We start from the raw sequence: 72,089 nt of genomic DNA, 5'->3' as shown, positions 1-72,089 counted from the left end.
CAGTCAGTGGCCACCATCCGGGAAAGCTGAAGAATACACCACCACTCTCCAACAGCTTGTAACATCAAAACAGCCAGCAGCAGGACCCCGGAGATCCAGGCCAACTGATTCGCGCGGCCTGCCCCGCAGCTACAGAAGGCGTGGCGCCTCAGAGAAGCCATTAATTAGCAAGCAGGGAGGTTAGGGACTGCCATTAGGTGGAATCCCGCCAGCCAAGCCCACCGCCCACGCCCGGAAGAGGCCCAGCGATCTGCCAGCATTGTAGTCACGACACCCCAATTGGAATAGGGACAGAGCAGAGCCGCCTTCCACTCCCGGAACAGGCCCAGAGAGCCGCCAGCGTGATAGACACGTCACCCCAATTGGAGTAGGGGCACAGCCGCCGCCCGCACCTGCAAGGGAGACTTTTCAAGTATACAAGAGCAACATAAATAAATAGGGGGTAAATTTCAAAACACAACAGTTGCACCAAGCAGAAAGAAACGCGGGCAGTATGAAAAGACAAGGAAAGAAAGGACCACAAGCAATGCAGGTCAACTCAACTTTAGAAGAGGTAATAGCTGCAACAGATGGAATATCAGATAAAGAGTTCAGGATATATATGCTTCAGATGATCTGGAGTCTCAAGGAAGACATGAGACAGCAAAATCAGACAATGAAAGATCACATTGACAAACAAATCCAGGAAGTCAAAGATCAATTTCACAGGGAGATAGAGGTAATAAAAACCAAACAAATTGAAATTCTAGAAATGCAGGAAACAATAAACCAACTTAAAAACTCAATTGAGAATACTACCAGCAGAGTAGATCACTTAGAAGAGAGAACATCAGACAATGAAGACAAAGTATTTCAACTGGAAAAGAACATAGACAGCTCAGCAAGTCTGCTAAGAAACCATGAGCAGAACATCCAAGAATTATGGGACAATATCAAAAGACCAAATTTAAGAGTCATTGGGATACAGGAAGGCACAGAGCTCCATTCCAAAGGAATAAACAGTCTATTCAGTGAAATAATACGAGAAAACTTCCCAGAATTGAAGATTGAGACAGAATCCCAAATCCTAGAAGCCTACAGGACGCCGAATGTGCAAAATCATAAGAGATCCACACCTAGACACATTATAATGAAGATGTCCAACATACAGAATAAGGAGAGAATTTTAAAAGCTGCAAGAGAAAGAAAGCAGATTACATTTAGGGGTAAACCAATCAGGATAACAGCTGATCTCTCAACACAGACTCTGAAAGCTAGAAGATCCTGGAATAACATATTTCAAACACTGAAAGACAATGGGCTCCAACCAAGAATCGTGTATCCGGCGAAATTAAGCTTCAGGTTAGAAGATGAAATTAAAACCTTCCACAATAAACAAAAGTTAAAAGAATTCGCAGCTAGAAAACCATCTCTTCAAAAAATCCTTGGCAAAACATTACAGGAAGAGGAAATGGAAAACAACATTGAAAACCAACAATGGGAGGTAGGACAGTAAAGGGGGGAAAGTAGTCATAGAGGATAACAAATCAGGTTTAGTAACATCAATAAACAAATATGGATAGAAGAACAAACCATATCTCAATAATAACCCTAAATGTTAATGGCTTAAACTCACCAATTAAGAGACACAGGCTAGTAGAATGGATCAAAAAACAAGACCCAACAATATGCTGTCTACAGGAGACGCATTTGATAGGAAAAGATATACATAGACTGAAGGTGAAAGGTTGGGAAAAATCATATCACTCATATGGACCGCGGAAACAAGCAGGAGTGTCCATACTCATATCTAATAAAATAGATTTCAAGCCAAAGCTAATCAAAAGGGATATAGAAGGACACTTCATACTGCTCAAGGGAACCATACACCAACAAGACATAACAATCATAAATATATATGCCCCAAACAATGGTGCAGCTGTATTCATCAAGCAAACTCTTCTCAAGTTCAAGAGTCTAATAGACCAACATACAATAATCATGGGAGACTTCAACACACCTCTCTCACCACTGGACAGATCTTCCAAACAAAAGTTAAATAAGGAAACTATAGAACTCAATAACACAATTAACAACCTAGACTTAATTGACATATATAGACTATACCACCCAACATTAAGTAGCTACACTTTTTTCTCAGCAGCACATGGAACCTTCTCAAAAATAGACCATATACTATGTCACAGGGCAACTCTTAGACAATACAAAGGGGTAGAGATAATACCATGCATCTTATCTGATCATAATGGAATGAAACTGAAAATCAATGATAAAAGAAGAAAGGAAAAAGCAAGCATCACCTGGAGAATGAACAATAGGTTGCTGAGTGATCAATGGGTTTTAGAAGACATCAAGGAGGAAATTAAAAAATTCCTAGAGTTAAATGAAAACACAGACACAACATATCGGAATCTATGGGACACATTGAAAGCAGTTCTAAGAGGAAAATTCATTGCTTGGAGTTCATTCCTCAAAAAAAGAAAAAACCAACAAATAAATGATCTCATACTTCATCTCAAAATCCTAGAAAAAGAAGAGCAAAACAACAGCAAAAGAAGTAGAAGGCAAGAAATAATTAAAATCAGAGCTGAAATTAATGAAATTGAAACAAAAGAAACAATTGAAAAAATTGACAAAACTAAAAGCTGGTTCTTTGAAAAAATAAATAAAATTGACAGACCCTTAGCCATGCTAACGAAGAGAAGAAGAGAGAGAACCCAAATTACTAGCATACGGGATGAAAAAGGCAATATCACAACAGACACTTCAGAAATACAGAAGATAATCAGAAATTACTTTGAATCCTTATACTCCAATAAAATAGAAGATAGTGAAGGCATAGATAAATTCCTTGAGTCCTATGATCTGCCCAGATTGAGCCAGGAGGATATAGACAACCTAAACAGACCAATAACAATAGAGGAAATAGAAGAAACCATCAAAAGACTACCAACTAAGAAAAGCCCAGGACCGGATGGGTATACAGCAGAGTTTTACAAAACCTTTAAAGAGGAACTAACACCAATACTTTTCAAGCTATTTCAGGAAATAGAAAAAGAGGGAGAACTTCCAAATTCATTCTACGACGCCAACATCACCCTGATTCCGAAACCAGACAAAGACACATCAAAGAAGGAAAACTACAGACCAATATCTCTAATGAACCTTGACGCAAAAATCCTCAATAAAATTCTGGCGAATCGGATTCAAATACATATCAAAAAAATTATACATCATGATCAAGTAGGATTCATCCCTGGGATGCAAGGCTGGTTTAATATACGGAAATCAATAAATGTTATTCACCACATCAATAGACTTAAAAATAAGAACCATATGATCATCTCAATAGATGCAGAAAAAGCATTCGACAAAGTACAGCATCCCTTTATGTTCAAAACGCTAGAAAAATTAGGGATAACAGGATCATACCTCAACATTGTAAAAGCAATCTATGATAAGCCACAGGCCAGCATCATTCTGAATGGAGAAAAATTGAAGGCATTCCCTCTAAGATCTGGTACAAGACAGGGATGCCCTCTCTCACCACTTCTGTTCAACATAGTCCTCGAAACACTGGCCAGAGCAATTAGACAGTCAAAAGAAATTAAAGGCATAAAAATAGGAAAAGAAGAACTTAAATTATCACTATTTGCAGATGATATGATTCTATACCTAGCAGACCCAAAAGGGTCTACAAAGAAGCTATTAGAGCTAATAAATGAATTCAGCAAAGTGGCAGGATATAAGATCAACACGCATAAATCAAAGGCGTTCCTGTATATGAGCGACAAATCCTCTGAAACGGAAATGAGGACAACTACTCCATTCACAATATCCCCCCAAAAAATAAAATACTTGGGAATCAACCTAACTAAAGAGGTGAAAGATTTATACAATGAAAATTACAGAACCCTAAAGAAAGACATAGAAGAAGACCTTAGAAGATGGAAAAACATACCCTGCTCATGGATAGGCAGAACTAACATCATCAAAATGGTGATATTACCAAAAGTTCTCTATAAGTTCAATGCAATGCCAATCAAAATCCCAACAGCATATCTTGTAGAAATAGATAAAAGAATCATGAAATTCATATGGAATAATAAAAGACCCAGAATAGCAAAAACAATACTAAGCAGGAAGTGTGAATCAGGCGGTATAGCGATACCAGACTTCAAGCTATACTACAGAGCAATAGTAACAAAAACAGCATGGTACTGGTACCAAAACAGGCGGGTGGACCAATGGTACAGAATAGAGGACACAGTAACCAATCCACAAAACTACAACTATCTTATTTTTGATAAAGGGGCTAAAAGCATGCAATGGAGGAAGGATAGCATCTTCAACAAATGGTGCTGGGAAAACTGGAAATCCATTTGCACCAAAATGAATCTGAATCCCTATCTCTCGCCGTGCACAAAAGTTAACTCAAAATGGATCAAGGAGCTTGATATTAAATCAGAGACACGGCATCTGATAGAAGAAAAAGTTGGTTATGATCTACACGCTGTGGGATCGGGCTCCAAATTCCTCAATAGGACACCCATAGCGCTAGAGTTAACAAATAGAATCAACAAATGGGACTTACTCAAACTAAAAAGTTTTTTCTCAGCAAAAGAAACAATAAGAGAGATAAATAGGGAGCCTACATCCTGGGAACAAATCTTTACTCCACACACTTCAGATAGAGCCCTAATAACCAGAATATACAAAGAACTCAAAAAATTAGACAATAAGATAACAAATAACCCAATCAATAAATGGGCCAAGGACCTGAACAGACACTTCTCAGAGGAGGACATACAATCAATCAACAAGTACATGAAAAAATGCTCACCATCGCTAGCAGTCAGAGAAATGCAAATCAAAACTACCCTAAGATACCATCTCACTCCAGTAAGACTGGCAGCCATTAGGAAGTCAAACAACAATAAGTGCTGGAGAGGATGCGGGGAAAAGGGCACTCTTGTTCATTGCTGGTGGGACTGCAAATTGGTGCAGCCAATTTGGAAAGCAGTATGGAGATTTCTCGGAAAGCTGGGAATGGAACCACCATTTGACCCAGCTATTCCCCTTCTCGGTCTATTCCCTAAAGCCCTAACAAGAGCATGCTACAGGGACACTGCTACATCGATGTTCATAGCAGCTCAATTCACGATAGCAAGACTGTGGAACCAGCCTAGATGCCCTTCAATAGATGAATGGATAAAAAAAATGTGGCATTTATACACTATGGAGTATTACTCTGCATTAAAAAATGACAAAATTATAGAATTTGGAGGGAAATGGATGGCATTAGAGCAGATTATGCTAAGTGAAGCTAGTCAATCTTTAAAAAACAAATACCAAATGACTCCTTTGATATAAGGGGTGTAAACAAGGACAGGGTAGGGACGAAGAGCTTGAGAAGAATATTTACAGTAAACAGGGATGAGAGGTGGGAGGGAAAGGGAGTGAGAAGGGAAATTGCATGGAAATGGAAGGCGATCCTCAGGGTTATACAAAATGTCATATAAGAGGTAAGGAGGGGTAAGTCAAGAGAATACAAATGGAAGACATGATTTACAGTAGAAGGGGTAGAGAGAGAAAAGGGGAGGGGAGGGGAGGGGAGGGGAGGGGGGATAGTAGACAATAGGACAGACAGTAGAATACATCAGACACTAGAAAGGCAATATGTCAATCAATGGAAGGGTAACTGATGTGATACAGCAATTTGTATACGGGGTAAAAGCGGGAGTTCATAATCCACTTGAATCAAACCGTGTAATATGATGTATTAAGAACTATGTAATGTTATGAACGACCAATAAAAAAAAAAATAAAAAAAAATAAAAAAAAAAATAGAACTCAATTAGCTTATTAGAATCATCTAGCATATAGTGGGGCCAGGATACAAACCCCATGTGCCCACACCAGAATCCATTTTCTGACCACAGCCTCACCATGGACAATGCACTATGTCTTCAGTGGTGTATGCTTGCCCTTCTGGTAAGACACAAAGATGGAAAGAGTCTACTTCTATAAATCTATGCTCATAATGTCTAGATGAGACACACAAGTGATTTCAGCCAACAAATCCAGCTTTGCACACAGGTAGCACACCTGACCTCCTGGATGAGGGCTGAGACCAGAAGTCAAGGATCTCTGGTTCCATTAAACCACAGCTTTTATATAGAATGAATATTCATTAAATGCATGATTTAATTTTGTCTTTGTTTATCTGTTTTCCAGTATTAAATATAATATTGCCTAGCACCTAGTAAGTGCCCCAACATACATGATGAATGAGTCAATGAATATAGCGGCCAGTGAAAGAAGAAATGAGTTTACAAAGAAATAGGCATCTGGGCTGGGGATGTGGCTCAAGTAGTAGCGCGCTCGCCTGGCATGCGTGCGCCCGGGGTTCGATCCTCAGCACCACATACAAACAAAGATGTTGTGTCTGCCGAAAACTAAAAAATAAATATTAAAAAATTCCTTCTCTCTAAAAATATTTTTAAAAAATATGAAATAGGCATCCCCCTATAGGAAATCACTGCACACAGAGCAGCACACTAATCCTAACACCGTCAACCTTTGTTACCCTATGTGAGTACCCAGACTCTCCTACAAGTAAAGGGAATATGGCATTGTCATAGTTACTTGTATAACAGAATGTGCCAAGAGCAGTAATAAAGAGGGCTCAGGCCATGAGTATTCCCAAGATGACGACTCACACACCACTAGAGGTTTTTGTCCATGGCCGTTATTTTTTAGCACCTCCTTGCCCTTTCACTAAAAAAATCAATCTGGATTTTTCGTCATTTGCTCTTTGACCTGAAGCCTATGGATTTCCAGCATACTTTTCAGGGCTCTGAGATCTTTGTCTTGAGTTTTCTAGAGTTTAAAGATCAATTTTAACTAATTAGAGCTAATTGGAGATCAACCAACTCTTCCAATATCTACCCAGAACCTATGCAAGTGTTAAAACACCTACATGCTTTTGCAACTGAGTCAAAGTTTATTTCGTGGGAAAATATAAGAAGAAGCCACGTTGAAGAAATAGAATCTTTTACTCATGCAGCTTCCTGTTGACAAATGCTTTAATGAATGTAAGCACAAAAGAAGCTAGACCACCTAGTGAACATGTTTTCAAACAAGTTCACTATTGGATTTGCAGCCTTCAATGAGTCACTAAGCCACACTAAATCTCAGTTTGCACAACTGAGAAGAAAAGTCTTAACCTCTCTGCTAGATCTATAAACACAAACAATTTTTTTTTCTTATAGTCCATCTTATTGTATGAGTGTGTCTAGTTAATAGACAAAGGTGATGAATTATTTGAATAGACTTTCTTCTCTGGTCTCTTCCATTGCTTCCAGGATACTGTTGAACACAAAAAGCTGATCAGCAGTCAACTGAATTGAAGTTAACCAAAGTACCCCATGTTTCCCTCCTAAGAATGTGAAAAACCTTCCAAGATTTATGCAAAAAGACCCCTTTAAGTATCAGAACAATATGCTGCATTTACATGAGGTTTTTTCATTTACTGCTTTATTTCTTAGACATTTGTGATTCTTTAAATAATATGTGTATGTATGTATTTGAAATTAATGGTTAAAAATTCTAATGGTTTTATATACAATTTCTCCAAGTGAAATTTTCATTGAAAATAGAAAATATTCAATTTCTGTTTGCACTAAGTGGTTTAAAATGCATGACAATTAACAAATGAGTCACATACATCACCTTCCTGTAACTAATGCACTGGAAGCTAAATTCATCAATTACAGCAAAGATACAATGTCTACTTTACCAAACATCCAGGTTTCTTAGTTACCCTATGTGAGTACCCAGACTCTCCTTTTTTTGTTTGTTTGTTTCTTTGTCATTCTGTGTCCTATTCATAAATTGTCTACAGCAAATTATAGCAAAGGTGTCTCCCTTCTCTATTGCCACTTTGCGATCTATACTTAACTGCAGGGTACAGCAAACAGAAGCCATAACTAACTGAGCCAACTCCAGCCTTCTAAATCTGCAACTACAGCTTGGGAAGAATCTTGTATTAGGGTGTTACATGCTAGATTTAATGTGAATGTTGTAGTCTGAAGTGAAAATTATTTGTACAGCTGGAATATAACATTTGCATAAGTTACAATTAAAAGGGAAAATATAATTACAAATTTTCAACTTAATTTGAATGGTTTTTAAAATGCTCATTTGGCATAGGCAACAGCTTGCAGGCAAACAGAACACACTCTCTCGGAGTTGCATCTCTTTGTCTGGGTAGCAGTAGTGAGCTCATTTTTAAGGGCTTGCTTTAACCCCTGAATTCCAACAGCAACCAGCATTGAGAACTTAAAGTGCAAGGCAATGTTTGTTTTCAAAATAGGATTACAACATACACAGTGATTTATAAATATTTGCATCTTTTAATTGTTTCTAAAAATGAAGTGGCAAGTGGCAACACACGGGAATGTTATTTCTCCCATGGAGTGAACGAGCAGTGGAATTTTAACTAGTTTCATTCCCTTTCAGCTCTCAGATCTGAGATCTTCGGTCACATCTCCAGTACAATGTTTTCCTCATATCACAGTCTCTTTAATGGCTCAGTTTCTGGTTCCCCCCCACACCCCCCTCCCACCCCCACCCCACCCCCCGCTTAATTACATGTCTTTTTCTTATAGTTTCTTCATGCTGAAGGCATGTCATTCTTCCCAGAGACAGTCTCAGCTAGGTGTCCCTGGGCCAGGTCCATTCGGTCGTTCATTTTCAAAACTTCTTTTCTATGAAGCAAAGAAATCCTTTTATTATCCTCAAACATGAAAGTCAAAATTTTCATAAAACACTCTGTACAGCATGTTTACTTGAAACCCTGCTTCCCCAAAGCCATGATAACTGTGACTATTGTGGAACATGCATTGTGTGCATCGATGAGTTCAGAAAAAAGAGAGGAAAAGAGAAAATGTTTCCATTCAGTCTTTCACAGAAAAAAAAAAAACATTAAAATTACTATTTTGAATTACACAATTAACTATGCCTTTCTGTTTTCTTAATCCTTCTTTGCAGAGCTATCTCCAAATAATGAGATACCAGAAGATACTCTTAGAGAAAAGAAATGAATTATAAAAACTGATCCTTTGTTCTATTTACTCTGGAATCTGAAAAGGAAATTCTATGGCAAACAGAAATCCATAAAGTAATAATATAATCTTATTTATCTTTTTCCTGAGAAACCACAAAGGTGCTCAGTTGATTGAGAGTATTATTATGTAATGTGATCTTTTTTATCACAGAAGCCTTGTTTATTTAAGAAATAATAAATATAGGGAAATGAGAGGATCACCATGCCTTCAGGAAATGCTATCTAGAATGATTATTTGCTGAAACTAATGTGAAAACTACCTTTATAATGCCTCATAGATTGTCATCTTTTGGACAACAGACTTAGGATAACAAATAATAATTCATTGCACAAAACCAGATATAAATGTAATGTAGGTAGATAGATAATATGTCAATAATATATAAATATAAAATACATATATGATAAATACATATACATGTAATTTATATTGGAAAAAAATCTACTTTTTAGTAAACTTTATCCTACGGCCTATATAAGTTCCTTTCAACCTCCCAGGCTACTTCTTTCCCATTTTTTCCTCTTGGATATATACTGAATAATAGTCATGCAACCCTAAGTTTGTATTCAAAGTCATAAACCAGAAGAGGACCATGTTTTAAAATTAGTTTCCCAAACAGTGGAACATTTACCACTGGTGAGATAATTTTAGTTGCCACATTCCCCAATATTTTAATTATTATCTGTTTATTTTTTAAAAATATAGCACACTTGTGCTTTTATGGCTTAGGATGAGGCTTTCACATTTTAAGTTGATTTAATGAAAAATATTGGGAAAAGCACCACAGATGGTATGCAAGGATTATGAAAGAGGTGTGTGAATGTCTAAAGCTTTGAAAACAATGTCCTAAATAGTCATTTCTCTATCAGGGCCAAGTTCATAAGGGAAAAAGTTCTTCTCAAAAACTGTTGAAAAAAAATAATTAAAACCCAAGATAGAGTCAAATATTTTTAATTTTTAATTTTTCTCCTTGATTCATAGAAAACATTTCTTGAAAAGAGTAAAAGCACCACAGCACAGGAATATTCCTTGAATGCAGAGATGGATTTAGAGTGGGTACTCTCTGGAAGATGAGGACTTTTCTAAACAAACCTCCCATGGCCCGGGGTTAAAGGAGAGCCTCAGCCACATTATAGAGATGCGGGTTGTTCTAGTGGCTCAGCAGGTGGTGTCAGGGTATGAATGAAGGGATGCTGACCATCCAGTGAGGGTCCTCACAAATGAGAGAGACTGCAAGTAGAAACAAATGAGGGTGCATGAATTGGCAAACTGTCCCTCACCTTTCTTTCTTTCCTCTTCCACCCATCTTTGATCAACTGAGCTGAACATAATTACACAGAAGTCTGCTTTCTGATATTTCTTTATTGCATAATGTTTCTTATTTTCTCTTATGAGTTTTAAATGTGTGGGTGACTTCAAATATTTATATTCCTGATTCTCCATAAAGGTTAGAATTAGGCTAAAAGTGGTTGTGAGTCAGCTATTGTTTACTTGCAGTCCTGGGATAGACAGCTCTCGGTACCATTTAAAATCGAGCAATAATGAATGCTAATGCAAAAGGATCCTTTTTCCCTCTTGAGGAAAGAGTAATACATTCCAAGAATGATGTGGGGAGTTGAAGAAATGGAAAGAGATAAAGAAGCCCCTCAAACAGGATGCCTTTGAGAGCCACTGTATTTTGATGTTTTTTTATACTATCCTGAGGTCAGGACATTTCCAGTGGTAATTAGGGGAAGTCTAGAGCAATTCACTATTTAGGCAAAATTGACCACTCTTTAAAAGTTTCTTTGTATCTTTGTTCTTATAAGCTATGACTTTTAAAGCTTATGTCAGAATTAATGAATGGCATGGAGCAGGAAATTTAATATCAAATTCCCTAAAGCTGTGCAGGGGTGGGGTAAGAGCATGGTAGGGTTAGGAAAAGGGACATCAGGTAAAAAGCTCTTCAGGATTCACAACCCCTGTTGACCACAAAAATTCCATTTTTATCTGTTTTATATATAGCAATCATTGAAGACTTTGAGAAAAAGGATCCTGTTTTAAAACTTAGAAAATCATAGGGAAAAAAAAAAAAACATGTACCCAGATTGACCCTGGGAAAACAGGGAACAAGTTATAAAAGTGGTGAATGTTTCTTTATGCATTTCTTCATAATTCCTCAAAAGGCTCATTAAATTACATGCCACTCTTCTTTGGGGAGTAGGGCACCACCATTCTGCCTTGGGAATTGTTCCCAATCTCACACTCCCTGGGCAGACCGGGGAAGCAGGTGGAATGACCAGACACACTGAAACAGATTGACGAGATTAGCTCTCCCTCCAGAGTTATATATAAACTTTCCAAAGAACTAAGACCTCTGTTCTGACAAGCATCAGATAAGTCTAAAATCAGACAGAGCTGGTAACATTCCAAAGTAGTTCGGGTAAAAGAGACTCATTAATTTGAAACCAGCATTTAATTCCCAAAGGAAAGACATACTTCAGTTGGAGCATTGTGATGTCACAAGAACTTCATTAGTCTTCAAGTTAGAAGGGAGTCATGAGAGTAAGTCAAGTGAAATGTAAATAGCAGCCTAATTAAGTTTACGTGAAAACTGGAGAGTCGTTAGCGATGACCATGCTTGGCAGGTGACTTCCTAGACTAAGGATTGGTTTCATTTCTCACAGCTGGGAGGTGGCTGGTAGATTTATTATAGGATCCCAAAAGTCTAGTTAACCCGGAGAGTCACTCAAGACAATCAGGTATGACATCATCTGCCTGGGTAGGATCCTCTAGAGCAGAAGTTCTAGAACTTCTTGGGGCTGCTTCATTAGACCAATTTGAAGGAATCACCTCCATTTCTGCCAAAGCAGGGGTGGGAGCAGGGAAACTTTATCATGAGTGAAGAAAAGGGAACTGATTCTGGAAGAGGCATTGTAAATAACTAATTCACATTAGAACCATGAAGGTGGCATCTTGTTCTGATTAATATTCCAAGAGGTTAGTCCACAGAGTATGCACTGGCAAAGCAGACATCAAGTATGCTTTGAACCAAAGATTGAAAACTTTCATTTTAAAAAAGGAATATTAGAGCATTCTTCTATGTCTAGCTCTAATGTGCTAAAGCTGTTGCTAGTTTCCCCACCTCTCCAGCCCTCTCTTTGCCACAAAATCAAGTTCAAACTCTTTGCCACATATTAAGGCTCTTCAAGATCCTGCCCATCCTCCTTTCTCAGCCTTAGCTCTCACATGCCTTGGTCAGTTGCCTGTCTTGTATGACATGCAGTTTATAGTGGACTCTTGGTCTGTTTGTGTCCTTTTCCAAAGTACTCAACTTGCAAAACCATGTTCATCTTGCAAAATGCAATCCAAATTTCACTTCCTTCCTGAGTTTCATTGTGTTATACAGTTCAAGCATCTATCTGAGTACCTTCCTCTGGGAAGGGTATGGAGAGAACTGTCCTAACTAAAACCTAAGGTCACACATAATCACATACATCTAGCAAACCAGTGGTTATGAATCAATGAAGCACTGCACATGGGGTACTGAGGGAGGTAACTGTGTAATGAGAGCCAGGAGAGACATCAGGAGTATAGTGGGGCATCAATCCCTTGCATCTACCTCCAGCTTTGCCCATGGACACATGCCAAGGTTTTTATAGACTTGTATGAACCACACAACCAGTAGCTTGAATTGCAGTCAAGTCTGTCACTTACTGTTGGCCTTAAGTGAATCAGTTAACCTCTCTGGCCCCACTGGAGATGAAGATACTGATATTCTTGCCTCATGGGTCTGTTGTGAGAAGTTAATATACATAAAGCTCTCCCAGTGGTGCCAGACACACAATAAATACTATTTAAGTTCAGCTGTCGTATTTAGGAAGAGAGATGATGGCAAGTGAAGATTGATTGATGAAAACTCAACCATGTAGGGACACACACAGTACTAAGTCAGAACCACTATATTGAGAAAAAACTCAGGAGAATGTTTTCTTCCCCACTCCACATTGACTGGAGGCAGCTTGGTTCTTTGAAGTGGCGACATCAGGAGAGACTAAAGACAATGACAATCCCAGCAGAAAGTTTGGGTGCTTGACAATGGTGTTTGGAGTGACTCTTAGCAGCGGCTCAGTAGTGCCCAGCAGAAGCAATGGCCATGCCAAACGGTCTATGCGGTTCCCAGAAGTGGTGTTACAAGATGTCTAAGGTGTCCAGTGAGTGCAGAGCCTAGATTAGAAATGACAGAGGATCCTAAAGGAAGTGTTCACCCAGTAGACTTGGTAGCAGTGTCAGCAATGGCAGTGACAGATAGTATAAGAGGGACAATACACAGTGACCAGCATGGGGTAAGATACCAGCCTTACTCACATGCCCATGGGAAAAAAAAACCTGAGTCAACAAGAAGTACACCACGGTGGGACTTTGTGAGTCCAATGTGGTAATGCCCTCAAAGAAATGCTGGTATGACCTCACTTTTACAGAAGGGGATTTGAGAAATCTCTAAAAGCACAAGCTATGGTTTCAGACAGGGCTTGTACTCTATTTAGATGCAACTGTATACTGAGCATCTGCTCTGTGCATAGTGTCTGCTCTGGTTGGTAGAAATAGTACAGTGAGCAAGATGAAAGAGTGCTCCTCAAACAGAGCTTGCCTTACTGTAGGGGACACAGAGAGTAAGCAAGTTAGCTTTTTCCCTTAGAGCTATGAAAACAATAAAACAGGAGATGATGCATAGAGATGGAGTAGAATGGGACCACTTAAATATGGCATCCAAACCAACGTTGGGGGCCTCAAAGGAACAAAAGCAAGGATAGTAAGTCTAAAAACAAGGAGTGCAAACCTGCAGAACAAATCCACCTGCGGCCTATTTATGTAAAGGAGGTTTTATTGGGACACAACCTCTTGCATTTTTTAATTCAATACCTGTGGCTGCTTTTCTGCTCTATAAGCAGAGTTCAATAGTTGCAATAATGACTGTATGGCTTGCCAAGCCAAAAATATTTACAGTCTTTCCCTTTACAAAAAAAAAGGTGTGTTGATCCCTGGTCTAAAGCATAGTGAAGTAGCTTAGATGAGAGCAACAAGCACTGAAGTTTAAGGGCTACTGGAGACAACAACTCTGCTACTGGAGATGGCAACTCTGCAGGGCCTTTTAAGCTGTATATTCTATATATTCTAGAATATAATAAGCACTGTATTCTAAGTGTAATGAGAAGCCACTGGAAGGGTTCTGAGCAGGAAAGACACATGATCTATGTTTTTACAAGGCCACTCTAGGAACTTTGAAGAGACAAACTATGGGGACAAAGTAGAGCTGAGAAGACAATTAGGCAGCTGTTGCTGAGCCCAGTAGGAGATGAAGGTGCTGAGAATGAAGAAAGTTGCAGCATGGATGGGATAAGTAGTCAAGATGTATTATTTTAGGTGTAGCAAGCATGAGACTATCAATCCCCTATGTAATATTAGACAAGTTACTTGAGCTCTTCAAGACTGAGTTTCTTGTCAGTAAAGCCTCATAGCATTGTTGTGTGGATTAAATTGCAAAAGGTATATGAGGTACCCGTCAAAACAAGTGTTCTGGGGCTAGGGATACAGCTCAGTTGGTAGATTGCTGGCCTCACATGCACAAGGCCCTGGGTTCAATCCCCAGCACCATGAGAAAAAAAAAAAAAAGAAAGAAAAGGGTTTCATAAATGTTGGCTATGATTACTGTTATTTTTGTTGTTGACTGTTGAGGCCTATGGAAAACCGGGTGATAGGATACAATCACTATATGAGCAAGAGATATGCTTCCATACCTGATTGTAACTTCCCTGGACACGGAGAAACTCTCTTATCCATCTTTATATCCTCAAAACTGTGCCTGGCACATGGTGGATATTTAATAAATGTTTATTGATTATTATTTTTAAGAAATGAGGAGTATTTTTTTATTCTGCCAGTCTTAATCAGAAGTGTTTTGTTTTTAGGATTAATATAGATTACATTTTTATGACACAGAACAGTTCTGAAGACACAGAGGTAGTTTTCTCTAAGAACCAGTACCCAGTATCCTGTCCATGCAAAGGAAAACACAGATGCTGCTTCCCAGGAAACATCTACCCCAATAAAATATGTCAATGACAGCAATAACATGTTGAATCTGGACTACCAAGTCACCATGCATGAAAAATTCTGTTACATCAAATGTGTCTGCATTTCAAAAATCTCTGCCACACAAAGTGGACCCAACAAGAGTCAGAACTGTTGTTCCACTGCCAAGCTGCTTCTACACTCTTACTTTAAACCGCGGGATGTTCTGATCCCTTGTCCCCACCATGTTGAGTGGCTCCTATGGTATTTTCCATTACCTTCTTCCTTTTATTAATTCATTTTACTACCTATGCAAATAACAGAAGTTCATTAAAATTGACACATCAGAATTATTTGTCAACTTATTGTTTGGTATACCAGTTGCCAAGAAAGACTGGAAATCTGTCTACTCTCTTTAAGGAGTTAAATTTTTTGACATCATAAGACATTTGAATACCATGTAAACAATGATCAAATGAAATTAAATATGGCATACACATTTTCAAGGGTGAAATGGCATATATTGAATATATCCATACTTTCTAAATGATATTGCTATTTTTAAAAAAAAAAAGTGTTAAAATACCAAAATGGTCATACAATGCAAAATTGTAAAATTCTCAAATAGCCAACAAATGAATATTATCAGGTACATTTACCTGTTGTATTCACAATAATTAGATGTGTCCTTACCATATCCATGTTGCCAAATCTAAAATATTAGCTACAATTCCTTAAAAATTAACCAAATAAGGCTAAATGAAAAAACATCTTGGCAGAGGTCATCAGATCATAGCAGTACTATGCAAACTTATCAATTTCACTTAAAAACTCTGAAAGTCTGAGGAAATGGGAATAAGAAAAAATATTTAAAATAACACGACACTGAAGAAGAAAATCCTTTATGATACTAAAGAAAAGATAGAAATCCTTGAAACATCAGGGAGCAGCCACAAGGAGGGAGGGTTTTTTTTTCTGTTTTGTTTTGGTTTTTTCTTCTTCTTCTTCTTCCTCTTCTTCTTTTTTTAACACGAAGCCTGGCATCTCACAAATAACGTATGTTCCATATTATGTGGCAGTTGCTATGGTAACAACCTTTATTTTCTGAAACAGTACACAGATGTGTACAACATACTAACTTGCTGGTTATAAATTACAGCTTTTCCCATAGTTCAATAACTTAAGAATTCTACGTTTTTGAAATCTCAGAAGTTCTGTTGTTATTAAATTTCTTTTATGAGATAATCTTCCTTGTACTTTCAAAATGAGCGTGTTCCCAAGCAGGCCAAGAGAAAGGAGCAATGAGAAGATGGGGTATCTCAGAGAGTAGCAATTGGGTACTGGTCCTACAAAGAATCTGCAGGTGACCCACAGAAATGAGGAGAAAATTAATGAATTGGGCATCATGTACAATAGCCATGAGAAATAAGACACCAACAAAATGATGCCCCAAATAAAGTTATGAATTCCATATTCCAAGGTGCCATATTTGTAGTTTTAAAACAAATGAAATTTTTTTCCTTAGAAATGTTACAGCATTAAGATAATTTTATAAGTCTCAGTGGTATGAAAGAGAGAATTAGCCCGGTGATTTGATTTCAAAAGAAATTTTTGAATCTTGAAAATACCTGAGTCTGGGAGGGAAAAAAATATATTCTCATATTTAGTAAGGGACTAGCATCTCTTTCTCAGGTCACAAAACAAAAAAGACAGATTTTAACTGAATAGGATATTTATCTTTTTCTATTCTAAACTTAATCAACAAATATTTACCCAGTGGCTTCCACATTCAGGGAGCTACCTGTTCATGCCTAAATGCAGTTCAATAGATGTTTTCTTTCTATTCTGAAAATTTACATTATGTTTCCTTGTGTTGGATCTGAATATTTCCTTTAAATAGATAATTCGTATATTCAATTTTTAAAACATCAAAAAGACTCATTTCTGCAGCATTTGTCAGGTTAAAGTTTATAACCTAGGAAACATATTTGAAAAATAAGGTTATATAGTTAGCATTTACAGTTTAAAAAACATCTTTCTAAGGCAAGAAAATATTTCTAATTATAAGGAAAGTGTAAGTGTCCTTATATAAAAGTAACAAAGCACCCTGATTTTTAAAGTCCAGAAATTATCCTGCTAATGGATTTTCCTAACAAACATAAAACACTTGGAAATGCCATCTCAAGTCACAATACAGTTACATTCAAATTCAAAATTGTCTTACAGCAGCTCTGACTGAATGAGAAACAATTGAGTATTGTGCAGATAAGAACAAATCATTTTGAAAAGCTTGTACCCATTAAGTGGTTGTTAAAATTTTTGCTAATGCTTTCCATATATACTCCATTCTGTACCTTTCTAAGATATATTAAAAACAGGACCACGACTGATCCATTCAAATCCTTACGTTATCAGAGAGAGAGTTAACTTATCACCTAATGGGGACTTGGAGGCTAGAACTCGGAACCTGGTAGAAAAAAAAGAGTACTTCACCACTAGATGCATTTTAAAAGTATTACTTAAATTACATTTAAGTCATAAGATAATTATGAACTTTCTTCTCTTTTATATTTATATGGCATATTTATTGAATTGCACAGTATGCTTTTACAATAAAGTGCTTTTTACGTTGCCGCCTTTGTTCATCCAAAATAAAACTGACAGTTATCCTTTTATAAGCTATTCCGAGAACATTTTCTCTTCTTTGAAGCTGATTGATGCACTACTTTAAATGTTCCTGCAAATATCTTTTCAATTCAAGTTTTTGCATAATGTAATAAGAAGATAAAAGAATTCTATACTTCAACAAGAGACATTACAAAGCAAGTAGAGACATTATCAAGGGCATTAACATGCTCCTAATAGCAATAAAACCTTTTAACTGTCTGATGTAGAACATGCTCCCACCAAACCACCACATATTATGGTAATTGGCTCCAATTTCTGAATCTTACATTGTAAAGTTACAAAGAGTTAGGTAGAACTGAAAAACAAATGTAGAATACTCATCTTGTTACCGTTCCCATTATAAAATGTTTGCTTTCTACCTCTAACGAGGACGGGTCTGATCTGTTGCGCTGTTCATTACTGTGCTATCATATTTTTGCATCCTGTCTCATTTTTATTTCTACTGACTGATATAAATACATTTTTTCCCAAATAACCCTTTTCTAACTCCAAAACATCAGAGCAACACAAATAGCATTCCCCTCAGAATCTCAGTGTAACAAATGGGTTGTCTGTGCACGCCTGTGTCTCACCGCCTTCGCTTTCTGTGTTCTCTCATCAGGGGAAGATACAATGGGGGAAATATTCCATGAGGATGCTTTGATTTTTCTTCACAACGCACTACTAAATTGCACGAGTGGCCTTTCTATCCTGGCCGAGAGGAAATATAATTTTAAACTAAAGTTGAGCCCAGATTCTGTTAAATTAAATAGCAAAGAAAAAAAAATAGTTCTTGGCTTTATTCCTTGTGCATAGGACGCAGGGCGGCGCGGAATTGACACAAGCCGGTCCTCGGTGATTAACCTGCAGTTTATGTTGTGTTTCTAGGTGACGCGCCCATCAAGCAGGAGGCTTCTCCCAGGCTGGTGAGAGCAACTTGCCGGCTTTGAGAAGTGCAGATCTATCAGGATCCAGAATCTGGCTCTGAGGAAGCTGTCATTTCATGTCTCTAAAACAGCCTCTGATTTAATGTACAAGATGTCAAGAAGTAAAGGACAATAAAATAAAAACCAAAAAAGGAGAACTATTTCAATTAAGAAGCATTTTTATACCAACCCCTGGAAATCACATAAAATAAAAGCTGTCAGAAACAATCTATGTTTAAAAGGTTGATTTTTGTGGTGCTTACATACAACAGGCAGGACAGGGGGAAATACAAATGACTAACACAGAGCAGCTGAACTTTAAAAATTCGTTTGTCACTAGATAGATATTTGGTTATTAAATTTTCCTAATGGATCTAGGAAAAATATTTGAATGACAGATGTTGGGGGTTGGAGAAAGAAGAAAGAAATCCTCATACAGAAAAGAAAATGACACATGTAATCTCCAGACCTGTGTGAAGGAGATTCCTATATCTACAAAATACAATCTTTAAGTGCTAATAATTAAGAGCCTAAGATTCTACCATTTCTTTCCATGATGTTCCAGTGATGTTTTAATGTCTCTTTCAGAGAAAGATAAATATTTCAAGGACTGCCCTATCACCCCAGTAATCAAATATCTTAAAGGTGAATGCAGAAAAAAAAAAATCTTTATGAAATTTGAGGCAACCTTTTAGCTGAGAGTATAATAACATTAAACAAAGACATAAGCATTGCCAAATATAAAAGTAAATAAATTTAAAAAACTAAACCAAATGTGACTTATTATTGTGGAAAACATCATTGTCATTCAGGTTCTTGTTCCCTGCTCAGACTTATTTATTTTTTTTAATAGTCAGGTAATATCATATGTATATATGTAATGTATATATATGTAATGTTTTGTAATGTCCAAAACAACATTTATACACACACACACACACACACACACACACACACACACACAACTGTGAGATGGCTATATCTAGATAATTAACACATGTCCATTTGTTTTTAAAATCTGCTATTTAAGAAATGTACATTATAACTCCAACTTACTACTACCCTTACAATTTTTATTATGTTATGCTTTTTATTCCATATTTTCTATTAAAAGAAATATTGACAGAGAGGGTGAGTTCACTTGCTGTCTCCCCCAGTTGATTTGGTGGTCTATTTATAGCATCTTTATAAAAATAAAACTAAAAACTCAAGTTTTTCTGAAGAGGAATACTTAAATAAAAAAAAAAATTCACTCCTCCCAAATCAAGAACTTTTCTTACAGTAAGTCTTCCACACAAGCAATAAGACAAACAGCCTAAAAACTGCCTTCAAGAAGAAAAATAAGAAAATCAGCTCACCCATGATTTCCTTAATATACTTAAAAGAGATAAAATCCCATTGATGCCTCTAAAAATAAAAATGAGGAAAGGGCAACTTTATTGATTCCTTGTAAACCAACGAACGTGTAGCTTATTGATAACACTAAACACCACCTAAGCCTTTAGTGATTTTCAACCAAAAGTCTGCCTCTGCATGAAGGTTTAAATCATCGTATTAATATATTAGAGGGAAAATTACCATGGGAGACACTTGGAAATTAATTAAACACCCTGCACTCAGTTTGTTTGCGAGAGAAGATAAATATCACACGTGGGAAAAGATGCCTGACAACCGCCATAGTTTTCAGATCCAAAATTAGACCCTGACAGCTATGTCTTTGTATGACTCTCCTTGGGGTATGATAAGTAGAGATATAGAATATGAAGATTTCTGATAGAAGTATTTATTACTGACACTTCCGAAACATTCCATGTGTGGCATCAGCAAAGCATGCTTCACCTCAGACAGAAATGTCAGGTTTTCATCCAAGATTTTTTTTTCCATTCCTCTTCCCCCATTCCAATTCCTCCCTCCCCATCCACCACTCCCCCACCTTCTCCTCCAAAATATGATCTTTTTTAGAAGTTCAACAGCAGCCCCTGGTGGAACTCAGCAGTTGTTTCAGCCTGAGCACAGTAGTTCAAGTAACTCCATCCATCCTGTCAAAAACCAGAAAAAGTATGTTCAATGTGCATATATATGACCACAACAGTGCACTGTTTCTGCAGCTCAGGGGCCAGAACAAGACCCCAAATGTACAAATGCAGTGATTTGTGATAGTAATTTCAGCCAATTTCAGTAGCTAGAGTTTTGAAAAAATATATATGAAACAAACATCTGTCTCAAATATGATATTCATTTTATGCACGAAGACCAATAATTAACTGCTCATGAATAATGCTAACCACAGAATGCGTCAACAGAAAGAGGCACTACGCATATGAGCAGGCGATCACCATTTTGTTTAGCTCATGTTGTGATAGATTCAGCTTTGTCACTTAGCAAAATGAGCTATACAAAGTGACAAAGAAGGGATTTCTCAAGGTCAGAGGTCAGAAAGCACCACAGCATGGCACTGTCTGGCCGTATTAGAATGGCAAGCTAGGCTTACTTAAAAGCACCAAAAGCTCTTCAAAGAAACCATGACCATTCCTTCTCCTGTTTTGTTGACAGCCACATATTACGCTTTGGGGGCAAAGAAGAAATATGTGGCTCTTTGTTTGCATTAGTCTGTGAAAGTTTGTATACTTCACTAAGGTACCTGGCAGAGGGGCTCAAATTCAACTTCACCCCCTTGGATGTTGTCTGCCCAGAAAACAGTCAACTTTTTCTTTTCACGAGGGCACAGTCTTCTTGCCAAGCTCTGTAGTCCTGGGGCAGGATCACCCAGATGGGTTGCCTTCCCCCATACACAAAGTACCATGAAGGCTACAGGTATTCCTGGCACCAGGCAAGAAGAAGGGGAATGACACCAAGAAGATTGCTTTAATGACTGAGAGTTTCAAGTGTGCCCAGCATTGGGGGCACAGCCCTTGTTAGGACAAAAGAACAACTGGGATTTACTCAAAAGACCCCCAGGTTTACTTCAGTGCATTTATGCAATGTCCCTCACTTGTGTATTTTGACTTTTCTTAAATGATGCAGTTTGTTAAGAGGAAAAGAAAATCATATTTTTAAAACGTAAATACTTTTATAATAAATACTAGAATAGAATAAATACTATTTTATGTGCAAAAGTGATTTTTAAATTCTGAAAGTGTTCTACTTCACTTTTCACTTGCCCTCAAGGCTACTTTGATCTCTTGACTGATCTCATGTGAAACTGAATCAATGATGTGTTAAGACAGAGAATCCCGTGATGAGCCACTTACTGAGAGCCAGTGGGTACCTAGCACTAGGGAGTAAGAGGAATGAAAGAAAGAAAATTTGGTATCCAATGAGTTACAATTTAGTGTAGGTGATAGATGCAAAGGATAATTTCAATATAACGTGGTAACAATGTGCAATCCTAAGAGAGACAGCCCTTGGCTCAGCCTGGGGTCATCAAAGAATTTCTATAAGGATGATTCTTGTACTGAGTCTTAAAAATTAAAAAATAGCTACAGTAAAGAAGGAGAGGGGGAATTATGGAGGAAAACCATTATGACCCAAAGGGAAAAGGCATCAAACTATAAAGTACAGATTGAGCCTCCCAAATACAAAAATCCAGAATCCAAAGTGCCCTTGAATCAGAAACCTTTTGAGCACCAACAAGATACTCAAAAAGTTCCAGACTTTAAAACATGTTGAATTTTGGATTTTTCAAAATATGGAAAGTCTATACAAATATTCCAAAATCAAAAAAAAATTAAAACTCCAAAATCTGAAACACTTCTGGTCTCAGGCATTTTGAATAAGGTTTACTCAGCCAAAAAACTATATATTCAAAGAATTACAAGCAGCTTAATTTTTACCAGAGCATATATTAGAAGATGGCCCATGACAGATGGAGAGGGTGGAGAAGTGGATAAGAAAAGTGGCTACAGAAAGCCTTCTTGGCCCTCCTAGGGACACTAGATTTGTCTAAGCTATGAAGAACAATTAAAAGACACTGTGCAATGGAGTGACCATGTGGAGAAGTAACTGAAGGTCAGAAGACAGATCAGGAATTTGCTGTGATTGTCCAAGAGAAAAAGAAGGGCCTGAGTTCTGCTGATGGAAATGGAGCTGGAGAAGAATAAATTTAAGCTGAGAAGTTAAGAAATATTCAGAGGTCAAAGCTGAGAAGAGTTGGTGACTTTTGGGATTTGAATTATAAAGGAGGAGTTTTGTATAATTCCCAGGTTTCAGGCATAAGAGACAACATAGATTGTGGCATCATCTGCTGGGTTGAAGAGTACAGGAGCCAGAGCAGGTTTGAGGGGAGAAGATGACACTCTAAAGAAGTACTTCTCAAAATGTGTCCTCAAGTACCCTCCACTGGCCTCCAGATAGCTCCTTGTAGCACTGATTATTAACACTGCCCTTGAATGCCACAGCTGGAGAGGAACCTAACAGATCATTAAGTCCAGTCACTTTCAAACTGTGCCGTGGGGACTGAGGGGTGGCAGAGCATGCAGGAATTCAGACTGCCCACCACTCCCCAGATTCAACCCAACAGGGTCATTCTTCCTTTGCCTCTTGTGCATACTGAATTTCTTCTTCAGACTGAGTTTGAAACAAGAAAACCACAGTTTAAAGCTACTAACAACCTGTTCATTTTACAGAAAGGAAACTGATATCCACAAAGGTAAAATGACTTGTCCACAGACACAAGGTTTGTACCAGAGGCTGAACTGATCTATGACCCTTAGTTCAACACATGTCAATTCCAAGTGTCCTCTATGCCATGCTTTTCTCTACGAAGTAACTTTTGCTTTTGCCATGTCTTATCCAGCTAGCATCAAAAACCTCATTAAAAACACTCAGTAGTTTCTTCAGTTTTATTCATTCAATAGTTATTGAACACCATCTACAAGCCAACCCCTGAGTTAGTTACCTGAGCACTTATTTGGATTCCCAGTTGTAATTTTTTATGATGTTACCCCAAGTAGTATTCAATCATATCTAGTTTGCAAGTAAAGATAATTATTATTGAAGGTGTGAGTTTCCCAACTCACCAGAAGATTAAAGCTAATTTATATTTTAAGTGAATTTTTAAATATATTTTAATCCACAAAGTTCCTAAAATATAACAAGGTGCTATTCTTAATCTTTAAAAGAATTACTTTCCAGATCTTACATTAGTTTTTCCACACATGTTCCAGAACTCACTGAAAAATAATGCCCCCAAACTCAGAAAGACTAACTTTATTAACTTTAGAACTGATATATGGAATAATTATACTGTAGGTTGCTTTTATTACATGAAAATACAAGCAAATAAACTTTATAACCCTTCTTCACCACCATACTAACTCAACAGCTGCTTGTACCAAAATAAGGTTATTTCTAGAACAGAATTAAATCCTTGCTTGACCTACAGAAATAAAGACAAATATTAGCTGAGGGGTTATGAAAGCCTGTTGACCTCTTTCTAAAGGACTAAAAAGGGAGCAGTGGGTGGCTACTTTGTGAGGTACCAGGGTCAGAGTGGGGAACAGGAAGCAGCTGAAGCAGGTCCTCCTGCACAGAGATTTCCAGAGATGAGACCCTCAGAGACCTGTCCAAGACCATTATCTCCTATCTCACTGTACAAAGGAAAAGCAATGCTGTCTGTCTTGTTGGAGAATCCATTCTTTATACTGTTAAACTCTTCAAAATAAGGGGCCAGGGATTCAGTCTTTCTTCAACTGCCCCTTCATACTTCACTAGACTGCCTTGTTTTCTTTCTATATTCCTATTTGCAACTTACTTTAAAATCACATATAAAGCCTAGTTAGTGGGAATGGATTACAAGAATAGAGGAGAAAGAAAGGGGAAAATCCAAAATTATAACTCAAATAGATTTCAAGACTCACCTGTTAAAACCCCATTTCTTTAAATATAAGAAATCAAAACTACTCAGCTAACATTATCCCATTGTCCTCACATGGTGTATTATTGAGAATAGGGGGTACATAAACAAAAAAGTTTTCATCTGCTTTTTTTTATATTATAAAGTATATTATTAAAAGGACACAGGGAATCTTTGAGAGAACAAGCATTTGGTTACTAATTGTCTCCATTGCCCCTTGAAGTGCCCAAGTAAATTCAGAGTTGAAATTCTTTTGAGAGGCTGTTTTTGATATTTTTGTCTGGTGTCTTGCAAAATCTTCCTTAACAACAGTTTTGTTGATTCACTCAACGAGTATTCATGGGAAGCTCACCATACATCAGGTCTACACAATAACAAGCAAGAGAACTGATTTCCTCTGCTCTCCTGCTTATCTGGTCATACCTTGTCACTGCATGTTCATGACTGAAGAAGCCATATTTCTTTTCCAAATCCAGTAAATTTATCTGTCAGCTTTTTTATATGAAAAGGGTTTGAAATGACTTTAAGTCTCTTTAAGCACATCTTCTAGGTGGCAAATAACAATATTGGTTATATGTTCTTTTCTGAGTGTTCTAGCTTCCTTCTTGCTGAAAATTTCTCTGGCTGCCCTGTGGACTCGGCTAGTCTGACCACAATGACACTGAGTTACAAATTAATGGAATTTCACATAAAACATGAAGACTCACTGGGAGCATTTAATAACATGAAGTACCTTGGTAAGTTCTTCAAATTCATCAGAATCCAATGACCAAAGAAGTCCTGGAACAGAGTACTATGTGTGGGTTGGAAATAGAAGATGGATAGGGCACAAAATTTTCCAGCAAGTTCTTGGAAAAATCTGATAAAATGCTATTAAAAAAAATCTAAAATCTGGGACTTTGAAAATTAACTTATGCATACATACCTAGGACTGAAAGAAATTATGCTGGGCCTAAAAGGTCACCTTTAAAGAAGCAAATTATTGGATTAAAAAATGGAAAATGTGATCCAGTTCTGGAAGACAATATTCCCAGCAATTAACAACATAATTCACCTGATACACAGAGTGGTCAAATTCATAGAAACAGAAATTAGGATGGTGAAAACAGAAAACAGAGACTGTGAAGGAAGAGGACTGAGACTTATGGTATGATAGGCATATGGTGATACGGTTTCAGCATGGGAGGATGAAAACGGCTCTATGGTGCTGCTGATGGTACCCCAGTGATGGGAGAATACTTAATTCTACTGAATTGGGTACTTAAATTTTTTTTAAATGACAAGCTTTATGTTAGGTATACTTTATCACAATAAAAAGAGGGGAGGGAAGTTAGGCAGGAGACAAATGCAAAAAATAGATTGTTCACATTAGTACTATCTAAAGTATAATTTACCCAAATGAAAACTTTGAGCCTTGACTACTCCATATATAAAATGTCAGTCATGGTGTCAAATTCAACATTGCTTGAAAAGATCAAATGAGTTCTTTGTAGTGAAAAAAATATATAGCGTGTTTAAGAATTTAACAAATGTTAATTGTTATTACTATGGCTCTTCTGAACATTCCAACCTACTGTTTAATACTAAGATTAAAAATATTATTCAATACTAACAGTATGTCTATGAAAATTTTCTTTAATTACAATGTTAGATACAATTTTTTGGAAATAATAATGAACCATATAAAAAATTGTTTGAAATATTATTCTTAGCTCCCCTGCTTCCCAGCAGTTTTATTAAATTAGGGTAAGGTCAAAAATCAAAGCAAATGTTCTGTTCCTTAACATCATCTTCCTGACAGAAGAAAAGTCCTATTGGTATGAAAAATGAATTGAAAATAAAATAACCTAAAGGGTCCTTAAAACACATCCTGTAATGACTCATTTTTTTCTGAGTTATCAGAATATTCTGGGGTACCTGAGAAGTAATTTTTTGAGAAATTATACATCAGTAAATTTAATCACACATTTATTGAACATATATTTTGTACAAAAATACTGTGACTGGTTCTCTGAGAAAAGTTAGGATGTAACCCTCATGTCCTTGCCCTCAAGGAGCTTACTGTAATGAAAAGAAGTAATTCCTCAGAAGGTCTTGATTTCATACTTCTCCCAAGGCAATTCTGAATAAAGATGAGGAAAACTAAAATTTTTTTCTAAATTGTACAAAACCTTTGGTTGAATCACTGTGTCTTTTTACCATAGCTTAAAGAATATATTTTTCCTTTATGCATTTTGATATTTGAGAATAATGAATTCAAAAATTACTGGGAAAAAGAAGGTCTGTAATTGACCGCCTAGGGGAACTATGCAAAAATCCCTTCAAAATTCCCACCAGGAGTAGAAGAGAAGAGGATTCAGATACAGTCTGAAATCTTCCCAAGCTTGCTTCACTGAAATTCTAATTAGTAAGACCCCTTTAAGCAACTTCTCAGCTCTTAATTTAAATACAGGAAGTGTTTCCTAAGGCTCTATAATACCTTGGCAGAGCTGATCCTATTTCCTGAGATTAAATAGAAGAAAACTCTTCCCTCAGGAGATTGAACCACACACAATAAGATAATTCATTAGAATGTTCATATAAATTCAAAATATGCCAGGGAAAGAGCAAATGTCTTCTTCATAAAGGGTGACACCCTGGAAATGCTAACTGAATCCATGACTGGCTTTACTCTTGAGTTTGGTCTTTGTAGAAATTACCAAGGTGATAACTCATTTTGACAATGAAACCAAGTTTACGATAACTAAATAAATAAATAAACAAACAAATAAATAAATTTTTTAAAAAAAATGTCTATCAATGTTGTGTGCTTTCATTTTGCAGCATCAGGGATTGAACCCAGAGCCTTAGGTATTTTAGACAAGCGCTCTATAACTAAGCTATACCCACACAGCCCTTTTGCTTCCATTTGGGAAAATAAAACTGTACCTTCTATGATCTAATTGTTATTCCACTTTGCACCACTTAAGATTTATCAATAACAAAAATCTCATAAACTTTTTAAGTCTCCATTTTGACCTAAAAAGGAGGGAGCTTAGTCTCAAAACCCACTACTTAAATGCCTGATTAGAAAGGGGAGTGGAGCAGAATGCGCTTCTAAAACTTTTTTTATTGCCCAAGAAAACAAAGAAGAGCACTTTTCAATCTCTTGCCAACCTTCTGTAAATTTACATCACCTCACTAAATTTGATAGCTAAATAGTGTTCTGGCAGTGTTGTTGAGACTTCTGTGTCAGATTTAGAAATGTTATTGTTGAGGCTTACTTTGATGGTGAGATTTTAGAAGCCTATTTCCCTGCTAAACAAATGTATTATAGAGTGATGGATAACAGAGATTCAAAGGATTACAATGAGAGATCAAGGAGTTCACCTGCAATATCTATCGCATTGACAGCCGACTTTATTGAACTTTCACAATATTAACTGCCTCTCTGTGGACTGGCTTAGCAGAGGAGGTGATTATCAATTTATCACCAGTCAAAACACAAATTGCTTCATGTACAGTGTCGGTGGCATAATCATGTACCTTGAATCCGATCAAAATGGTCCTACTAGAATGATTCTTATAAGAATGAGAACGAATATTAGTTGAGAACTTCTCTAATGAAATTATGTCTGATTCTTGGTTTGACAGGGCATCTTTTCTGAAGCATAGATCAAGAATGCACCACTCCAAAAGGAAGCAAAAACAAAACCTGCGATAAACAGTGCTGGAGGCTATTCGCTCCCAATTCTTGAGCCTTGTTTACCAAGCCATCCCAGTGCCCACAAGGAAGAAACTGATTGATCCTCAGACCCTTTCCCTAGTGGAAGATTTGCACTCCTAAACTCCACATAGTATCTTGGAAGTTGACTGAATTACATGTGAGAAATTATCTAGGATAATCATAGACCAGCACCAAGGTGCCTGCATTACCTCTTTGACTCTATTATCAATAAGACCAAGAGTTTCTAAATCTCATAATTTCACCCTACTTCCTGATTCTATCCTCCTCCAATGTCTAATCTTTCTCCATATATTGAATTCCATCAGTGGTCACTCTAGTTAAAATTTGCTACATTCAGGAATGGAAGGACAAGATTTTGGTCTTGACTTTTTGTCTAAGCAGGCAAGAATTAATAGCTACACTAGCAAACACTATTGACTACTTACTACGGGTCAGGTATGAACATAAGAACATTTTATATATTAAGTCACTTAATCTCCTTAACCATCCTGAGTGGAAAATATTATTATTTTCTCTGAGTTATAAATTAAAGAATTTGTGAATAGAAATGCAAGTTGAACCAAGCGAAGGACCCTAAAACCTTATGAATTCTGAAAACTAGCCTACTTCACTCTTTCACAGGTTAGATTGAGTTTCTTGGCCCCATTCTGGCTGCCTTCCATTGTACAAAGTGAAACCTCTACAAGAAGATAGCCTCTCTTTTATCTCTACAAGATCATCTAAAAGCCTCTATAATTTTGTGTACAAATGCCTGGCATTCAATTTATAAAAGTCAGACATACCAAGAAAAAGGACAAAAAGAGAATATCACAATAGGAATGGGACCACAGATGATCCCAATAATAGAATTATCAAGTGTGGAGTAATGTGTTCAAATAGATGACAAGATAGTTTCATGAGAGAGATGGAATCTTTCTTAAAAAGTGGAAATTTTAGAATATATATATGTGTGTGTGTGTGTGTGTGTGTGTGCATGTGTGTTAAAGTTAAGAATTTAACAAATTAATTTAATAACAGATTAAAATAAGAAAAGGATTAGTACTGTAAGATAGTGTAGTAAAAATACACAGACCAAAGAACAAAATGTAGAAAAGAGTACAAGAGACATTTGGAAGATGGCGAAAACCTAATGCAAGTGTACCTGGAGCCCCAGAAGCAAACTAGAAAGGAAATGGAGGAAGAGCCACATATGTATGAAGATATAACATCTGAGAATTTTCCAAAATAGTTGAAAGAGCTTTAGCCCAAAACAGGATAAATGTTACTAGTCATGTTATAGTAAAATTTCCAAATGACTAAGTTTGAACCATTACAACAGCCAGATAAGAGAGTATAAAGGAGCTTTACCTAAGTTCTCAACAGAAATCATAGAAGCCAGAAAGAAAAAAAAAACAGAATGGCATCTTAAAAGTGCTGAAAGAAATTGTTGACAACTGTGCACTTTATCTCCAGTGAAAATATCCTTCAAATTTAAAGGCATTTTAAAAAAAAGATATTGTTGTCATCAAATTCATACTAAAAGAAACATAAAGGCGGTTCTTAGAAAGGAAGAAAGGAACCCCAGAAGGAAAGACAGAAATGCAGGAAGGAATTAAGATCTATAGAAAGGTATATATGAATATAGGTATAAATTGGATATAAAGAAACAATAATATTTTATGGAATTTAAAATACATGTATAGGGGCTGGGGTTGTGGCTCAGTGGTAGAGCACTTGCCTAGCATGTATGAGGCACTGGGTTCAATTCTCAGCACTGCATATAAATAAATGAATAAAAGAAAGGTCCATCAACATATTTAAAATTTTTAAAAAATAAATAAATAAATATATGTATAATTAAAAGGTATGACAACAATAATACAAACAATCAAAGGGCATAAGTGGATTTAATGTGTGCACATATCCTAGCATTGTCTGAGAAGAGATAAAACTACTAATTTATATTAGACTCTATTAAATAAATATTAATATTCAGTAAATATAATTTCAAATGACAACAATAACTATATTAAATATAAGTGGACTAGAGGCTTCAGTGGAAAGTCAAAATTTGTTCAACTAGATGAAAAAGTAACAATTCAACCAGTTGCCCAACTTAACTCTAAAGACATAGAAAGTTGGGCTGGGGATGTGGCTCAAGCGGTAGCGCGCTCGCCTGGCATGCGTGCGGCCCGGGTTTGATCCTCAGCACCACATACAAATAAAGATGTTGTGTCCGCCGATAACTAAAAAATAAATATTAAAAAAAATTCTCTCTCCCTCTCTCTCTCTCACTCTCTCTTTAAAAAAAAAAGAAATTAAAAAAAAAGACATAGAAAGTTGATACTTACAGAATGGAAGAAAAGAAATGTAAACACTTATAAAACATAAAGGACATTTCATAATGATGTTTAAAAGTTAGTCTACCAGAAATTCACCATAACTTTAAAAATGTAAAGCAAAAATTGACAGAACTAAAAGCACAAAGAATTAAATCTACATTGATAGTGGGAAATTTTAACACATTTCCTCAATCATTATTAATCAAGCAGACTAAAGGATATAATTAATAAACTTACAGATACATAGAAAATTCTGTATCTAATAAGGCAACATGAGACACTTACCAAAACTAACCATAAGCTGAGCCATAAAATAAGTCCCCAATCTCCCAAAATTTCAAAATATTGAAGCCATTAATATGTTCTCTGACCCCAGTCAATTCAGCAAAAAATCAGTAACAAAATGAAAACTAGTGGTGCAACCACTATGGAAAGCAGTACAGAGATTCCTCAGAAAACTTGGAATGTATCCACCATTTGATCCAGTTGTCCCACTCCTCTGTTTATACCCAAAGGACTCAAAATCAGCATACTACAGTAACAAAGCCACATCAATGTTTATAGCAGCTTAATTCACAATAGCTAAACTATGGAACCATCTAGGTGCCATTCAACAGATGAATAGATAAAGAAAATGTGACATATATGTATATGTACACACACACACACACACACACACAATGAATATTACTCAGCCATTAAAAAAAATTATGGCATTTGCCAGTAAATGGGTGGAACTAGAGAGTATCATGCTAGGTGAAATAAGCCAAACCCAGAAAAACAAAGACTGAATGTTTTCTCTGATATGCAGATGCTAATTTCACAATAGGGAGGGTGGATGTTAGGGAATACTAGAAGTACTTTGGATTAGAATGAGGGGAATGTTAGGAAGGGAAGGGGAATGAGAATAGGAAAGATAGCAGAATGAATCTGACATTACTTATCTATATGCATATATAATTATATGACCAATGTAATTCTACATCATATACAACCAGAAGAACGAGAAGTTATATTCCATATATGTATACTATGTCAAAATACATTCTAATGTATAATCAATTAGAACAAATTAAAAAATACATAGTGAAAGGTTAATAGATAAAATAAATGTGTTTAAAGATTCTCTAAGAAAAAAATGATAACTAGAACGTCCCCCAAATATTGAGAAGTTAGTCAAAGATGAAAATAAATCACAATGAAAATTAAAAATATTTTGAACTTAGTGATAATGAAACATGACGTATCAGAACTTGAGAATACAGGGTAAGTGGGCATAGTAGGAAGAGCCAGTGGTGATGGTTACTTCTGGGAAGAGGCTCACCAGTGAAAGGCAGCACAGTCAGGGCCTCCTGGGAACTGATTCTGCTCTGTGTCTTGTTGCGGGGGTGGTTTCATTAGTGTTTTTGCTTTGTGAAAAATTCACCAAACTGTATATTTGTGATCTGGGAACTTTTTCTGTGTGTGCTATACTTGAAGTTTAACTTAAAAATCTAGAAACTTATTTCTGACTTTTTTCTCATTTCTACATGAAGATTATCAGCATTTCCTGTTGATTTTAACACATAATTTATCTAGGCTCTGGTTATTTCTAACTACTTCCCCCATTACTCTTCTTATCGAAACCAACAGCATATGTTTCTTTATTTCAGAGTTTCATGACTAGATTCCCTGCTTCTGCCCTTGGTTCATATAGTATGCTGTCAACATTGTCACCAGGTTGAACTATTAAAGTTTAATCAAACCATATCACCAATCTCAACAAAATTGTTCAACTGCCTTCTCATTTCACTCACAATAAAAGCCAAATAATTGTTATGACTTGGCCTGTAGGGGATCTGAACTACCATTCCATCTCCTACTTCACCTCCTACCATCCACCTCTTGTTCACTCAGCTCCTGCCTTACTGTCTCCTTGCTCTCTCAGAACATTCCAGGTACATAACATTTGCACTTACCCCACTATCTGGATGTTTCCTACCCTAGGTTTACACAGAAGGCCTTTAAAATGTCACCTTCTTCCCTAAGCATTATCTATCATTGCAATTTCCTCCACCCACAACAACCTGCAACTCCAATTCACCAAATATTAATTCAACACCATTGAGCCAGATATCTTGGTGCTCAGGAAAAAAAAAAGAGCAAATAAAACAAAGATTCATGGATTTGTGGAGCTTACATTCTAGCAGAGAGAAGCAAGCAATAATCATAAAAGCATTAATTATATAGCATATTGAAAGTAAATACATACTATGAGAAAAAAACTGCATCAAGTTTAGGAGTGTTATTATCACTGTTCAGAGGCAATGAGAAGAGAGTTGTAATTTAAAATAGGATACTCAGGGCAAACTTCAGTGAGTATGACATCTGGCATGCACCTGAGAGGAAAGTGCATTCTAAACATGGAGAACAAGTCCAAACGCCAAAGGCTGGAGTGTGTCTGACCTAAGGAACATTAAAAAGGAGTGTATAGCTAAATAAGTGTGCAGGGTAGTAATAGTCCAACTTTACCTGGGACTCAGGATTTTCCTGAGATGTATGATTTTCAGTGCCAAACTTAGGACCCAGGGCAAACCAAGATAATCAGTCAGTTACCCAAAAAGAAAAAAGCTATTGGAGATTTGGTCAGAGAGGAAAAAGTGGGGGAAGGAGAGGGAATGGGAAGGCAGTACCAGATCATGAAGAACAATGAAAACCATTTTAAGGGACTTGACTTTTAGAATGAGAAAAGGGAGGAGTCATTGGAACATTTTGAAGAAAGGAATGACATGATCTGAGTTCTATTTTAAAAGACTTGTTCCAGTTGCTGTATTGAAAGTGGATAAAGAAGGACAAGGGCAGAAGAAAGGACTCCATCTTAACACTATTGCCATAATCCACTCAGGGATCGTGGTGGCTTGAACCAAGGGTGTATTAGTAGAGGAAGTGACAAGTGGTCAGATTCCGGATGTATTCTGAAGGTAGGTAAAATAATATTTCCTAACATATTAGATAAGAGAAAAAAAAAAGGATGACTTCCAGGATTTTGATCCAAGCAAATGGAAAAATGGACTTGCTGTCAGCTGAGATGAAAACAACTAAACAAAGATCAAGTTCATAGAGAGAAAAAAAAATGGTTTCATGTTTGATATGTTACCTTTTCTGTTTTATTTTCTTCCTTAGCTCTTATCAATATTGACATACTACATATTTTACTTATTTATTATCTATGTTCATCCATTTCAATAAAATCTCCAAAAATACAAAGACTTTCTTTGTTTTCTGTTCTTGTTTGTGTTTTTTGTCACTGCTGCTATGTCACCAAAATCTATAGTAAATTCCTCTAAATATTTATGGAGTGCCTCTTGGATGAGCAGAAATGGGGTGAGCTCTAAGAACACAACACACAGCATGTCCTAAAGATTGTCAAATAAAATACTAGAGAATCAGATAAGCTTTTAATAACATATTAAAAAATGAAGAATTTTTACGAAAAGTATGCCCAATATTCAAATATTCAAGTATGTATAACTCATATTCAATTACAAGATAGAATAAAAATTATCTGTTGCTTATCTTAAAATCAAATTTAACTGGATATCTCATATTTTTCATCCTAAATCTGACAGACCTTTGGGTCTTGTGTCTTCAAGGAGCTTATAGTACAATGGTATATACAGACAAATAAATAGTCTGTGTATAAAAACTCTAGGAACCCAGAACACCTACGAGCAAACACCACAAGAGGGATTACTTGAAGATTCTGAAGGGGCATCTGAGAAGCTTCATGAAAAAAAAAAAAACAAAAAAAAAAAAACCTGATATTGCAACTGAGAGTTGAAAAGAAGAAGAAAGGGCATTTCAAGAAGATGGAACAACATGATCCAAGCCTAAAAACCAGTGAGGTACTAGGGTACAGAAAAATACTAAATTGACCTGGTAACTTGACTGTGCCTAGAGAACAAAGCCTGTGTGAGATGAGAACTGAAGAAGGTACATCGCCACAAATGGTGCTGCAGAACCCACTTGGCTAAGCAGACACTCCACCAAATATCTAAGCCAGGGCCAGCAAACACAGGCACCTACTACAACCAAAAACAAGAGGAGCCTTAACCACTATCCTCCTCATCCCACCAAGCAGCTGTGAGAGCCACAGAGGGTACTGAGATTCACCTACTCACCAGCAGCACTTTGCCAGGCTTGACCTTCATGACCAAGGGCAAAATGAAGGAAAGCTTTATTCTATCTCATCTTCAGGGTAGTGCCTGTGTTCCTAGCTCTCCTATAGGTAGAAAAAAGACAGAAAAAATAATAATTTCATAAAAAGAAGTAAATCCCCTGAGAAACTAGGGTGGGAGCAAATCCCAGAGAAAAGACTGGAATATTCTCTTAGCAAAATGCATAGAGATTTGAATCCTTTATAACCTTTGAGTCTACAGGATGGGGAAATCTAGTGATAGTTGGGTTTTTTACTAAGGCAAAATTTGTTCAAAGAAGTCTTAGTTATTGTAGTGGTCCCCTTCCCCCAAAAGGCCATAGTACATAAACAGGCACTACATTTGTGATATTAAAATTCCACCAGAAGATCTGACAAGGGAAAGAATAAGCAAAATTAAGGAGGAAAATATCTAAAAACAAAAATTAGGTTAGCGACAATGAAAAAGCACTGAGAAATACTGAATTACAACGAAGCTGTACTTGAGAGGCAGAGAGCAGAAGTGCTTAAAAGTGAGCTCTCCTCGGAGAGGATAGGACAGGGATAGAAAGGAGCCCAGAGAGGAGGGAATTCTGAGTGGCAGAAATAGCCTATACCCAAGCTTTGAGAAAAAAGAAAAGGTAAACAACATAAAATGCAATAGTGTGGTCAAATAAGATAAGGTCTGAGAAGGGTTTATTGGATTTAGCAATTAGGAGGTCACTGGTCATTTAACCTCCTTGTGCTCCAGTTTCAATACTTGTTAAATTAAATTGAAAAATAATCTCTAAGGCAACTTACAGCCCTAAGACTCACCAGGTTGGGTCTTTTTACACAGAGACACACAAACACATTCCACACTCCCAATACACATGCTAATCTTCTTAATCTAATTCTCCTATCTCTCTGCAGCTATATTTATTTGCTTCTGGAGAATTCCAGTTCTCTTTGTTTAATTATAACCATGTTTTGAAATAAATCAGTTATGAGAGACAAGGGTGGCCTGATAAACTGAGCTGTTGGACAATAAACTGGTTACTATCAGTTCCTATAAACATTTCTAATGCCTTGTAAATATCTTTTACAATGCAATAAATGATTTAAAATGTGGATACCAGATTTTATTAAATCTTAAAAGATGATTTTTAAAATGAGCTTCATTCAAATGAAGCAAAAAAAATTATTTCCTCTTAAAGCTATCATTTGTTCATTATTTACTAAGTGCCTCCTCTGTGTCAAATGTTATAAAATGTGCTTGGGAAATATCAGTGAATAAGAAACAGTTCACAGCTTCCAGAAGCTTAGGAAGAGAGAGGTGGGGAGGGGAGCAGTTGCAAGTTGATAATGTTAGCACAACTCAGTCTCTGCTGTCATCTGGCCACAGCAGTGACATACTTAAACCTTGGACGTGTTCCTGGAAACAGAGCCTGAGGAAACAATGGCAGCACAGGGAACAGTAGCTTTGCAAAAGGGATCCTTTACCATTTGGGAGCCATAGACCTCTTCTCAGTATTATGTTTTTAAATGTTTACAATAAGATTACACATGAAACCAATAATGTCCCTATTTTTTAAATTAGTGGTATAGTAATATACGTATTTCTTTGTTACATTAAATAACAAGACAGGCAGTTGTCCTAATGACTGCTATAGTTTATAGGTAGTGATGAACATAAATGATATGTTAAGGTACTTGCAAACCATAGTGTGTTGTCTAGCAATGACAAAGTCACAGATATAGCTAATGATTCTGTGGCCTAATCACTACATTTAAAATTGAATGGAATGTTTAATTTCAGTTAAAGGTTAATCAAAATAAAGACTTTTTTTCCTTTTATCTAAATTCACAAACTCCCTGAATTCCATCCAGAGACTCTCTTAGGAGCCCATAGCTCCCTGTTCTAGGACCTAGGCTAAATTGGGATTTTTCTCTTTTGATAATATTGCTTCACAGTCACTTCTAGAGCTACATCATTGGAACTTACAAATGTGTAGCTCATCTATAATTTGGGACACAGTGCCATCCAATGGCTCCTCCTGAAGAGTTTAGCATTAACAACATCTGCAACAAAGAAGCCTTGTAGGGCATTAGACCAAACCTGCAAATTAATGCACTGGTTCATCACAATTCATTAATCAAACTGAGACTGGATTTAACAACAGATTATTAAAGACTCAAAATTATATCCACAGGAAAAAAAAGCAGCTCCCAGAGGGTCAAATGTAATGTGAATGGTTTTGCATAAAACTATAAACCTGCTATTAAATTAAAAACAGGAAAAATTATGTCCATTTCTTATCTCCAGTAATTTTTTAAAGGAATGCTATATTAATTTATTTTTTTTTCTCTGTTTCTGGTTACATGGTAAAAGACAAAAGGTTAAAATGAAATGGTTCTCTTGATGTTTGGTTGAGTAACTTACACTAATATGTACTGACTGAGGTGAAGAAATTAATGAAATTACTCCCATAATTCATTACTAATGGAACACTGTCAGTGCTTTCAATTGACAGTTCACACAAATTCTCCTCAGATGCTGAGACACCTCATGGTGACCAACAGTTCCACTCCTGCTAGTATTCAACACAGCAGAAATGAGCTACCTGGTCCCCTAACCTCCTGATCCCTCACCTTCATATTTTCATTCTTGACAAACAGATCTGTCTCTCCATGAACAAAGGCAGAAGGGGAAAACAATGATTTTAATTTTTCTTTCTCTTCAGGGAATTTCTCTAGACTCATTGGGGACTCCCAAAAACTTGTAAACATTCAGAATGCTATAATTTGACAGATCACAGTGCTGCAAACCAACTGTGCAATGAATTCCTTAAAGGTTAATATTTTAGAGCTGCAATCATAGATAAAGAGCATAACAGTAATAAGAGATATTGAAAAAAGCAAATTAAAGAACTGTATGGTTTTGTGACATATTTGCTCTTTCCCCATCATAATTGAATCATTAATTCTTTCTGCTCTTGCAGAAACAGATGCAAAAATTACTAGCACACATGCTGATTAAGGTAGGCAAGTGACATTTCTAGAAATACAAGATGTTTTATTCAAATTATGTACCTGTTTGATATTTATAGAATGTTTTGGTGTTAGTGCTATTTTAAACTCTAAACTCCTAAAGGGCAGGAATAATGTCTTTGTTATACATTTGAATATAATTAATAACTTCTCTTTGAAAATAAACACCTATACACCAGTCATACCAAGAAACTATAAAATGGTGTTGTAGGTGAAGTAAATATATTTAAAAAATCACATAATATATTAGCAGTATATTGCAAAACATAAATTTATAACATAAGAGAGAAAAGTCCAAAATAGTCAACATTTTCAAATGACTTTACAAATACAGTGAGATTCAAATAGAACATGATTTAATTTGGGATTTTGGCTATTTTGTTGTAGACACATCATAAACAGCAAATACATAGTCCACTTTTTTACTCTCTCTCCCAACCCCTAATACTCTTTCCTCCTGGCTCAGGATCATAATCCATCTTGACAGAGTACTGCAGATAGCCTCCACTGATTGCTCAGTGATCATTTCAAATGAAATGTATTCATTCTACCCTGGCACACTACCTGGCACACAGTAGATACTACACAAATACATACTGAAGAAATGAACTCCCTCCCCTCTTTCCAAATGAAAACATACGATATTATGACTGTCATTCCAAAATCAACTTAATCACTAATTCCCACAAAGTCCTATCATAGAGATTAATGGCAAATAAGTGTCTCATAAAATATTTTGGATTTATACCATGAGCCTCCAGCATCATGCAGATAGGTGTTTACCATTTTATCATGAAGGAAAATGTATACACCAGGGGAAAAAAAAGTTATACGTACTTAAAAACTCAACTATAAAACCCATATCATAGAAACAAGAGACATTGTAGGCCACCAAGATTATCAAAAATGAAGCAAGTCTTAACTTTTGAATGGTAGCACTCTAGATAAATCAGTACTATTGAGATTTCTTACTTCTCTAAGGAAAAATAAGTGGACAAATTATAGTAATTGCTACAGTGTATAAAGCTCTTACTCTAAAACAGGCATCTGCTAGTAAGTGACATGGACCAACAATCCTTGAAGTAGATGATGATATATGTATCAACATCAGCACCTCACTGAGCAGGACATTGAGAGAGCATCAGCAACTCACCTAAAGTCATACAAGTTGCAGAGTTTCTGCCAAAGTCATGTAACTGACTCCAAAGCCCCTAGGGCATGACTATTCTCTCTTTTTGTGCTCTTCTCATATTCTTTCCCATTAGTGCTATGTGAGCTACTGCAAAGGGAAAAAATAAGTACCAAAGGAAAGATCTGGGCCCCTTACTTATCTTTGGACCAATTCTTCTTAAACGGTGCACAAAATTATAAATGGGAGCAACATAGTTAACAGCTTGGACTATGACATCAGATTACCTACATTAGCGTTCCAATTCTATGACTTCCTTGTGTGGACAATTATCTTCTTCCATGCCTCAATGTTCTCATAAGTAAAGTGGATATGGTAGTAAGACAAATGTGAAAACCAAATGAGTTAATAAAAACAATGTGCTCAGTGTTTGACAAATAGAAAGTGCTGAATAAATGTTCAGATTAGATGCCATTTTTAGCTCTGACGGCTCTAATGGAAGGCAGAATTGATCACCCACAATCCAGCATATTAGTTCACCAGTTTTCAATTGTCAAGATTTTTAAACATCTAAAACACCACAACCTAAACAACAAAATATCCTGGAAGTAGTCCTAATCTAAGATATTGAGTTTTAAATTCTTTGACATAATGGGTAATTAAGCAATTATAAATTCTAGTCATATAACTCAGGGCTCAGACCCATACAGGAATACTTGAATTCCAATGACTGATGGCTCAGATGAGTTGATCTCTGTCTGCAATTCATTTTTATTTTTTAACTACTTAGTGTGTTCCCCTAAAATCAATCATTTTAACTTCTTTGCTTTAGCTCTTCAGCTTTTAAATAATAGTAAGGGATAGTGAAGAGTGAAAACAAAACAGAGAAGGAAAGAATAGCTGCCATAAATCTTGCCCCTGAAATCATGAGATAGTCCATATTAATATATCCTCTTATAGATGAGGAAAGAGGGAACCAATAACTGACCTCACAGAATTACTTTTTATGTACAAATGTAAAATTTAAGACCCAGTTATCACAATATTGAAATTTTAACCCAGAGTTGAAGGTCCTCAGATACCTGTAATTTCCACTTCAGTTCACCCTCCTACTGAAGAGAGAATTCAAATATCACCTTTCAATATGATTATTTCTTAAATATAACTAGTTTTAGTACATTATAACTATCAGACTCTTATAGACAATCATGTGAGAGTAATAAAAATAAATCAATAGCATGAAAATTTGTCAATCATAAGAACAACTTGAAATCACACTTTCTTTACTACTTCCAACACATGATATAACTAAGTACCTAAATATTTCATAATCATTATTAGAATTGATATAATTTCCAATTTAAAAATTACTAGACATATAATGGCCATACCTGCAAAATCTGAATGAGTTCTTTGAAACATCCCATTCATTAAATGAATATTGAATAAATACTTGTGTCCCCTGTCAAGAGGAAACTCTTTTCAACTATTACAAGTTAGAGAAGCCAATAAACTCTCTGGATAGAGGAGGCAACTTTCTAGATGTTTCCTCTGTATCAGAAAAGCAAGGGGGTTTTGTGACTTTATGGGAGAAGATAATACCCACAATAATCTAAGGTAAACAGAATATGGTATAAATTTATTTTTACCTCAAGTCACTCCCAGGTAAAAAATGTCAAAATGACAGAGATATTTACAAGTCAAAAATCCCCATGCCGGGCTGGGGATGTGGCTCAAGCGGTAGCGCGCTTGCCTGGCGTGCGTGCGGCCCAGGTTCGACCCTCAGCACCACATACCAACAAAGATGTTGTGTCCGCCGAGAACTAAAAAATAAATATTAAAAATTCTCTCTCTCTCTCTCTCTCTCTCTCTAAAAAAAAAAAAAATCCCCATGCCCACAGGTGAACTCTGCTATTGAGACTTATAATAAGCTATATTTCATAAAATCATTCTCTCTGGATCAATAACATGCACATGTTAAAATTATCTTATTAGCCATCAAAATTAAAGGAAACTTAGAAATAAAGTTGTCATTCTTAATTAAAATGGGTTATTTAATTCTGTTACTCTATAACTAAAGTATATATTAATTCTGTAAACACTTAGTTGACTAAAGAAAGATTCTATCTATATCTCCAATTAGTGAACTCTCAATTTATATATGATGCAGCTCATAACTATTTAGCTCTGTGGTTGGGGTTAAGTCTCATTGGCCTACTTTTTAAATGATTAAATACTCTTCATCCGACTGAATAGATGTCTTCAGAGTTGCATTTTGCATGCTAAAGGATTCTTTAAACACACAAGCCATCACTCAGATTTAAGAGGAAAAAACCTTAGCGCTAGTACATTCATTATATCTTTATTAAAGTTGGACTTTTCCATAGGGTTATGCATAGCTGAAACTGAGGCTCAGTTTAATAACAAAGCAAGCATTCCTAGCACTACAAAAATTATAAAATTTTAATGTTTAATGTGTTCCTTAATTATAGAAAACTCTGTGAAGAATAACATCCTTAAAATTTACTATGCAAATACTCTTAATTTATGACAAATTGCTCCTTAAAACACAAGTATTAAATCTCTATTAGATTTGTCGAGGTAATGTACTAATATGCATCACTAAGGTCTTAAATTTCTAAGTAGCAATGCTGTTTGTTAGATGCAAATAAGGATTACCTTAATTAAAATACACTATCCCCAGCCTCTCAGCAGATTTAGTTCAGTCTTTATATAGGACAGGTTCATTATCTATCTCAAGTTAATAAAAGTATGACCTACTGTGGTTATTTCTTTTAAAATTTAATTTTAATTACTATTTTGTTAATGGAAATAAAGCACTAAAGAATTGTGAGTATGATCCAAAAGCAATTTTGAAAACTTAATTAAAATACCTCTTGAAAGCTTCAAAAGGAATTTAGCACTTACATGGTTTTATAACTGATGGCCTTACAAATACAGCATTAGATACCAATTCCAAAAACAAAAACAAAAACAAAAAACACTGAATGAAACACACTTTAGAACCATAGCACTTCCTTAGTATGCATCTTGAACTAATGGTCCAACTAAATAGGTGTAAACATAGAACTTTTAATTCAAAATCTTGACATTAGACAAAAGCTCTTAAGAGAGAAATGAAATGAGCAACCATTATGCAATGCCTTTACAATACATAAAGCTTAAGTGCATTCAGAGTTTTTGCATAAAACCATCAGAGTTTAATCCAGAAGATTGCAGATGTGTTCAGTTTGTCTTCTGGTCCTTTGGGATCTGAATATAAAATTTAAAAGGCTGGTATATGTTGTATAAAATTCAGCTTTATTAGGCAGCTTCCTCTCCAATCTAAATTTCCAAGGTTTACACATATATTATTGATCTTATCTGTGAACATATTGGTTCAGTAAAGAGCCTTTAAACATAATACAATCCATAGATTTTATTGAGATTCACTATTCTTCATGAATAAGATAAGAATATGAGATGAAGGATACAACAAAGAGCATGCTCCAGGCAAGAAACACAGTCTTTGTGATGTTCAAAATATATTTAGCAGCTTTTACGTTACAAACCTAGCAATACTGTGGTTCATAATGCAATATGTGTTTTTGTACCAGACTGCTTGACTACTTCTAATAAGTTAAATCCCTGAATTCTTTGGCAATAATGAATTTTCTTTTTATTCTACTTAATTAAAGAGGCATTTTGCCAGATGCCACTCCCAACCCTGTCCAAAGCAAAATAATTCTAGTATACCATTTTATTCAACTTAAGTCCAGTTTCAAAAAAAATTTTTAAATAAAACGAAAAATAGAAATATGTGACTAAAATGATAACAATTAATTTCAGGCATGAATAAATTTCTGTAATGCTACATTAGCCTAGAAATGTGATTTAAATTTACACACAGAAATATGATTTAAATTCACACACAGAAATTTGAACTAACTAAAAAAATTCTGTAAATATGTGAGTCCACTTTTTGATATTTCTTTTTATTCACCATATAGGAAATTGTCAATTTATAAGTGAGGTGTTTTCCAAGAGCTTATTTACATGTCAATTTTTTGAAACTTAAGATGAATTTTTCCCTAGAAGCAATAAGTGGGTATTAGGTTTAACTTAAAAAAATAAATCTATAAAAGTTTAATTTAGCCTTATAGCATAGCTAAAAGATTCACAATGAAATATATCAGAAAGCAAAACTGTTTCAATACTAGCAATTAAAGAAAATGGAAAATCAAATTGAATAAAAGTTTATTATTCCTAAATGCCCTGAGAATAATGAATTTAATTGGAAGAGAAAGCAAATGTAGATGAGACATTTGTGAACACTCTGGAAGGGACTTCTGAGCTTTTACAAGGTCTTTGGAGGTTGTTGCCACCAGTTCTATATAGCAAAACTGTTTCAATACTAGTAATTAAAGAAAATGGAAAGTCAAATTAAATAAAAGAAAATTTATTATTCTTAAATGCTTTAGGAATAATGGATTAAATTAGAAGATAAAGCAAATGTAGATCAGATATTTGTGAACATTCTGGAGAGGACTTCTGAGCTCTTTCAAGGTCTGAGGCTGTTCTGTTGCCCTCAGTTCTATGTTAGGCCCTAACTTTGAGCAAATACATACTAACATGTATTAATTGTATAATTATGGTAGGTTTGTAAATGAGTACCTCCAAAAGACAAGTACTGACTGCTCTCACTTGTATATAAAAAGCTAAAAAGTTGATCTATAGAAGTAAAGTAGAATAGTGGCTACCGGAGACTGAAAAATGAGAGGGTAAGGGTGGACAGAGAGAGAGTGGTTAACAGGTACAGGGTACAGGTGAATAGAAGAAATAACATCTGATATTCTACAGCAAGTAGGTAATCTTGGCTAATAGCAACTAATTGTATATTTCAAAATTGCTAGTAGAGAGGATTCTGAATGTTCTCAACACAAAGAAATTATTAATATCTGAGGTGATACAGATGTCAATTACTCTGATCTGATCATTACACATTGTATACATGTATTGAAATATTACCTTGTACTCCATAAATATGGACAATTATTATGTGTCCATTAACAATAAATATATATTAAATTTTTAAAATAAATTTCAGACACCAAAAAATAAATAAATGCCTTTTCTGTCTGCTGCTGCAGGTATAACCTATAATTAACTGTCTTTTTATCAGCAATGATTAGAATACCCTTTAACTTATAATTGGGATAGAAAAAGAGCAACAATGAAGAAATATTTTTCTGGAAATAACTAAGCATGAACTGAAAGAAAGGAAAAGAGGGAGAGGAAGAGAGTAAAAAGGAAGTGCGTATATGTAAGAAAATGGTAGCCTAGGTTGATGGGGTTTTTGTTTGGTTTTGTTTGCTTATTTGTTTATTTAGTGTGTATGTGTGTGTGTGTGTGTGTGTGTGTGTGTGTGTGTGTGTGTGTGTGTAAAAGCTGAGGGGAAAAAAAGAATGAGAACAGTATAGTTTCCTAAAACATATCCTTCATTTAAGTTAGTTTTTTCATCTCATTGTTTCTTTTGATGATGTATACAATCTTTGAAATACAAAATGTAGTGGCTTATGATTCTATAATAATAAGCATTGAAATTAGGCATAATTAATAAACCCTAGGTTAATTTAGTCAGTTTATACATAAAGCCACAGTGATTTAGCTATTTTATTGCAAAATATTTTGTTATATTTCAGCCCTCCAGAATCTGTGCAAATTATTGAATTCAGAGCTATATTAGGCAAGGAATAAGAAAACAAAAACAAAAGAAAGCCTCAGAGACTTTAAAATGTTCACGTGCACTGGGACTCTCCAAGAGTGTGCAATGCTTCTTTTCTTTTATTCTTTTTTTTTTTCCTTACACATTTCTCAAGGGATAGGTCTCTGTGGCAGTGTTCTGAGATTCATACCCTGGGAAAAACTGACTTAATCAGGAGTGAAACAAAGATTCCCACTAACACTACTATTGTCCAGTGATTCCTAGTAATATCCCTATTGTCCAATCATGTTTTGAAAGATATGACCAAAGCAGTAAAACAAGATAAAGAAATGTGGCATAAATTGGAAAGGAAGAGACAGCATCATCATTCTTTGCAAATGATAAAAGGAAATCCAAGAGAATCAAGCAAAATTTATTAAAGAGTTCAGAGTATACAGCAAAATACAAAATCAATAATTTTCATTTAGACTAACAACAATCAGTTGGGAAATCTAATAGAAAAAAAATTCTGCTCATAACCAGAATTAAAAAGAGAAAGAGAGAGATCACCCAAAAGAAAAATGGGCAAAGAATATTAACAAGCAATTAACAGAAATATGCAAATAGCCAATTAACATATGAACAGATGTTCAAGCTCAATAATAATCAAAGAAATATAAATTAAAGTGAGATGTCATTTTCCCCTTATGAGAATTGAAATTATTAAAAACATGGGTAATGCTGTATCTTGACATGAAATGTAGAGGGAAAAGATACATTTATACAGATAGAATTACTCAAAGTCCAAACAGGAAACAAAGAGCATATTCAAATTGGGTAATTTGAAGAGCATTTAAAAAGACTTATTTAAAAGAGTATAGGCATGAGGGAGGGAGCCTACATGGGATAGCACAGTCCCTGGGGCTGCAAGCTGAAGGGTGAAGCTGAGCAGAGGTTCAGCTTTAAGGAATCATGACAGGTGAAGGGAGGCAGTCAGCCCTCAGCAACCTCACAAGAAAAACCAGGAGAAGCAAGCCAGCCTCTCAGAGCACAAAACCGGGTTGAGAGGGGAATGGGTGAAAAAGAGCATGGGGAGCAATAGAAGATACCCAGCATATGTTAGTTAATTATAATTAATAAAGCCAATTGGATGATCATTGGCAATAAATCACGAATTTATCAATTCACATATACCATAATATTTGTTTAGTTATATAAAATAATAAAAGACAAATATCAAACCATTAGTAATGCTTGTCTCTAAAAAGGATTGGGAAGGAATCTCAAGGCTTTAGGGTCAGCCAGATCTGGGTTTTCATCCTATTTCTATTTATTCAGTCAATATTCTTTGGACTGCAAAAAAAAAAAAAAATAGGGCAAGGAAGGAAAAACACGTTTACCCAAACCAAGGGGAAGCCATTTATTGCCTTAAGCAATGTGCAAATGCAGGGATTCAAATATCATCAGGTTCTTTCTTCTCCTGGCTTTTCTTGTGAGGTTGCTGAGGGCTGACTGCCTCCCTTCACCTGCCACGATTCCTCCACCCACTGGCCTTTTCTCCTTTCCCAAAGTCTCAGTGCTGCCTCTTCATGTTGGCTTCATTCTCTCAGGCCAGCTGTTCCCACAAGTTCCTTCTGTGGCTGTGGGTAATACTGAATTTATATTCTTTAAGCTCATGGCAAAACAGGAAAGAGTTTCTCTGGTGCTACAATTTAAAGTATCCCAGAAAATGCCCAATGGATAGGACTGGACCCCATGGTCAATCATGAACAAATTATACAGCAAGCCAGAGGGACAGGGCACAGTGATTGGCCCCTTCTGAAACACACATCCACACTAGGGGAGGGATGTGAGAATTTTGGTTGCCCACCCACCACAACCAAATGTTTGAAGTAAAGAAAGCACAATCCCCCCAAAAGAGAAATGAATGCAATATAAATGGTAACTTTAAGCAATCTGAGTCTCAGCTTTCTTATAGAAAATGAGAGAGATGATGGTCTTACCTGAGATGATATTATAGAAGGGATTATTCTTATTATCTTTGCATTTCATATTTTCTTAATTTTTGAAAAAAAACATGTATTACCTCTGGGGTGGGGGGTAGTTCTGGAGGCCAATCCAGGGACTCAGACAAGCACTATACCATTGAGCTACACTCATATGTATTACTTTTAATCTTACAAAAGATGTTTCCATTTTGAGAGAAAAAAAAAAAGCCAACAATGTTGACTGAGGAAGAACTGTCAGGTAAATTAATCATTAAAGATTGAAAATTTGTATTGCCTTTATAGTTACCATTTACAAAGTATACACTATTAACAATTACTCTGCTACATGTTTTCCACATGTTATCAAAGTTAACCCTCACAAATACTTCATGAAGCAGATGCAATTCCATTATACTAACAAAAATGAAACTTAGAAAAGTAAAATAACTATCCAAGAACACTAAACCAATAATTCAGAGACCTGCCATGTAAAACCAGGTCTGCTTGCAGCAGAGAACCTGCAAACTAAAATCCAAAGGCCAAATCCCACTCATCTTACATATATCTATGGCCCACAAGATGAGAATGGTTTTACATTTCAAATTGTTCAAACAACTAAAAAGAATAATTTGCAGCTTATTAAATTTATATGAAATTCAAACTTCAGTGTCCATAAATAACATTTCATTGGAACAGAATCATGTTCATTTGTTCCCATATTGTCTACAGGTGCCTTAGTGCTACAGTGGCAAGAGTACTGCCATAGAGATCATGCGGATCACAGTGACTGAAATATTTACTACCTGATCTTTTGCTGAGAAAAAAAAATTGCTTATCCCTAGTCTAAATCCAAATATACATTATCTTTCAAATACATCTCACTGCCTCCCCATATATTGTCTAAAAATTTTGCATTGGATACTGCCTTTAAGAGGTCTCAAGTGGCCTTGAACAAGAGTATTTCAGAGCAAGTAAATAGAAAAGGATAATCACGTTCAACTTTGAGGAAAGAAAAGAAATAGAGAAGATTTAAAATGCACCAAATAATAACATTTACTTGGGACAAGATAGGAGAAGAGAATGGGATTATTGAGTCTCATGGGTGCATGGACTAACCATCAGGTTATATGAAATATTATTAAATTGAGTGCCTGAATTCAATATCACACATTATTCACAATACCTACTAAATCAGGAAAACATCTTTTGGAATAAAAAGTTAAGAAGTAAAACCTGCATTGCATCCTAAATTTATACTATTCAAAAGCCACAAAAAGTTGGATGCAGTGGCCCCTGCCTGTAATCCCAGCAACAGAGGATGGGGAGACAGAAGGAGCTCATGTTCAAGGCCAGTCTTCACATCTCTGTGAGGCCTGGTCTCAAAATAAAAAGTAAAAAGGACTGGGGATATTGTTCAGTGTTAAAGTACCCCTAGATTCAACCTCCAGTACCAAAAAAAAAAAAGGTAGAAGTAAATAGCAACTTATTAAAGTTCTTTATGATACAAACTAAAAAAAATTGAATCAGTTTGTAAATATGAAAAGATAGTCTCCTTTTCACTGTACACAAAAAATATGGACTTCCAAATTCAAAGTTGGCCTGGAGGTTTTTTTAGTATATTCCCTGTTTCAGTATACCAGTCATACCGTTAAAACATTCTTGGAGACTAATTACCTACTGTTTTCTCAAAAATCTCTTAAGACTGAATAATCACATTACTTCGTACAATCTTTTCTCATGCCCTTTATACTCAAGCAATGTTTCTGATATAATCAAAACATTGACATTAAGAATAATTCTTAAGCAGAGAAATGGAATAATAGATCCATGACTTCCTTTTATTTTATCACCAATATATTTTGTAGTTTGGAGGTACAATATGAATCTTATTTAGACTCTAAGTTCTTTATTTATGAATCTAAGCTATATGGAATATTTTAAGAAATGGGAATGGAAGTTTTATAAATTCCCTTATAGGCTTAACAACAGGTGTCAAGTAATGCAAAACATTCTCATCATGGTATCTGCTATGATTTAAATGTTTGTTCCCTCCAAAATTTATGTAGAAACTTAATCCTCATTTGATTGTATTAATAGTGGACTGTTTGGGGAAGTCATTAAGTCATGAGGGCCCTGCCTCGATAAGTGGGAATAACACCCTTTAAAAAGAGATTTTGGAGACTTGCCTGGCCTTTCAGCCCTTCTGCCATGTAAGGACACAGCACTCCTGCCCTTTTGGAGGATGCAGTACCAAAGTACCATCTTGGAAACAGATAGTGAGCCCTTATCAGACACCAAATCTGTCAGTGCCTTGAACTTAGACTAGCCATCATAACAAATAAATACCTACTTTTAATAAATTTCCCAACCTAAGGTATTTTGTTAAAAGATAAATGAACTAATAGGATATCAATAGACCCTATTCCTCAAAGTTAAAAATATGAGCTATCCCAGAAAAATTAAAGAGCTACTGGGCTATTGGAGAAGAACCCCTAGATCAAAGACAAAATGTGAGTGTTGCCACAACATGTAAGCTGCATGATCTTTAGCAAATTACTTAGTATCTAAGCCTTGACTTTCTCTACCATCTGAACAGTTGTGTATATTATATACATTAAAGCCCTTTGTAAATGGCAAAGTGTTGTAAGAGATGTGCTTATATTACTGTCCTCAATAATGTATCTTAGGATGTCAAAGACAACTGATTTAGAAACATAATACATTTTATAGACAGAGCCAGACTATTTTTAAATAAGTTTCCATGGCTACTTAGGGCTAAGAAATCATGGCATTTTTTTCACATGAAGCACTACAAGTAAGAATTAAATAAGAAAAGGTTGATAGGTTGAGGGAAATGTAGTATATCTTGTTCTAACTCACAATTTCTTTCTCATTGGGCTTGATAAAACTATGGTAAAGTCTTGATTGGAGATTGCATATTTCCTGGCAAGTTAACCTTTCTACACTACAGGATTTGGGTTCAAAAGCTGATGACAAAACCACCATGTGTCTCAAAACTGATCTCAATTCTACTGTATAAGCCTGCTGAAACTGCTATGCCTGTTAATTAACCCCTGAATCCTGTCAAGGTAATTGAAGCATAAACTTAAGATGAAGACTTACATGGCAGATAAAGTAAAGAATTCTGGAGCACACATCTCTCTACCCCATGCCCTCTTCCTTTCTCAGTTTGACAAAAAGCAGATCCCACAGCTTTAACTCAGTTTCACTGAAAGAAGTAAAGTATGTACTTGGGAATCAAACAAAAACCTAATGCCCCAGATAATACTATCAAATATAAATTTTCTTGTTCTCCTTATAAGTGTAGATTTTTTTGTGTGTAGAAAAATGATAAACAGATTCAATTGGTTTTTTTATTTCATTAAACATTGTAGTGTTAGGCTAATGATAAGATATCAGCTACTTTTTGCTTAGAAATGATTTTAGTTATAGACAATAATCTGTTTGGCTTTGTTCAAAATCAGCTCCAGGATGATCCTTCTTATATTTCCATTATCTATGAAATTAAATAGAGGAGGCAATTTTTAAAAGAGAAATATTGCTTTTAGCCTGAAACTCTAAGTGTAGAATTTCTGCCTGCAGTGAGTTTTTTCAATTAAATTATAAACCATGGGTAATAGAGATTTATAATAGGAGTTCTGATACAATCTTAACTATAGGGAAACCATCCGACACGCTCTATGCAGTATATGGATGGATTATTTGCATTAAATTATCTTTAGGAAATATAAACAAAACAAAGAAAATGTAAAGCCTGTCACATTATTAGCATAAAATTAATGTCCTTGAATGTATAATTGTTCCATACCGAAAGCATTAAGGAATTTTATTCTTAGAGTTCAAAGACTCCCTAATTAATATGCAAAATAGCCTCATTTTATAAGCAAAGTTTTTTACTCCCTTCTCAGAAAAGAGACAGTTCTTTGCTGGAGGAAAATACTTAAAGTTTGGGAAACACTAACTAATATTGATATAAAAGCCCACATATTCACATAGCCAAAAACAATAACCACTAGACGCTACTAGAATTTTTATAACTCTTCAGCCTATCTATGCTATAAATTGTATGATTAACCAAATAATAACTAGTTTAGGAAGATTAAGTTTACAAAATATAAAAAGAAAGCAGTCTTTCTTTACAAAGATTTACCTATTTGTTTTACAATTTTTAAAAACTATTAAAAATAAAGTAAATCTAGTAGAAATAAATTATGGACCTAGTAGTATTAATATAAATTATGTGACTCCAATTCTAATTTTATAAAGCAGGTACTCTCCAATTTATATGTTCTCAGTTGCCAAGATTTGTAGCAAGAACAAAAATAATAAAGTTTAGATTGCATAATTTTTTAAAGTTTGCCAACAAATGACTGGTTCAAATTTTTCTTGTTTTTCTAAATACATAACAGAGTACTGTAATTATTAGAAGTGATATACTGTGATTTTTAATAATTTATAGTATAGAGAATGCTAAACAACTACTTTTATCCTAAATATATATGTATTTTAAAGTAATTTATGTTCTTCAGTGTTGTCATGTTACAGATTTGACATGTTACACATCAAATCAGAATCACCACAATACTGCCATGGTTTAGAAAATATAGAATTTTCTTTTAACCAGTAATGTTCCTAAAAAGGAGATATGAGTTCTTTAAATACTACAGTGCCAAAGTGTCTCATTTATTTGAACAATGACACATAAATCTATAGGATTAAACCTTTAACTATAACACCAGATTCAAAGCCAAGGGTAGGAGTAATACTCCTTTAATATGCAGTATTAATGTGGCAAACATTGATTAAGAATCTACTATAGTATGGTTTTGATATGGTTTGGGTGTCTCTCAAGGATTCATGTGTAGGAAACTTGGTCCTCAGTGTGATAGTTTTGTGAGGTGGTATGGAACATTTCAGAGTTGAGTTTAGTGGGTAGTAATTAGGTCACTAAGAGTGTTGCCTTTGGAAGGAATTGATATAGTCCTCCTGGGACCCTGGATAGTTGTCATGAGAAGATTGTGATTCAAGAGTGAGCCTGACCCACCGCCCTCTTTCTGGCTTCTGGTCTTGCAATGTGGTCTCTCCTTCTCATACATACATCTGCCATGATGCCAAACATTACAAAGTTTTGACCAGAAGTTGAGCAATGGAGCCAACGAATCTTGAGCATTAACCTGTAAAACTGTGAGCTAATTAAGCCTCTTTTCTTTATAAATATTTAGCCTTGAGAATTTTATTATAGAAGTGGAAAATAGATGTTGGGCTCTCATTTGTTACTGTTATCCATTGGGCATCATATTTATATTTTATGATTATACTTATTATATTTCTATTCACCAACTATAACCTATAGTTAGAATGCTGTAATCCTTACTAAGAATATTCAGCATATAATTACATGCCAGGCACATTAGAAAAAAAAAAAAGTATTCTTTTCAAAGACTCTTCTAAAGTTAATGAAAGAAAAAGGATAAATGATTACTCAGATGTCTTTTCCAAGTCCTTAACACATAGTAAATACTCAAGCAATTGAAAATAAATGAACACATAACAATATTAATTAATGAATACAAAACAATACTCAGGTCAGGTTCTCATTCTATCCAAAATTGGTTAAAATCAGAAAAGTATAAAGCATACATTAAAATTAAATAAACTTTACATATTTAAAGTTCTACTTTGAAAACGATTCTACCTTTTAAAATATTGCCAGTAGGAACATTAAACAAATGTATACAGATTTAAAATGACATCATTTCTTTTTTAAAAAAAGTCACAAAAATTACTAGATTTTTAAAAATTTATTCAACTCAGAGAACCCAGTAATTCTGCATAATGGCTGAGATTAAAAGAATTTTTATACATTTATGATGGTAAAAAATACTAGCTTTTTTGTTAACTCTGAGAACACAAAGGTTGAAATCACTATTTCATAAGAAGTGTGTAAAAAAATATACTTTCATTATTGGTTGTAGTTAAAGGCTTAAAAGAGGATATCAAAAATTGTTTCATTTATAAAGTACTTCACAGTTTACCAAGTGTTTTCATGTAAGTGCCCTTCTTTTAAGGAGCATGCACTTGTTCTGGGGATTAAACCAAGGACCTCATGCACGATAGGCAAGTGCTCTATCACTGAACTATAGTTCGAACCTCTCTCTCTCTTTCTCTCTCTCTCTCTCTCTTTCTCTCTCTCAGTACTGGGGATTGAACTCAGGGGTTTCTGTATTTTATTTAGAGACAGGGTCTCACTGAGTTGCTTAGTGCCTTGCTAAATTGCTAAGGCTGGCTTTGAACTCTGGATCCTCCTACCTCAGCCTCCCAAACCACTGGGATTACAGGCACGCGCCACTGCACTCAGCTCCCAGCTTCTCTTTTAAGGGACTTAGTCTATCTGAAGGATGAATCTTTTCCTAATAAGTTACTACCCCAAAATCACTATCCATGACAATTCTGTTGTAGTTCTGGCTAGTTAAACCACATCTATAATATTAAATTCTGGATGCTAGATTTTTTAAAGAGACATTGGTCAATTAGAACATAATAAAAGGCAAATGTCATGGTGAATTAGAGATGCTATAAAATTTGATAAATTATTCAAGTAACTTGGGAGGGGAAGAATAAGGAAAGGCATAATATCTGCTTTCAAATATGTGAAGGATTGTCATGGAAAAAAAAAAAGCATACTAATTCTATGTTGCTCCAGAGGCCAGGACTGGGAAAAAAGCTGGAAGTTAAGAAAGCAGATTTTGATTCAATGCAAGAACTTGCTAGCTACTGTGCTATCCAATTACAATAAACCCTACCCCATGAGGATGGGGCTAATCTTTGGAGGTTTTCAAACACGATCTGCACTAGGAGGGTGGAGAAGATGGCAGAAGGGAGGTAAGCAATGATTCCTGATCTGCTTACAACCAGAAAGGGGGTAGTGAAGGAAAAGAAGAATTGAGAAGTGAGTAACAAAATAAATGCTTGAAGACTCAATATTACAAAGTCTGAGACCTGTAGAGACTTGAAGATTGGTTACCAGAGTAGAAAATAAATTCAGGGTTCCCTAACCCAGAAACTGAGCCAGGATAGGGGAAGAGAGGAAGAACAAAATGGGGGTAGAGAAAAACTCGTATGCTCATCCACTTAAAAACATTTAGAAAGGCAAGATAAAATTTAAAGCATGATGGGAAGCAATATCTTTGAAGCAGCTTAAAACCAAATCATGAAAGAAAAGCTGTGCTGGGGTTCACAACCATCTTGTGGAGTCCTCAGCAGAATAGTCAGCCCCTTAAATTAACATGGCATCTTCCCACTTCTGGACAGCTGAAAATTAAACCAGAGGGAAGTCCCCTGCAATGGGATACCTTTAGAATCTAACTAGAAAGAAGTTTTTGAGGGATTAATACTAGCCCCAAATTGATGGAACCCTCTGGCCCTCATGGGGAAGGAGGAGAGTAGGATGGAGTAGATCCATGCAGGGAAATGCACTTAGCTTAGCACTCTGTGCAGTCTCCATAGGATCAAAGAAGAGTGGCAAGACTGCTTTGGTCCTGAGTAGAAGAAAGCATATCCATCTAGACCGTGCCAGCCATGACCACTGACATTGGGGAAGGCACCAAGTGAAGCCTAGGAACTGTCCTCTTGATCGTAGAGCTTATACTAGAGGGTGGCTGCCTGAATATCCAGTGGCATAGAGATCCAGTTACCAGATGGCAGCAGCCAATGGTAGAAGGCTGCTAGGAGAAGTTCCCTGAGTACCCCAGGAAACATAAGTGGAGGACACCTGCAACCATAGCCAGAGGGAGGTCATTTAGGTGGAAAATTGGCTGATCCAAGGCAGCAGGGAGTGATTGCTCCCAGCCTGACCCATGGACACTGGCTGGACCTTTCACCAGTCATAGTCACCTGCACTCACTGTTAACAATCTGAAGCAGTAGAAACTAAAACCCAAGTGAACCACCTGAGTCCCTTTACTACAGTACCCCAGAAAGAGTGGTGTTGGCAGGAGAATGCTTATACACTATAGGACACCTGTGCAAAACCCACAACCAGAAGACCTGTGCTTACAGACAGCCATGAGGCTCTGCACTACATGAAAAGGATCCTGTAGGGGGCAGATACACAGTGGCCCACAGCAATCACAGGGAAACTCCAAAGCCTGCATCCTGAACTCCTGCACTAAATAGAAAAAAAAAAAAAAACAAGACACAACACTGTACCCTCTGAGCAGTCAGCTGTAGACCCCTAAACTGGCAAAGCAGAACTGGCTGATGGAAGCTCCATAGCAACCAGGAAAGTGGTTCCTGTGCTCCAGCAACTCTGGAGGGATCCACAGCCAAAGAATTATGATCATCTGCTAAACATTCAAACCCCAATGAAATCCAAACCAAGATTCAACAAGAATTTTGTTCACCTTGACATGGTTTATTATAAACAACTCAAATGTCAACTTCTATTATATATATCATTTTTATATTGATTGATAGTTGTTACCCTAATAGCTAACACTGTACCTTCAACCCATTTGAATATAATGGTGGTGTAAAGCATTAATTAGAATGGATTTTTGTATGTCAGTTTTCCTAGCTCTAGTTTTTTCTTGCTCCTGTTACACCCCATTAGCCTTTCTATATTATCTGCTACTAGCTCAAATACCTACCATCCATCTATTTTTCCTTTCTACCTTGGTGTATATTATTCTTTTCTATACTTTCTTTCTTTTTCCCTCTCTCTTTTACCCAATCTCCCCCTACCCTTAGCTTTCATTTAAAGTTATAGTAATTTTGTTAAATTTAATAACTAATTTTTCAGCCTATTCTAGAACTTTCCTACAAGTTCATACCTGGATTTGGGGAACTGTGGAGAGCAATGCCAATAATTATTTTTTTATTTTTCATAAGGTTGAATAGTATTAAGCTTGGCTCTGAAGTGATTATACTAAATAAATTTCAGTGACATCTCTCAAAGTTGTGCTGATAATCTTTTTTGTTGTTGTTGTTATAGGTGGACATGATATCTTTATTTTATTTTTACGTGGTGCTGAGGATTGAACCCAGTGCCTCATGCATGCTGGGCAAGTGCTCTTCCTCTGAGCTACAATCCCAGCCTGGGTGCTGATATTCTTAAGAGAAAGAAATTCACAAGTAGTCCCTTGCTTAAAAGAAGAATTTATAACTATCCTAATAGATGGACAGACACACAAACAATGTGAAAAAGCAAGGGGAAAAGCCACCCTAATGCTTCAACATGCTGACTTCATCAACACCACAGTAAAGGAAATATCAGAGAAAGAATTTAGTTTATAGTAAAAATGTCCTGTGAACTAAAAGAAGATTTAAGGAGCAAAATTAGAGATAAAATAGAGGCAGTGTAAGATCACTTGAATAAAGGGATAGAGATTCTAAAAAAGAACCAAACAGAAATCCTAAAAGTTAAAGACCCAATAAACCAAATTAAAAATGCAATGGAGGGCTGGGGTTGTGGCTCAGTGATAGAGTGCTTGACTCACATGTGTGAGGCACTGGGTTAGAGTCTCAGCACCACATACAAATAAATGAATAAAGTAAAGGTCCAACAACAACTTAAAATAATTTTTTTAAATGCAATGGAAATAGATAGATCACTCTGAACATATATCTTAAGGCCTTGAAAACAAAGCTGAACATAAAGAAATGATGCTAAGAGACCATGACCAAAATATTCAGGAAATCTGGGGTAACATTAAGAGGCCAAATTTAAGAATCATTGGGATAGATAAAGACTCCTAAATATAAGATGAAAGGATGTACAATCTTTTCAATGAAATAATATCAGAAAAATTTTCAAATCTTAAGAACAAGATGAAAATTCAAATACAAGAAGCATATAGGATTCCAAATATACAAAAATCATAATGGATCCACTCCAGACACATTATAATAGAAATGCCTAACATACAGAATAAGAATAGAATTTTAAAATCTACAAGAGAAAAATAGCTGGTCATATTTAGAGGTAAAACAATCTTGATTTCAACTGATTTCTCAACCCAGACCCTGAAAGCTAGAAGGACTTGGAATAATATATACAAAGCTCTGAAAGAAAATGGATACCAACCAAGAATACTATACCCAGAAAAATTAAGCTTCAGAATTGAAGATAAAATAAAAACCTTCCACAAAATAACGGAAGCTAAACAAATTCATAACAGAAAGCTCACATTGCAAAACATATTCATAACAAGAAATTTTCATGAATAAGATATGGAAAATAAAAATAGGGATGAAATACACAAGAAGAATAGTCAATTAAATAAGAATCAAGTCTGGTTTAAACATTAGAAATATATCAAAATTGTATGAAATAGAGAGCATCTCTCTATAATAACCTTGAATGTAAACAATCTAAACTCTGTAATAAAAAGACATAGGTTGGAAGATTAGATTAAAAAACAAGAGCCAACAATATGCTGTCTGCAGGAGACTCACCTTACAAGCAAAAACATCCACAGACTGAAAGTGAAAGGATGGGAAAAGACATACCATTCACATGAGACTCGTAAACAAACAAGTGTTGCTATTCTTATATCAGATAAATTGTACTTCAAGCCAAGATTAATCAGAGGAGACAAAGAAGGCCACTTTGTGCTGTTTAAGGGAATCATACACCAACAAGATATAATGATTATAAATATTTATGCCCCAACAAATGGTACATCCACACACATAAAAGAAACCCTTCTCAATATTAAGAATCAAATAGACCACAATACAATAATACTGGGTGACTAGATAGATCATCCAGACACAATCTAAGTAAAGATTCTATAGGACTAAAAAATGAAACTAATAATATAAACCTAACAGTCATCTAAAAAATATTTCATCCATCAATAACTGAATTTACTTTCTTCTCTGAAGCACAAGGAACATTTTCTAAAATAGATAACATTTTAGGTCACAAAGCAAATCTTAGAAAATATGCCCCAAAATAAGATAATTCCTTGTATCCTATTAGATCATAATTAAATTAAATTAGAAGTTTATGATAATATTAAAAAACCAGAACTCACTCTAACACCTGAATATTAAATAATAAACTTTTGAATGATGAATGGATAGCAGAAGAAACAAGGGAAAAAAGAAAAAAAATTCTTAGAAGTAAATGATATAACATCTCAAAATCTCTGGGACACTATGAGGGCAGGAATCAGAGGAAACTTTATAGCATTGAGTTCATACATCAAAAGAAATATGCCAATACATCAATACATCAATAGAAAGATACCAAATAAGTAATCTAACATTACATCTCAAGGCCAATGTAGAAAAGGAAGAATAAACCAACACTAAAATCAGTAGAAGACAGGAAGTAATTAAAATCAGAGCTGAAATCAATGAAATTGAGAATTTAAAAAATATATAAAACATCAGCAAAACAAAGAGTTTGTTTTTTTGAAAAGATAAACAAGATTAATAAACCCTTAGTCAAACTAACCTAAAGAACACTCAAATTAACAAAACAGGGATGAAAAAGGAAACATCAACACAGACACTACTGAAATCCAGAGGAGTATCAGAAACTATTTTGAAAATCTATACTTGAATAAGCTAGAAAATCTTAAAGATATTGAAAAATTCCTATAGATGTATGACCTACCTAAATTGAACCATGAGAATACAGAAAACTTAAACAGATTAATTTCAAGTAATGAAATTAAAGCAGCTATCAAAAGTCTTCCAACAAAGAAAAGCCAAGGATTAGGTGGAATCCCACCAGCCAAGCCCACACGGACCCTTGGGCCGAGCACAGGTTCTCAGAAGGGGAAGGAAGCGGTACAGTCCCATCCCCCACAGCGGACACTCCGCCGAGGCAGTCAGCGGCCACCATCCGGGAAAGCTGAAGGATACACCGCCACTCTCCTTCAGAGTGCGACATCAAAACAGGTCGGTGTCATTCAGCTCACCCCCCAGACAGCGGGAATTCGCATAAAATCTCTCCTAGGCTTGCCGGGAGAGGGAGTATCAAGCTGAGCCTCCATACAGGCTAGGGGGAAACCAGAGACACCTGACCTCCAACCCCTCCTCCCAGTAGCAGCCAAAAGGAAACCTGGCTAGCCAGCACTGGGGGAGGGGCAAGCAGAAAAAAACAAAGTGATAGAGTGCCAGGGATCCCAGCAGCCTGCAGCAGGGCCCCGGAGACCCAGGCCAACTGATTCGCGTGGCCTGCCCTGCGGCTACAGAAGGCGTGGCGCCTCAGTGAAGCCATTAATTGGCAAGCAGGGAGGTTAGGGAAGGCCATTAGGTGGAATCCCACCAGCCAAGCCCACACGGACCCTTGGGCCGAGCACGGGTTCTCAGAAGGGGAAGGAAGCGGTACAGTCCCATCCCCCACAGCGGACACTCCGCCGAGGCAGTCAGCGGCCACCATCCGGGAAAGCTGAAGGATACACCGCCACTCTCCTTCAGAGTGCGACATCAAAACAGGTCGGTGTCATTCAGCTCACCCCCCAGACAGCGGGAATTCGCATAAAATCTCTCCTAGGCCTGCCGGGAGAGGGAGTATCAAGCTGAGCCTCCATACAGGCTAGGGGGAAACCAGAGACACCTGACCTCCAACCCCTCCTCCCAGTAGCAGCCAAAAGGAAACCTGGCTAGCCAGCACTGGGGGAGGGGCAAGCAGAAAAAAACAAAGTGATAGAGTGCCAGGGATCCCAGCAGCCTGCAGCAGGGCCCCGGAGACCCAGGCCAACTGATTCGCGTGGCCTGCCCTGCGGCTACAGAAGGCGTGGCGCCTCAGTGAAGCCATTAATTGGCAAGCAGGGAGGTTAGGGAAGGCCATTAGGTGGAATCCCACCAGCCAAGCCCACACGGACCCTTGGGCCGAGCACGGGTTCTCAGAAGGGGAAGGAAGCGGTACAGTCCCATCCCCCACAGCGGACACTCCGCCGAGGCAGTCAGCGGCCACCATCCGGGAAAGCTGAAGGATACACCGCCACTCTCCTTCAGAGTGCGACATCAAAACAGGTCGGTGTCATTCAGCTCACCCCCCAGACAGCGGGAATTCGCATAAAATCTCTCCTAGGCTTGCCGGGAGAGGGAGTATCAAGCTGAGCCTCCATACAGGCTAGGGGGAAACCAGAGACACCTGACCTCCAACCCCTCCTCCCAGTAGCAGCCAAAAGGAAACCTGGCTAGCCAGCACTGGGGGAGGGGCAAGCAGAAAAAAACAAAGTGATAGAGTGCCAGGGATCCCAGCAGCCTGCAGCAGGGCCCCGGAGACCCAGGCCAACTGATTCGCGTGGCCTGCCCTGCGGCTACAGAAGGCGTGGCGCCTCAGTGAAGCCATTAATTGGCAAGCAGGGAGGTTAGGGAAGGCCATTAGGTGGAATCCCACCAGCCAAGCCCACACGGACCCTTGGGCCGAGCACGGGTTCTCAGAAGGGGAAGGAAGCGGTACAGTCCCATCCCCCACAGCGGACACTCCGCCGAGGCAGTCAGCGGCCACCATCCGGGAAAGCTAAAGGATATACCACCACTCTCCTTCAGAGTGCAACATCAAAACAGCGGACACTCCATCCAGGCAGTCAGCGGCCACCATCCGGGAAAGCTGAAGAATACACCACCACTCTCCAACAGCTTGCAACATCAAAACAGCCAGCAGCAGGACCCCGGAGATCCAGGCCAACTGATTCGCGCGGCCTGCCCCGCAGCTACAGATGGCGTGGCGCCTCAGAGAAGCCATTAATTAGCAAGCAGGGAGGTTAGGGACTGCCATTAGGTGGAATCCCGCCAGCCAAGCCCACCGCCCACGCCCGGAACAGGCCCAGCGTCCTGCCAGCATTGTAGTCACGACACCCCAATTGGAATAGGGACAGAGCAGAGCCGCCTTCCACTCCCGGAACAGGCCCAGAGAGCCGCCAGCGTGGTAGACACGTCACCCCAATAGGAGTAGGGCACAGCCGCCGCCCGCACCTGCAAGGGAGACTTTTCAAGTATACAAGAGCAACATAAATAAATAGGGGGTAAATTTCAAAACACAACAGTTGCACCAAGCAGAAAGAAACGCGAGCAGTATGAAAAGACAAGGAAAGAAAGGACCACAAGCAATGCAGGTCAACTCAACTTTAGAAGAGGTAATAGCTGCAACAGATGGAATATCAGATAAAGAGTTCAGGATATATATGCTTCAGATGATCTGGAGTCTCAAGGAAGACATGAGACAGCAAAATCAGACAATGAAAGATCACATTGACAAACAAATCCAGGAAGTAAAAGATCAATTTCACAGGGAGATAGAGGTAATAAAAAACAAACAAATTGAAATTCTAGAAATGCAGGAAACAATAAACCAACTTAAAAACTCAATTGAGAATACTACCAGCAGAGTAGATCACTTAGAAGAGAGAACATCAGACAATGAGGACAAAGTATTTCAACTGGAAAAGAACATAGACAGCTCAGCAAGTCTGCTAAGAAACCATGAGCAGAACATCCAAGAATTATGGGACAATATCAAAAGACCAAATTTAAGAGTCATTGGGATACAGGAAGGCACAGAGCTCCATTCCAAAGGAATAAACAGTCTATTCAGTGAAATAATACGAGAAAACTTCCCAGAATTGAAGATTGAGACAGAATCCCAAATCCTAGAAGCCTACAGGACGCCGAATGTGCAAAATCATAAGAGATCCACACCTAGACACATTATAATGAAGATGTCCAACATACAGAATAAGGAGAGAATTTTAAAAGCTGCAAGAGAAAGAAAGCAGATTACATTTAGGGGTAAACCAATCAGGATAACAGCTGATCTCTCAACACAGACTCTGAAAGCTAGAAGATCCTGGAATAACATATTTCAAACACTGAAAGACAATGGGCTCCAACCAAGAATCGTGTATCCGGCGAAATTAAGCTTCAGGTTAGAAGATGAAATTAAAACCTTCCACAATAAACAAAAGTTAAAAGAATTCGCAGCTAGAAAACCATCTCTTCAAAAAATCCTTGGCAAAACATTACAGGAAGAGGAAATGGAAAACAACATTGAAAACCAACAATGGGAGGTAGGACAGTAAAGGGGGGAAAGTAGTCAAAGAGGATAACAAATCAGGTCTAGTAACATCAATAAACAAATATGGATAGAAGAACAAACCATATCTCAATAATAACCCTAAATGTTAATGGCTTAAACTCACCAATTAAGAGACACAGGCTAGTAGAATGGATCAAAAAACAAGACCCAACAATATGCTGTCTACAGGAGACGCATTTGATAGGAAAAGATATACATAGACTGAAGGTGAAAGGTTGGGAAAAATCATATCACTCATATGGACCGCGGAAACAAGCAGGAGTGTCCATACTCATATCTAATAAAATAGATTTCAAGCCAAAGCTAATCAAAAGGGATATAGAAGGACACTTCATACTGCTCAAGGGAACCATACACCAACAAGACATAACAATCATAAATATATATGCCCCAAATAATGGTGCAGCTGTGTTCATCAAGCAAACTCTTCTCAAGTTCAAGAGTCTAATAGACCAACATACAATAATCATGGGAGACTTCAACACACCTCTCTCACCACTGGACAGATCTTCCAAACAAAAGTTAAATAAGGAAACTATAGAACTCAATAACACAATTAACAACCTAGACTTAATTGACATATATAGACTATACCACCCAACATCAAGTAGCTACACTTTTTTCTCAGCAGCACATGGAACCTTCTCAAAAATAGACCATATACTATGTCACAGGGCAACTCTTAGACAATACAAAGGGGTAGAGATAATACCATGCATCTTATCTGATCATAATGGAATGAAACTGAAAATCAATGATAAAAGAAGAAAGGAAAAAGCAAGCATCACCTGGAGAATGAACAATAGGTTGCTGAGTGATCAATGGGTTTTAGAAGACATCAAGGAGGAAATTAAAAAATTCCTAGAGTTAAATGAAAACACAGACACAACATATCGGAATCTATGGGACACATTGAAAGCAGTTCTAAGAGGAAAATTCATTGCTTGGAGTTCATTCCTCAAAAAAAGAAAAAACCAACAAATAAATGATCTCATACTTCATCTCAAAATCCTAGAAAAAGAAGAGCAAAACAACAGCAAAAGAAGTAGAAGGCAAGAAATAATTAAAATCAGAGCTGAAATTAATGAAATTGAAACAAAAGAAACAATTGAAAAAATTGACAAAACTAAAAGCTGGTTCTTTGAAAAAATAAATAAAATTGACAGACCCTTAGCCATGCTAACGAAGAGAAGAAGAGAGAGAACCCAAATTACTAGCATACGGGATGAAAAAGGCAATATCACAACTGACACTTCAGAAATACAGAAGATAATCAGAAATTACTTTGAATCCTTATACTCCAATAAAATAGAAGATAGTGAAGGCATAGATAAATTCCTTGAGTCTTATGATCTGCCCAGATTGAGCCAAGAGGATATAGACAACCTAAACAGACCAATAACAATAGAGGAAATAGAAGAAACCATCAAAAGACTACCAACTAAGAAAAGCCCAGGACCGGATGGGTATACAGCAGAGTTTTACAAAACCTTTAAAGAGGAACTAACACCAATACTTTTCAAGCTATTTCAGGAAATAGAAAAAGAGGGAGAACTTCCAAATTCATTCTACGAGGCCAACATCACCCTGATTCCGAAACCAGACAAAGACATATCAAAGAAGGAAAACTACAGACCAATATCTCTAATGAACCTTGACACAAAAATCCTCAATAAAATTCTGGCGAATCGGATTCAAATACATATCAAAAAAATTATACATCATGATCAAGTAGGATTCATCCCTGGGATGCAAGGCTGGTTCAATATACGGAAATCAATAAATGTTATTCACCACATCAATAGACTTAAAAATAAGAACCATATGATCATCTCAATAGATGCAGAAAAAGCATTCGACAAAGTACAGCATCCCTTTATGTTCAAAACGCTAGAAAAATTAGGGATAACAGGATCATACCTCAACATTGTAAAAGCAATCTATGATAAGCCACAGGCCAGCATCATTCTGAATGGAGAAAAATTGAAGGCATTCCCTCTAAGATCTGGTACAAGACAGGGATGCCCTCTCTCACCACTTCTGTTCAACATAGTCCTGGAAACACTGGCCAGAGCAATTAGACAGTCAAAAGAAATTAAAGGCATAAAAATAGGAAAAGAAGAACTTAAATTATCACTATTTGCAGATGATATGATTCTATACCTAGCAGACCCAAAAGGGTCTACAAAGAAGCTATTAGAGCTAATAAATGAATTCAGCAAAGTGGCAGGATATAAGATCAACACGCATAAATCAAAGGCATTCCTGTATATCAGCGACAAATCCTCTGAAACGGAAATGAGGACAACTACTCCATTCACAAAATCCCCCCAAAAAATAAAATACTTGGGAATCAACCTAACAAAAGAGGTGAAAGATTTATACAATGAAAATTACAGAACCCTAAAGAAAGACATAGAAGAAGACCTTAGAAGATGGAAAAACATACCCTGCTCATGGATAGGCAGAACTAACATCATCAAAATGGCGATATTACCAAAAGTTCTCTATAAGTTCAATGCAATGCCAATCAAAATCCCAACAGCATATCTTGTAGAAATAGATAAAAGAATCATGAAATTCATATGGAATAATAAAAGACCCAGAATAGCAAAAACAATACTAAGCAGGAAGTGTGAATCAGGTGGTATAGCGATACCAGACTTCAAACTATACTACAGAGCAATAGTAACAAAAACAGCATGGTACTGGTACCAAAACAGGCGGGTGGACCAATGGTACAGAATAGAGGACACAGTAACCAATCCACAAAACTACAACTATCTTATTTTTGATAAAGGGGCTAAAAGCATGCAATGGAGGAAGGATAGCATCTTCAACAAATGGTGCTGGGAAAACTGGAAATCCATTTGCACCAAAATGAATCTGAATCCCTATCTCTCGCCGTGCACAAAAGTTAACTCAAAATGGATCAAGGAGCTTGATATTAAATCAGAGACATGGCATCTGATAGAAGAAAAAGTTGGTTATGATCTACACGCTGTGGGATCGGGCTCCAAATTCCTCAATAGGACACCCATAGCGCTAGAGTTAACAAATAGAATCAACAAATGGGACTTACTCAAACTAAAAAGTTTTTTCTCAGCAAAAGAAACAATAAGAGAGATAAATAGGGAGCCTACATCCTGGGAACAAATCTTTACTCCACACACTTCAGATAGAGCCCTAATTACCAGAATATACAAAGAACTCAAAAAATTAGACAATAAGATAACAAATAACCCAATCAATAAATGGGCCAAGGACCTGAACAGACACTTCTCAGAGGAGGACATACAATCAATCAACAAGTACATGAAAAAATGCTCACCATCGCTAGCAGTCAGAGAAATGCAAATCAAAACTACCCTAAGATACCATCTCACTCCAGTAAGACTGGCAGCCATTAGGAAGTCAAACAACAATAAGTGCTGGAGAGGATGCGGGGAAAAGGGCACTCTTGTTCATTGCTGGTGGGACTGCAAATTGGTGCAGCCAATTTGGAAAGCAGTATGGAGATTTCTTGGAAAGCTGGGAATGGAACCACCATTTGACCCAGCTATTCCCCTTCTCGGTCTATTCCCTAAAGCCCTAACAAGAGCATGCTACAGGGACACTGCTACATCGATGTTCATAGCAGCTCAATTCACGATAGCAAGACTGTGGAACCAGCCTAGATGCCCTTCAATAGATGAATGGATAAAAAAAATGTGGCATTTATACACTATGGAGTATTACTCTGCATTAAAAAATGACAAAATTATAGAATTTGGAGGGAAATGGATGGCATTAGAGCAGATTATGCTAAGTGAAGCTAGTCAATCTTTAAAAAACAAATACCAAATGACTCCTTTGATATAAGGGGTGTAAACAAGGACAGGGTAGGGATGAAGAGCTTGAGAAGAATATTTACAGTAAACAGGGATGAGAGGTGGGAGGGAAAGGGAGTGAGAAGGGAAATTGCATGGAAATGGAAGGCGATCCTCAGGGTTATACAAAATGTCATATAAGAGGTAAGGAGGGGTAAGTCAAGAGAATACAAATGGAAGACATGATTTACAGTAGAAGGGGTAGAGAGAGAAAAGGGGAGGGGAGGGGAGGGGAGGGGAGGGGGGATAGTAGACAATAGGACAGACAGCAGAATACATCAGACACTAGAAAGGCAATATGTCAATCAATGGAAGGGTAACTGATGTGATACAGCAATTTGTATACGGGGTAAAAGCGGGAGTTCATAATCCACTTGAATCAAACCGTGTAATATGATGTATTAAGAACTATGTAATGTTATGAACGACCAATAAAAAAAAAAAAAAAAAAAAAGAAAAGCCAAGGACTGAACAGAGTCTTAGCCAAGTTTTACCAGACTTTTAAAGAAGAACTAATATCAATCTTCCTCAAATTATTCCTTGAAACAGAAAAGGAGGCGACACTGCCAAACTCATCCTACAAAGCCAGTATTACCCTGATATAAAAACCAGACAAAAACATATATATCAAGGAAAGAAAACTCCAGGCCAATATCCTTAATGAACATAGATGCAAAAGTTCTAAATAAAATATTGACAAACTTCATACAAAAACACATTTAAAAGATAGTGCATCATGATCAACAGGGTTTCATCCTAAGGATGCAAGTTTGGTTCAACAATAAATGTAATTCACCACATATATAGAGTTAAGGTCAAGAATCACATAATTATCTGAATAGATTCAGAAAAAGCATTTGACAAAGTACAGGACCTCTTCATGTTTAAAATACTAAAAAACTAGGGATAGAAGGAACTTATATCACCATTATAAAAGCTATATATGATAAACCCAAGGCCAACATTATACTTAATGGAGAAAAACTGAAAGAATTTCCTCTAAAAACAGGAACAAGATAAGGATGCCCATATTCATCACTCCTATTCAGCAGTCCTTGAAAAACTAGCTAGAGCAATCAGGCAAGAGAAGGAAATTAAAGGGATACAAATAGGAAAAGAAGAGCTCAAATTCTCTGTTTGCTGGTGATATGACCCTATATTTAAAAGACTCAAAAGCTCCACCAGAAGACTTCTAGAGATGATAAGTGAACTCAGCAAAGTAGCAGAATACAAGATCTATACTCATAAATCAATCATGTTCCTATATCTGATAATGAATCTATTGAAAAAGAAGTTCGTTACAATACCCTTTAAAAAAGATAAAATATTTATAAACCAATCTAGCCAAAGAAGTGAAGGACCTCTACAATGAAAATTATAAAATACAAAAGAAAAAAATTTAAGGACAACCAGAAGACAAAGCCCTCCTGTGTTCTTGGATAGGCAGAAGTATGTCAAAATGGCCATACTACCAAAAGCACTGCATTGAATCTGTATTGCAACACAATTCCTATCAAAATACCAATTACATTCTTCACAGAACTGGAAAAGGCAGTTCTGAAATTCAATTGGAAAAATAAGAAACCCAGAATAGCCAAAGTAATCCTTAGCTTGAAGAGCAAACTGAAGGCATCATAATACCAGTCTTCAAATTATACTATAGAGCTATAGTAACAACAAATAGCCTGACACTGGCACTAAAATATACATGAAGACCAATGGAATAGAATAGAAGATACAGAGTCAAACTCACATAAATATATATCTGATATTATATAAAGGTACTAAAAACACACGTTAGAGAAGCTGGGCACAATGGCTCACTCCTGTAATCCTAGCAACTTGGGATGCTGAGGAGGGAGGAATCCAATCAAAGCCAGTCTCAATAATTTAGCAAGGCCCTAAGCAACTCAGCAAGATGTTGTCTCAAAATAAAATGAAATAATTAAAAAGGGCTGGGAATGTTGCTCAGTGATTAAATCTTTAATCCCTGGTACCAAAAAAATAATAATAATAATTTAAAAATAAATGGAGAAAAGATAGCTTTTTTAACAAATGGAATTGGGAAAACTGGAAATCATATGAAGAAGAATGAAATTTGGCCTCTATCTCTCACCCCCACAAAAGTCAATTCAACGTGCGACAAAGACCTAGGAATTAGGGCTGGGGATGTGGCTCAGAGGAAGAGTACTCACTTAGCATGCATGAGACACTGGGGTCAGAACTACATAAAAATAAAATAAAGGTATTCTGTCCACCTACAACCCAAGAAAAAATTACATGGGAAAAAAAAAAAAGACCTAGGAATTAGACCAAAAACCTTGCAACTGCTAGAAGAAAATGTAGGTCCAACACTCCAACATGTCAGCACAGAAACCAACTACCTTAATTAAATTCCTAAAGCAAAATGGGCCAAGGATCTGAACAGACACTTCTCAGAGGAGAATATACAATCAATCAACAAATACACGAAAAAATGCTCAACATCTCTAGCAATCAGAGAAATGCAGATTAAAACCACTCTAAGATACCATCTCACTCCAGTAAGAATGGCAGCCATTATGAAGTCAAACAATAATAAGTGCTGACGAGGATGTGGGGAAAAGGGTACACTTGTACATTGCTGGTGGGACTGCAAATTGGTTCAGCCAATTTGGAAAGCAGTATGGAGATTCTTTGGAAAGCTGGGAATGGAACCACCAATTGACCCAGCTATTCCCCTTCTCGGACTATACCCAAAAAGACATTAAAAGAGTATACTACAGGGACACAGCTACATCAATGTTCATAGCAGCACAATTCACAATAGCTAGACTGTGGATCCAACCCAGATGCCTTTCAATAAATGAATGGATAAAAAAAAATGTGGCATTTATACACAATGGAATATTACTCTGCATTAAAAAATAACAAAATCATGACATTTGCAGGGAAATGGATGGCATTAGAGCAGATTATGCTGAGTTAAGCTAGACAGTCCCTAAGGAGCAAATGCCAAATGTCTTCTTTGATATAAGGGGGGGGCGACTCAAAAAAGAGCAGGGAGGAAGAGCATGAGAAGAAGATTACCATTAAATAGGGACGAGAGGTGCATGGGAATGGGAGAGAGAAGGGGAATTGCACAGAAGATGGAAGAAGACCCTCATTGTTATGCAAAATTACATATAAGATGGTGTGAGGGGGGAAGAAAAAAGAGAGAGAGAAAAGTGTCACAGTAGAGTGGGTAGAGAGAGGTGATGGGAGGGGAGGGGAGGGGAGGAGGGGTAGGAAGGATAGCAGAATACAATAGACACTAGTATGGCTGTATGTATAAACGGGCTGTAAAACCAATGTGATACTGCAATCTGTACATGTGGAAAAATAAGAATTCACACCCCATTTGAATCAAATGTAGGATATGTCAAGATCATTGTAATGTTTTCAGCAACTAATAAAAAAATTTAAAAATAATTCCTAAAGCAAAAGAAACAAATTTAAAAATCAGTAAGTGGAATGGCAAATTGAAAAGCTTCTGCACAGCAAAGGAAGCAATTAAAAGCATAAAGAGAGAACCTACAGAATAGGAGAAGATCTTTACCACCTGCTCCTCAGATAAGGTGTTAATATCCAGGATACATGAAGAACTCAAAAAATAAATAAATAAACACCAAAAAATAAATTACCCAAACAATAAAAAGGCAAAATAACTAAATAGACACTTGTCAAAAGAAAAAATATAAATGATCAACAAATATATGAAAAATGTTCAATATTTCTAGCAATTAGGGAAATACAAATCAAAACTTCATTGAGATTTCATCTCACTCCAGTCAAAATGGAAATAATCAAGGATAAAAATAATAATAAAGATTGGCAAGAATGTGGAAGAAAATCTGTAGACATATATTGTTGGTGGGACTCAAATTAGTGCATCACTTTGGAAAACAGTATGGAAATTCCTCAAAAAACTCAGTACCCAGTTATCATACTCCTTGATATATATCCAAAAGATTTAAAATCAGCATACTAACTTTAAATGATGCAGCCACATTAATGTTTATAGAAACACAATTCACAATAACCAAGCTATGGAGCCAACCTAGGCGACCTTCACAAATGAATGAATAAAGAAAAACTGGAATATATACACATGGAGTGTTTATTACTCATCCATAAAGAAGAATGAAATGATGGCATTTGCCAGTAAATGGATGGAACTGGAGACTATCATGCAAAGTGAAATAAGCCAATACCCCAAAGTCAAAAGTTGAATGTCTTATCTAATATGAAGAAGCTAATCCTAAAATAAGGGGGGGGGCATGAAGAAAGAAAGGGGAAAAAAGGGAGAGGGAATTTAATAAAAATACAGAAAAGATCAGTAGAGTAGATGAGGGGAATTGAAGGGGAGGAAAAGGGAAGAACCACAGAATGAATGTGACCAAACTTTCATATGTACATACATGAATACAGCACAGTGTATTCCAAAATCAAGTATATCCACACGGCAAATAAAATTTGTTCCTATTTAAAAAATATAAACAAATTGCAGGAAGATCAGTTGAGTAGAGGAAGAGGAGATGGGGAATAAAGAAGGAGAGGGGCAAAGTCCTAATGACTGCTTTAGAGCAAATTATATTCCATGCTTTTATGATTAGGTCTGAATGTATCCTAATGCAATATATAACTAAAAAGAATCAATAAAAATAAAATTACTGTACTGGGTGGAATATTGGGCTAAAAAAAATCTAAGTCTCAGATTCTATTTTTGTAGATAAAATGAAATGAATAAATGTTCAAAAGGAGAATTTTATTGTATGCTTATTTCCTCATTGGTGAAATATTTTTAAGTTATTTTAAAATAAATAAAAGATTCTGTGATGCACAGAATGCTTACTTCCAAACAAAAAGCTTAATTTGATCTTTCAAAGACTCAATATGTATGAAACAAAAAGAATAACACATTTCAGACATCAGGTTAATGTGTTCTATTCATATATAAATAATTGTAATTATAAGCAAATAACTTTAATTTTGAGGAAACCCCATGAATTTATTATGAATACAAATTTATGGATAATTTTATAATTTAAGAATAGAGGAAATTACCTCTCCTTTCTAATGTGTCAGAACTAAATGGAGCAGATATTTCCCCTAATAGGTTGTAACTATTGGAAAATAATTATTCACTGACTCTTTGAGTTCTCCTTGCATTATATATAGGACCAAAGCACTAATACAATTGGTCTTTCAAATGTAATCTTATAGACCTATGTCCTTGTCTTGGTTATAATACCAGATATTGGGGTGAAATTCCTTCAGTATTTTCACTTTAAAAAATGAAGTCATTTGGGTTAGTCAATATTTTTAGCTCTTTGTAGTTCTAAAGTCTATGATCTCTAAATACATTAGCCCCCGCCACTAATTCACTGGGGATACATTTCAACACCCTCAAAGGACACCTGAAAACTGGATAGTACTGAATACTATATATACTATAGAATAGTATAGATATAGAACTAGGACAAAATTTAATTTATGAATTAGGCACAGTAAGAGATTAATAACAACTAATAATAAAATAGAACAATTACAATAATATAATTCAAGTGTTATGTGTGTGTGCTCTTCTTTCTTTCTCTCTTCTTTTTCTTCTTTTTCCTCTTCTTTTCCTCCTCCTCCTTCTTCTTCCTATTCTCCTCCTCCTTCTCCTGCTCCTCCTCCTTCATCTTCTTCTCCCCACCCCTGCTCTCTCTATATATCTCTCAAAATACCTTATTGTCTGTACTACAGTATTGGACCATGGTTGACCATGGGAAACTAACCAACAGAAAACAGAAGCACAGATCAGGAAAGACCACTGCATAATGATACCCTACTTACATAATTAGACACTATCAAACTTCAGTAATGAAACACAAACCTAAAAACAAGTTTTAAAGTCTGTAATTGTACCAGTGAAAACAATAAAAATGAAAAGGAGATGAAGTTTAAGAAGACACCTGGGATTGATTGTTATACTGATGGGAAGAAAACACATATTTTTGGTAATGATGGCTATAGAAAGTTAAGCCCTGCTACCATAAAAATCTTAAAATGTGGAAGAAGTGGCAAGAAAGGGAGATAACAAAGAAGAAAAGGGCAAAAATGAGAGAAGAGAAAAAAATCAATAAGCATCCAACCTCTGCAATGGCAGAGATTAAAAGAAATGAAAAAGAAAGTCTCTAATTTTGGGGACATGCTGTGCAGATGGTAAACAAAGCCAGCTGGCTGCGGAATAAAAGCTAAGAAAGAGAAAATGGCAAAGAAACCACAGGACACAGGAAGTAATTTTAGAAACGGGGGGGGGGGGTAGCAGAAGGACTCTCTGATCTTAGGGATCAAGCTTCCACACTGGAAAAAGAGAGAGATGGAGCCCATGCCTGCTGTATTTATATGGGGGGACATCAAAGGTTTTCCAT

General features: G+C 36.4%; 1 long non-coding RNA gene across 1 annotated transcript; it reads right to left on the bottom strand.

The window, feature by feature from the left end:
- Nucleotides 1-20,708: 20,708 nt before the first annotated feature.
- On the bottom strand, nucleotides 20,709-57,192 carry LOC113197343 (uncharacterized). The gene is made up of 3 exons (XR_003302689.2): nucleotides 57,178-57,192; nucleotides 34,838-34,938; nucleotides 20,709-20,814 (listed from the first exon to the last, which is right to left on the bottom strand). It is a non-coding gene; the product is annotated as an uncharacterized LOC113197343 (long non-coding RNA).
- Between the last annotated feature and the right edge of the window lie 14,897 nt (nucleotides 57,193-72,089).

This window comes from Urocitellus parryii, chromosome 11, assembly GCF_045843805.1.
Source record: "Urocitellus parryii isolate mUroPar1 chromosome 11, mUroPar1.hap1, whole genome shotgun sequence".
NCBI classification, from domain to species: Eukaryota; Metazoa; Chordata; class Mammalia; order Rodentia; family Sciuridae; genus Urocitellus; species Urocitellus parryii.
Note: the sequence above shows the minus strand (reverse complement) of the source record. Positions and strands in the feature narration are given on the sequence as shown.